The 63,451-nt window shown below is 42.0% G+C and overlaps 2 protein-coding genes and 1 long non-coding RNA gene across 8 annotated transcripts; 1 reads left to right on the top strand and 2 right to left on the bottom strand.

The window, feature by feature from the left end:
• Positions 1 to 3,369: 3,369 nt before the first annotated feature.
• On the bottom strand, positions 3,370 to 5,174 carry LOC144256504 (serpin B6-like). Its single transcript, XM_077801547.1, has 3 exons — positions 5,145 to 5,174; positions 4,104 to 4,277; positions 3,370 to 3,774 (listed from the first exon to the last, which is right to left on the bottom strand). Exons 1-3 carry the CDS (start codon positions 5,172 to 5,174, stop codon positions 3,370 to 3,372), a joined length of 609 nt encoding a protein of 202 aa, XP_077657673.1.
• A 21,412-nt stretch (positions 5,175 to 26,586) lies between these two features.
• Positions 26,587 to 32,882, bottom strand: LOC144256572 (uncharacterized). Its single transcript, XR_013344151.1, has 3 exons — positions 32,767 to 32,882; positions 30,770 to 30,921; positions 26,587 to 26,663 (listed from the first exon to the last, which is right to left on the bottom strand). It is a non-coding gene; the product is annotated as an uncharacterized LOC144256572 (long non-coding RNA).
• Positions 32,883 to 33,153: 271 nt separating this feature from the next.
• On the top strand, positions 33,154 to 48,665 carry LOC144256603 (ribosyldihydronicotinamide dehydrogenase [quinone]). Of its 6 annotated transcripts, XM_077801906.1 has the most exons (9): positions 33,154 to 33,311; positions 34,032 to 34,089; positions 36,154 to 36,221; positions 36,585 to 36,678; positions 38,656 to 38,820; positions 43,434 to 43,564; positions 45,010 to 45,123; positions 46,002 to 46,103; positions 48,260 to 48,665. In XM_077801906.1, exons 4-9 carry the CDS (start codon positions 36,672 to 36,674, stop codon positions 48,434 to 48,436), a joined length of 696 nt encoding a protein of 231 aa, XP_077658032.1. In that variant the 5' UTR covers positions 33,154 to 33,311; positions 34,032 to 34,089; positions 36,154 to 36,221; positions 36,585 to 36,671; the 3' UTR covers positions 48,437 to 48,665. The 6 variants fall into 6 exon arrangements, with proteins under 6 accessions (XP_077658032.1, XP_077658035.1, XP_077658034.1 ...); XM_077801909.1 differs by lacking the exon at positions 34,032 to 34,089; XM_077801908.1 differs by lacking the exons at positions 34,032 to 34,089; positions 36,154 to 36,221 and adding an exon at positions 35,769 to 35,861.
• Positions 48,666 to 63,451: the final 14,786 nt, after the last annotated feature.

Here is a 63,451-nt window from a genome sequence, read left to right as displayed (position 1 = left end):
GGCATTGGCACCAAAACATACATGTAGACCAATGGTACAGAATAGAAGATACAGAGACAAACCCACATAAATACAGTTATCTCATACTAAACAAAGGTACCAAAAACACACATTGGAGAAAAGATAGCCTCTTCAATAAATTGTGCTGAGAGAACTGGAAATTCATATGTAACAAAATGAAAATAAACCTCTATCTCTCACCATGCACAAAACTCAACTCAAAGTGGATCAAGAACCCAGGAATTAGTCCTGAGACCCTGCTCCTAATAGAGGAAAAAGTAGGCCCAAATCTTCATCATGTCAGAGTAGGCCCCAACTTCCTTAACAGGACTCCTAATGCACAAGAAATAAAATCAAGAATTAATAAATGGGCTGGACTGAAACTAAAAAACAATCAATGAGGTGAGGAGAGAGCCTACATTTTGTCAGCAAATTTTAATTTTTGCTACAAGAACATCAGATAGAGCACTAATCTCTAGGATATATAAAGAACTCAAAAAAAATTAACACCAAAAACAAACAACCCAATAAATTACTGGGTTAAGGAGCTGAACAGACACTTTTCAGAAGAAAATATACAGTCAACCAATATATGTAACATATTCAACATCGCTGGTAATTAGAGAGATGCAAATCAAAACTATTCTAAATATTTCATCTCACACCAGTCAGAATGTCAGTTATCAAGAATACAGACAACAATAAATGTTGGCAAAAATGTTGTGGAAAAGGTACACTCATACATTGCTGGTGGGATCGCAAATTAGTGTAATGAATGTGGGATGAAGTATGGAAATTCCTTAGAAAACTTGGAATGAAACCACCATTTGACCCAGCTATCCCACTCCTCCATCTATACCCAAAGGACTTAAATCAGCATACTATAGTAATGTAGCCATATCAATGTCCATAGCAGCTCAATTCACAATAGCTATACTGTGGAAACAACATAGATGTCCTTCAATAGATGAATGGATAAAGAAACCATGATATATACACAATGGAATATTACTCAGCTTTAAAAGAGAATAAAATATGGCATTTGTAAATAAATGGATGGAGTTAGAGAATATCATGCTGGGTGAATTAAGCCAATCCCCAAAAACCAAAGGCCAAATGTCCTCTTTCATAAGTAGATGCTAATCCATAACAGGTGGAGGGCAGACATGGGAAAAATGGAGGAACTTTGATTGGGCAAGAGGGAGGGAGGGAGGAGGTGGGGAGAGTGCATGGGGACAGGAAAGATGGTAGAATGAGATGGATATCATTACCCTAGGTGTACGTATGACTGCACATATGGTATGATGCTACAACATGTACAACCAGAGATAAGAAAAGTTGTGCTGCAATTGTGTACAAGGAATTAAAATGCATTCTTCTGTCATATATGCATAATTAAAATGAATTAATTAATAAAATAAATAAGGGATTAAAGGTCTGATGTGGAATTGAGTCCTGCACTCTATGGAACTAGACGGTCAGGAAGTTGAGCACATGTGGTGGAGTGTTGGCTTCATACTGAGACAACACACTCAGGTACCCTTGAGCTGCCCAAGTCAGAGGTACTGAGCTCATCAATGAACAATCACTGAACAAAGCCTAGGGGCTCTAGCTTTACAGCTAGTGTAGCTGACACCTCACAGTGACACGTGCCATGCAAAATTCTAGGCAAAGACAGCAAGAAGGCACCTTACAGTCATCTTAGAGCACTAGACTCTACTAGTGCTCTGTGGAACAGTGCCTAGATGGTAACACATGGCACAGAACGTAAAGAGAACTTCATGCAGAATAGGTACAACATCTCTTAGAATGTGGAGGAGGGGTTGAAGTCACATTCTGCTAATCTGAATGTAACAGGACTTGAGCTCCTCAGAGCTGCCAGGTGATGCTCCTGGGATCTGCTCTAGGGAAGCTTCTAAGAAAGGCTGTCCCCACACTTGCTCTTGAAGACTAGGCAGAGATGCTAAGGGCAGAAGTAGAGGGGAGGGAGGCGCAGGGACACCTGTGACTTGGGGGTAGCATGAGGGGTATCAGAGACAGGTGGTCAGACTGGTCAAGGCTGCTGTGAAAGAGGGACTGAACAAGGGCCAATATGTTTCCTGGGAAGATTCTCTCATCTGCCTGGTTTGGAGGTGGAGGAAAGCTGGTGGTGGCCATTCATCTTGGAGCCACAACCCAGAGGAGCAACAAGGGGCACTGGCAGAATCGGGATCATGAAAACAAGACCTGGGGGACTGTCTGCAGACACAGTGTGGAGAGAAATGGCTGAGGTCTACCAGCCTGGGAGGCATCTGGCTCGAAGGGGGGGCAGCACTCTTCAGAGTGTACAGTGGACTAGGTGCAGGGTGGGTGAGGAGGCATCTTTAGAGGCCCATCTTTAGAGGAGGAGATAAGTTTTTAGAGAGGAAGAAATAGGAAGGAATTTAGTGAGAACTGGACACAGCCTGGGCACACCAATGTTGATGGGCTGGGCAGAGCATGGGAGTCCTTGAAGAAGACAGAAAATGAAACCAGGAGTCTGGGAGGACCCACAGTGGCAGAAGCACTAGGGAGTGGGTATGAGAGGGTCAATATGGATGAAGACCCTGGAGGTTCAGGATAGAGGGTGGACAGAGGGCCTTTGCCACCAAGAGACTGTGGACACCCTCAAGGGTGCTGATGTTTGAGACCAGAGTGAGGGTTGGAGAACAGACCAGAAGGTGGGGAGGGAGTCAATGAGCAGAGGCCTCATTGGCCTGTTTTCCCGGGGTCCCCTGTTTCCATGGATGTGGTAGGGAGAGGTCATACAGGGCTATGCTTTCTGCTTTTCCTTTTTGCTTCCCTTTCCTTTACAGAGAGTGGAGGCCCAACTCATAGAATGCCTCCTGATCGTGTTGGCCATGTACAGTGGACTGCAGCAGGGATTCCTCTCCTGCGAGCACACTGGGTAGCCCTGTGTGCATAACCCTGCTGCATCTGCCCCTTAAGAACACAGTACTCCAGAGCCGCCCATGTGGAGAAGAGAGAGGCACCACTTATCTTCTTGTGCCTGGAGAAGGGCCAATGGTGATGGCAGTTATCTGCCCACAGTGAAGCCACAAGGTCCTTCCCAGCTGCAATGGGGTAGGTGACAGTTGATCCCTGACAAGGTTGAATGAACCCAGCAGCCAACATGACCACAGACCCACAGAGAGGGGCAATTTCAGATCCTGGAAAAACATCTCACATGCAAACAGTAGTGAACAGGGCACTCCAAAATGGGCCCTATATTTCTGAATTGTTACACTATACTGATAAGGTCACTTGGGTCACAGGTACATGGTAGAGTGTCAGAAGAAAAGTGGGTCAGAGGGTGAAAGCAGAGGACTGCACCCAGGGATGACTGTTTCCTCAGGGAGAAGAAACTCGGCTGCAGAAAAGCATCCCTCTGGTCCGGCTGTGCTGGATGAAGAAGAGAAAGGGATGGTCTGCGCAGAAGCATGGAGTTAAACTTTTGCACAGCACCATGAATCTACAGGCTGTGGCAGCTGCAGCTTCAGTACCCTCCTCATTGACCTCCACAAAGGACTTGTGCACGACCTTGGACAGATGCAGGTCTCTCCTGGATGACATTCCAGAAAAGTCTGCCCTGGCCTCATTGAAGGCATCAGTCATGCGCAGGCTGCGAAGGACTTCCTCCAAATCATAATTTTCCTGTAGCTTAAACTGAGGGAGGAAAACCTCCACCTCCTCTTCGTCCATCATGTCTGGGTTGGTCCACTCTATGTATTTCTCATAAGTAAGTTCCTTCTCCACCTAGAAGGGAGATGAACATGTCAAGACCGAGCTCATGCTGTCACACAGGGCCACCTGCGATAATGGCGATGCTCCATGTTGTGATTGCGAGCCTCACCTTGGCCAGAGGTGGTGCTAGAGGTAACCAAGGTAAATAGACAGAGCTCAGGGACAGCTCTGCAGGAGACCTTACCTAGCATCTGCAAGGCCCTGGGTTCCATCCCCATCACAGACACAAAAAAATAATATAAAATAAAAGGCCAACTGGGAATGGGGGAAAGCAGCTACACCAGAAACCCAAATGCCCTTCCCCTGCCATCACAGCCTCGTTATGGCTTAGTGCTCCTTACCGTTTTCAAGTCAATGTGTTCATCGGGCAGCATGATGATCATATTCAGCTCCTCACTGATGTAGGGAAGGACCAGAATCTTGGTGAATATTTCCCCTATATAGGTCATTTTAAAAGCAGACTTCTGAAACATCATTTGCACAGGCTTCTCCTCATTCTGTAAGGAAATGGACAACTGTTAAGTAGAAACATGACCCAGCTGGCACAGTGGACTAACTCCACAGAGGCGCCCCCTGTGGGCCCCAGGAACACTCTTGACCCAGCTTCTAGGACAGGCCATGAGGTTCCGCCTGAACCCCTGTTATGGTTACACACCAAGTGTCCCCAGAGGCCAGTGTGTTAAAGGTTTTATCTACAGTGTGGAGCTATTGGGAGGCGGTGGAACCTTTCAAAGGCAGGGCCTAGTAGAAGTTAGGTCATTGGGGCAAGTCCTTGGAGGGGACTGTGAGACCCAAGCCCTTCCTCTCTCCTTCATTTCCTGACTGAGCTGACCAGTTTTGCTTGATCAACTGCTCCCAACTCTTCCATCCACCACCCCCATGCCTAAGAGCAAAGGGTCTGCCTCATCATGGATGGGAAACTTAAATTTTGAGCTCAGATGAATCTGTCCCTTTTTAAGTAGATTATCTCATTATTTGGCACACTGAGAGAATGCTGACTAACAAACTGCCCAACACCAAGGTGCCCACACTCACACACAACACCTTTTTGGTGACTTCACCTAGTCTTACTACTTTGAACTTAATCCACGAATTTACAGTTCTAGCCAGGACCTCTCCCCTGGACTCCAGGCTCATGGATTATACTGGCTGCATGACACCCACACCTAGACCAAAAGAAAGTCCTAATGTCACACATGACTGTGGGATCCTTATATCCCCTTCCTGCTCCATCTACACCTCTGCCCATCACAGTTGGCAGTAACACCATGCATCCAGTTGTCAAAAGCCACGGTGCGTCTTTGCTCATGTCTTTCTCTTACACTCTGCATCTCACTCCTTAGCAAATTATGGTGGCTCTACCTTTGAAATACAACCAATACCTCATCTGATGTTCTTTCTTCCACTGCCATCACCCTATCCCTGGAATTCAGAGATGACCTCAGAGGGATCCCAGTGAACATAAGTCAGATCACACCCCTCTGACTGGACACCCTTCCATGACACCCCCTCTCCTGGGAGCAAGATCTGAAGTGCTCAGTACATCCTATAATCACAACAGCTCATCTCTCATTCCTTGTCTCTCCTCGCCTCCTGCTACTCTCCCTCTGCTGGTTCCTACATTCACAGGGGTCTCTATTGAAAATCAGGGTCATTCTATCTCTCCTCTGTCCACTCATCCCTAAAACCTAGAGAGTGTAGCCTTTGTCTCTTCCTGGTCTTTACTCAAGTATCACCCTCTCAGTGAATGCTTCCTTGATAGACCTGACCTGCAACTGTACCCCCAACCACAGCTTCCTGTCTGCTTCCTTTGTGTCTCTGGAGCACTTACCACTGCCTAATAACTACTAATATCTCATTTACCCTTCTGGTCTCTCCCTCGAGAAAATGTAAGTTTCATGGGGCAGACAAGTTCAGCAGGTCAATACCCAGCACATCGTAGGCACTCAGTTAACATCAGCTAAATAAATGAATAAACAAACTGATGAGCAGAAATAGCAAAGGGCCATCCTCAGACCAAGAGAAAAAGATAGAGGACAGTGATCACATCCTGCCCTACAATACTGCTTAGTTAATGAATACTCCACAGTTTGATACCAGCAGATACTCTGAAATTTTTCTAATTCCATGCAACAGGCACAGCTGAGGGAGCTCCCTAGTTGTCTGGCACAGCACACCATTCCGGATCAAATGGAGTAACCAAAGACATATCTGCTGTCACTTTCTGTCTCTGCCTTGTCAAGCTTGCCTGAACTAGACCTCAGCCACAACAGTCTCCTGCCCTTGGCTCCTCAGACATGTCCTTGGCCAGAACTTGGCACACTTTTTCAATAAATGGACGGACAGTAAATATTTTGGCGTTTGTGCTACAGAGAGTTTCTATCCATATTCTACTGTTGTGATACGTATAAACAAGTAAGTTTGTGTGTGCACCAACAAAACTTTATCTGATGAACTTGATATGGGCTGGCTTTGACACACAGGCCTCAGGGTGCTGACCCCACCTTATTCAGTTTCTCTGCATTCCCCTCCAGGACCCACGGTCTCCAATCTTATAATAGAAAAGAATCCAACCTGGTAATTTGATGACTCACTAAATATATAATTATGTTAGTAAGCTTAATCTCATTTATAAATGAAGAATCCAAATGAAAATCCTTATCAACTCAAAATCCATGTCCCTGGAGACACCCCTGCCACACACTCTGTGGGCTGGTACAGTCAACCCCTGCTGCAGCTCCACCCTCTCCCTCTACTGCAGAAAGCAAGGTAAACTGCTTCACTGCTCTGTATCCAGCAGAAGCCACGTGAGAGCAGTTCTGGTTTCCCTCTGAATACAATGGCAGAACCTACAAAGAAGGCCTTTTGCTCTCCATCATCTGTCCTTCCTGCTCCATCCTGCCTGGACAGTGGAGGCCATATCTGAGCCCTCCTGTGAGCACGAGGAAGAGGCCACAGGCTGAGATGGCAGAGCAGGGAGAGCTGGTTCCCAAGAGCCTCACCCCAGTGCCACATCAGCCCTGGGTTCTCCTCTCCTCTGGGCCTCCTGGGTGGTGAGATGAGCTGTGAGCTAAACTGCAGAGATCTGGGGTTTCTGTTGTTTAGAGTTGAATGAAGCCCTAACACACATATTGTTAAAAATGAATTTCAAGGAGAAAAAAATCATATCTGGGGGAAAACAGGACAGTTCATTTCAGAATAAATCTCAATACAAAATGTATGTCTTGGAAAACTGAAGGTTCAGATCCAAGTGGTCGAGGAAGATCTAACTTATGGTCAGTGATCAAGAACACATTAGTCCATCCTGTCGGCTTTGCAGCATGTCAAAAAAAAACTCTATAATTAAAAAGACTTAAAAAATGGACTCTGTGAGAGAAAGATACCAGGCCATCTGCAAACACCTTCCAAGCTGAAGGTGGTTACACTCAAGAGTCTAATTCTGTGTATGTATCCCTTTGCTTGTTTTTAAACAAAAATATGTACTGGTGTTATCCTTATAAACAAAAGAAGACTGAAGATCAGTGACTGGTTCAATATTTCCTGAGCACCAGGTATCATAACTCCTCGATAACTTCCAACTGCCTACAGGTCAAGCACTTATATGACAGCCATCTGCCCTGGGATGGTTTTTCAACAAAAGTCCTTTAACCACTGCTATGTCTACTAGAGACCAGCAGGGGGCACAGTGACAGCTTAGATAAAGGGGCAGATGGCAGGTGGGGCTTCCAGTGGGGACATAGCAGTTAAGAAAGGAGTGTGAAGGTACTGAAGCGAATGGGAAGGATACAGGTCCACGAGGACCCTCAGACACCAAATTTGGAGTTTGAACTTTATCTCAAAAGTTATGAGAATCCAAGAAAGACCTAAAGTTAGCCTGAGAGCTACACCATCAGATTTGCCTAGTAGATTTACACACCAGAGAAAGTATGGCAGGTGATAGTAAGGGGGTCCTCCAAAGCAGAAACTCAATAATGTGCTGATTTAGAGAGGTAATTTACAAATTAATACATAGAATGAACCTAAAATCCACCTTCTCAGTTTTGGGCCATCTTTAATGTCCCGAATATAAATAAATTTCATGAATGGCTGGATCTTTATGGGAGTTGCTGAGCCTCAAGAGGTTTCTGGGAGGAAGCTGAGCTGCAATAACTGTGGAGAGAAAGTTAATCCAGCAAGAGCTACCACTCCTCTGCACTCTGGAATAAGGGACACTGGAAACAGAAAGTAGAACATAGGAAAATGAGCCATTCTGCACCACCCTGTGACCACAACTTCCTATGATAACAGAAAAATGAGCACCATCAAAAATAGTATCACAGGTGACTACAGAGCACCTGAGATCAGGTCAGTGCAGCTGCAGAACTGAATATTCCCTTTTATTTTATTTTGATTAATTACATGTGTCTAGAGATTGCCAGTGCTGCTGAACATCTCAGTTTGGGGTAATAAGCAATTCTCAAAAAATGAGCAGGGCTATGATTCAGCTCAGTGGTAAAGCATTTGCTCAGCATGGGAAAAGCCCTCAGCATCACAAAAAAAGAAAGGAAAAAGAAGTTCAAAGTGTTTTACTAACATATCCTATGAAATGATAATGACACTGATGAACACATACATTCTACCATGTTAAAATAGAAAATTTATGGAATATAAGTGTGATTACAACCCATTACAATGGCAATGCACTATGAAATTATTTCCTAATCTTCCTTTTGAACAGTTTATGGCTCCATATTTGATTTGTATTTATTTATAAGGCAAGATTTCACATTTCTCCTTCAGTATTGCACAGACACAGGTGTTAGGAACACAAGTTCTAATAGCTGGAGAAGGAGTGCCAGTATCAGAGGAGGATAAGCAGTAGAATACAAGGGTGCCCAGTCATTTGCAGAAGATTACTCAGCTGTTACTCAGAGGTACCAGTGATTCATTGGTGTCTAATACTTAAAAAAAAATTCACTATAAAACTAGTCATGACAACAGAAAGACCTGATCCCAAAAAAGGTCTCTTAACCCAGCTTTAATTGGTCCCTGATGCTAACAATGATAGGCAACTGCTCTTACATGGTAACAACTTTACATTTTCTTTTCCCAAACATCCCTGGATGGTTTTGAAAGGACTTCAGTACTCCATGCAAAATAAAAGCTTTCTTGGCAGCTAGATAGCAATCTGAATTTACAATCAATAAACTGGAAATAGGGGGCTGGGAATGTGGCTCAGCGGTAGCGCGCTCGCCTGGCATGCGTGCGGCCCGGGTTCAATCCTCAGCACCACATACCAACAAAGATGTTGTGTCCGCCGAGAACTAAAAAAAAATAAATAAATATTAAAAATTCTCTCTCTCTCTCTCTCTCTCTCTCTCTCCTCTCTCACTCTCTCTTTAAAAAAATAAATAAAAATAAATAAACTGGAAATAAAGATGTACCGAGAATCTGGTCATAAGTACTAACACAGCTTGTTTTATTTCCGTATTTGGAATTGTTTCAATTAAATATTTTGTTTTTCTGGTTTGTGTTCTGTTTATTTTTCTTTTATACTATTAAACCCAGGGCCTCAAGCATGCTGAACATGTGCTTTACCACTAGGTCTATATATATTGTATATTTGTAAGCAAATATTAGATTGTTAGATATAATACATTGACAAAGACACCTTGGAAAAGAATGTTGCCTCCCATTTAACTTATTGAATTCAAAGTACATTTGGTATCAGAGCATCAGACTGGAACTCACATGTGAATGGATCAAACAATAGAAACTAGCCAGGCATGGTGGCAGGTACCTGCAGGCCCAGCCACTCGGGGAGGCAAGGTTGTATGATCACTTGACCCAGGAGTTTGAGACCTACCTGGGCAACACAGCAAGACCTCATCTCAAAAGAAAGAAAGAGAGAGGGAAAGACAAAGAAAGAAAGAAAAGAGGAGAGAAAAAAAGAAAAATCATGTCTGTCTATAAAGAACAGCCATTATTTTAAAAAATAAAGGGGGTGGAATTGTGGCTCAGTAGCAAAGCACTTCACATTTGTGACCCACTGGACCACATAAAAATAATAAAGGTATTGTGTCCATCTACAACTAAAAAAAAAATTAAATAAAGGGCTTGGAATGTGGCTCAGTGGTTAAGTGTCCCTGGGTTCAATCCCTGGTACCAAAAAAATTACAGCAATTATTACCAATTTTGACCCCAAACTGGGTCCTTTTTCCCTCTTGGAAATACAGAGCCAATAAATAAGACCCATATCCAACTCAGGAGCAAGGAAAGGTTTATTGTTGGTCAAAGAATAAAAGAAACAGAGGACAAGGCCTTGAAAATCAGTTTCTTGGCTCATTTGGGTATGGAAAATCCTAGATAGAGGATAAAATAAATGAGATAAGAATATTCCTTTTTTTTTTTACTAGTCTATCCCTCCCCCTCTAGAAATTTGAGCACCACCTCTTTCTGCTCCTTTTATATTTCTTTCTGGTCATCATCATGGCGACTGTCAACCTTCATGGCACTGGAGAGTGTCACCACGCAGATGGAATCATAATGAATTTGGAGGTTATCAGGTGGTCACTCGGGCAGCCATCCTAGATCCAACCCATTTTTGCCAGCCCACTTGAGGAGGACTTCTGGTCTTCAGGCTTCTGTCCTTAAAGATGAACAAGATTAGGGTGGGATCAAAATTCAGCAAGGTTGTGTAGGCATCAACCCCTCACCACATCACCTGCCCAGTCCCCCTCCCCGACCACTGGTACACAACAGTGATTCAGGACCTTGAGGCAGGAGGGTCACAGTTTCAATGTCAGCCTCAATAACTTAGCAAGGCCCTATCTCAAAATAAAAAATAAAAAGGGGGTGAATTTGGCTCCATGGTTAAGTGCACCTGTGATCAATCCCTGGTACCCAAACAAACAATTATAAAAAACCTAGAGTCTGGTTTTAAATTCAGTGGATTAAATTTTTATTTTTGAAAGCCCTGCAAACATTTTTTGTTAATTACATCCAGCATAATTACATGTACATTTCATTTATAACATTTGTCCTTCAGAAACCTACAACCTGCTTAGACAATCTGCAATTTGTCCTTTGAGCTTTTGTCCAATTTTTCTTCCCATTTGAAACAATCCAGTCATTTTACATTAGGACAAAAATCATACTTTATTATACAGAATCCTGCTTCATTCAAAAACATTCTCTAAAAGATATATCCTCATCCTGGTAACTTTCTTTGTATCTTTTCCCCTTACATTTTGTTTGAAGTAAAAGTTGTTCTGACTTGTTTCTCTCTTACATGTAAATTTACATTTTGAAACAATCCATTTAAGATTTAGACAAATTACTCCTTTCCAACAAGATAAAATACTACACTTTCCAGTATTTTCATCAAAATGCAGCTTAAAGTCTTTGTCTTTTTTTTCTTTCTCTATAGAATTGCACTTTAACAGACTTTTTCTTTTTAATATTTATTTTTTAGGTGTAGATGGACACAACACAATGCCTTTATTTTTTATATGATGCTGAGGATGGAACCCGGGTCTCGCCTGTGCTAGGGGAGCACTTTACCGCTGAGCCACAATCCCAGCCCTAGAATTGCACTTTAATACATGTTAATTAGAACGTAAACTCTTAGAAACCTTTTTGTTGGTTTTGGTACCAGGGATTGAACCCAGGGATTTTCAACCACTGAGCTAAACATCCCGACCCTTTTTTATATTTTATTTAGAGACAGTGTCTCACTAAATTGTTTAGGACCTAACTGAATTGCTGAGGCTGGCTTTGTACTTGAGATCCTCCTGGCCCAGCTTTCTGAGCTGTTGGGATTACAGGTGGGCACCACTGCCAGTAGAGAAACCTTATTTTTAAGTAAAGATGCAGGGAAAAGCAAAAGTAAGTTATTTTCCTTTATACCAACAGTTTTTTTAAAATACATTTAATTAATAGATAGATAGAATCTTATTTTAATTTAGGAATCCAAGACTGCTTGAATTTATATTTAGCAATTGATTTGTCAGCATTGTAATATATAAATGACTCAGATGTTTTATCTCCATCTACATAAACATTTATCCCCTATATTTACCTAATTCACCCATTTTTAGATTACCCATGAAAACCAAGATATCAGACAAGCATAATCAACGCCTTATTTATTTGTTAAACCTAAACATTGATAGTGTATTTAAAACAGAAAGCAATAGACATTGAATCTTAAACACCTACCAGATCAATATAATTCTGAATGGCCAGCAACCTAGGCAAAAAAAAAAAAAAAAATTACAATTTTAGACATCTTTAATTTTATTTTACCAACAAATTTAAATTAGTTCATTTGTGAGATATATTACATTAAATTTTACTTATGAGAAAGAGTAATATGGTAATATTAACTTACAAAATGAGAGTTGAATACAAACTATATTCATGAAAAACTGAACCAAGCCAAAGTCATCTGTTTATATGACTGTTGTTGTTTGGATCTGGAATGTCCCCCAAAAGCTCATGTGTTGAGGGCTTGGTCCCCAATGAGCAATATCCAGAGTTCAGATTTTGGGGAAGTGATTGGATCATAGTGGTTCTGATCTTATCAGTGGATTAATCCATTTTGAAGTATTAATGGCATGAATTAACTACTAGGAGGAGGTAGAAACTATAGGCAGGTGGGGCAAGGTTAGAGTTCACTGAGGATGTGCCTCTGATCCCTGATTCCCCTCAACCCCGCCTCCTACTCTGTCCTTCCTGGCTGCCATGAGCTGAGATCTTTCTTCTGCCATGCCTTTCTTTCTTTTGGTTCTAATTAGTTATACATGACAGCAGAATGTATTTCAACTCATAGTACACAAATGGATCACATCTTCTCATATCTCCTGCTGTACATGATGCAGGGTCACACAATTTGTGCAATAATACATGTACATAAAGTAATAATGATCATCTCATTCACCATCCTTCCCACCCTCAAATGCCCCCCTTCCCTGCCCCCCCAATCCAAATTCCTCCATTCTTCCCTAGCACCCCTACACACACATCCTAGCCAACACTTATTGTGGCTTGTATTCTTGAAAATTGCCATTCTGATTGGAGTGAGATGAAATCTTAGAGTAGTTTTGGTTGCATTTCTCTAATTGCTAGTGATGTTGAACATTTTTTCATATATTTATTGATCGATTGTGTAAAATCTGTGAAGTGTCTATTGAGTTCCTTAGCCATTTATTTATTGGATTATTTGGATTTTAGGTGTTAAGTTTTTGAGTTCTTTATATATCCTGGAGATTAGTGCTCTGATGTGTGTGTGGAAAAGATTTTCTCCCATTCTGTAGGCTCTGCCTTCTTGTTATTGTGTCCTTTGCTATGAAGAAGCTTTTTAGTTTGAATCTATCCCATTTATTGATTCTTGATTTTACTTCTTGAGCTTTAGGAGTCTTGTGAAGAAAGTCAGTTCCTAAGCCAACATGGTGAGATTTGGGCCTACTTTTTCTTCTATTACATGCTGCGTTTCTGTTCTAGTTTAAGTTGATTTTTGTGCAGGGTGAGAGATAGAGGTTTAGGGGATTTTTGTTTAATTGCTTGTATTTTTTAAATACATAACAGTGGAATACACCACAATTCTTATTACACATATAGAACACAATTTTTCATATCTCTGTTTGTATATAAAGTATGTTCACACCAATTCATGTCTTCATGCATGTACTTTGGATAATGATGTCCATCACATTCCACCATCATTGCTAACCCCCTACCCCTCCCTTCCCCTCCCACCCCTCTGCCGTATCTAGACAGATAGATATTTTATTTAATTTTGATACATATGAATTTCCAGTTTTCCCAGAACCATTTGTTGAAATGTTTTAATTTAGGCATGCTGGTCAAACAAAAATATCTACTTAAGGGGCTGGGGATATAGCTCAGTTGGTAGAGTGCCTGCCTTGCATCTTGCATGCATAAGGCCCTGGGATCAATCCCCAGCACCACACACACACACACACACACACACACACACACAAAGAATACCTACTTAAGTGCACATAACACAAAAATGAATTTATCTAAGAAGTGCCATAAGATATGAAGGTAAACTCAATAAAAAATAATTACAAAATTTTTGCCAAAAATGAATATAAAAATTTCTGCCAATAAATACAAAAAATTTTGCCCAAAATGAAGCAGCTAGGGAAATCCTAGCCCTAAGAATTCCAGGGGCAGTTTACATTGGTGAATGCTGGATTCGGATATGTTCAATGTTATCTCCAGAACTCATTTTGTGAGAGGGTTTTCTGTTGACTGGAGCAAGAGTCAGTGAAATAATAATAGGACTGTCCCTGCAGTCATCATGTTCATATCTTAGCCTCTATGAAAAATACAGAAACAAACTAATAGAAAAAAAAAACACATAAAACAACTACATTAAGCCAGAATGCACCTCCTGATCATATCAAGGCCAGACAAGATATCCCAATATCCCAAAGAGTGTGATAGCCCATAAGGTAGGGTGCGGCCTGGATCTTTAGTCCTAAGACCCCCAAAAGAACTTCTTCTGCCCAGGTACTTAATGTGGGCTCTGATCTCACAGATACCCACTCAGAGACATCCTTCTGTCTGCCTTTATTTTATCAAAAAAGGGTTAAGACAAAGAGACCTAGAATGTGAGAACTGGATGCCCAGAGTGTGAGGAGGAAAACAACAGAAGAGAATGTTCTTAGAAGACCATGGCCAAGGGCAAGAGGGAGCCAGTGTTGGGCTCAGAAGAGTGCACAGGAAGAGAGGCTCTGAAGAAAGTAAATGGACATGAACTACCACTTACCAGAAGCTGCAGTTAAGACAGAGACCAGTAGATAAAGGTGAATGGGTCTCCCCAGCTGGTTCCCCTGAGGGACAAAGTTTAATGAAAGGGACAAAGTTTGGGGAGCAAAAGGAGAGAGTAGAGTCAGTAAAAGGGAGGGATGACTTTACTGGTTTAGGAACCAGTTGCTGAGAAGAGTAAAAGGAAAAGACAGAGCCCAGGGACTAGGGTGTTAGGTAGCTAGTCAGCCATGATGGGTGAGCAGGGCAGGGACAAGGAAGGGAGACTGAAAGTCACAGGAGCCTTATCTGACAGGTAGACATCTGGAAGATGGAGGCTTGGTAAATTACAGGATGGTGGCACATGCCTGTAATCCCAGTAGCTCAGGAGTCTGAGACCGGGGATCCCAAATTCAAGGCCAGTCTCAACAACTTAGCAAGGCCCTAAGCAACTTAGCAAAACCCCGTCTCAAGAGCTGTGGACGTGGCTTAGTGATAAAGTGCTCCTGGGTACGATCCCCAGGATCTCCCCTGCCAACAAAAACCCCTTCCACAACCATAATTAATTACATCCCCTTAAAGAAAAACTTGCTTCAAGATCATGTCACACCCTACAAGTGACCTGGACCCTCCCTTTTCACCAAAACTATCTCCACCACTTCTTGTGACCTGGACAACCCAGGTTTGCTGAGAGCTATTCAAAGGGTAATAAACAGATAAAAGAAGCATGAGAAATGGAGTCAAGGAAAATGGGACTCAAAAATTCTTAAAAACCCCCTTTCTGAGAGGACCCACTCTCTCCCTCCATAGTGTCATCTTTTCCCTTTTCCTGTCTCTTCAATAATCTTAGCCTGCAACTCTGAGTGGGATGTCTGGAATCTTTCTGGCGTGATCATATGAACTGGTGAGAAAAATGGCTGCCTCAGCTCCACGGCAGGTGTTTACCCTGTAATCAACAGCACCAGCAGCTGGCGCAGAGGAAGAGAGCATTTGAATTGAAGCTGGTGGACCTCAGTGAAGGTCACCTCTTATTGCCATGTCAACAGTCACCCAGTGGCAGTGGAAGGCATAGACACCAAAGTGAGTGGGACGCAGGCATGGGAAGAGACACATGGAGGCAGCCTCTTAGAAATCCCAGGAAACAGCTGTGAAGAATGAGAGCCAGACTGCCACCCAGAGCTGGAGGTGGGCTGGAAAGGACACAACAGAGTTGAGCATGTCATTTGTCTTGTCAATACTGACAATCAGAAATAACTAGCAGAATACTGGGAAATGAGGAAGTTGTCTGATTCAAAGGAGAACCTACTGAAAATAGTTGCTTTATCAAGAGTACAATGGTGAAGCAAAGCAATGCTGCTTATTTCTATCCTGACAAGTTTTTGTTATTATATTTTTATCTTTGCAGATAGTATGCTAGGCAAGTGCTGTACCTCTGAGTTACACCTCCAGCCCCCTCACCTTCAACTTATTTTATATCACCTTTAATCCAATGGCTTCAATCACCTTTCACCACACCTTAACTCATCTTGCTTTTCCATCTCACAATAAAAACCATCCTCAGAGAAGCATATTTGAGGCTTAGTCTTCTGGTCCATGCTCAGCCACTTTGGGAATAAACTCTGTTTCTTTTGTAAAACTCATTTTGCCAGTGACCAGGCATTCTGTGCTGCAGACCAAACAGGCCTGGTTCCACAGCAGGCCCTCAGTGCCCTACCTTCTCTCTCTCTTTTTTCTTTTTTTCATAACAAGAGATGCTCATCTTCTTATCTGGGCTAGAATTACTGAGTGATCCATTTCAAAATGCAAATAGAGACCCAAGTGAGCCAGTGCCCACTGTGTCAGGATAGGACAGGGCAGCTTTGCTGAAAGGAACTGGAACAATTTGCTAAGGAGCTCAAGAATACTGCTTATAAATGCCAATTTAGAGAGACCTAACGTGAGCTGGGAATGGTGGCACATACCTGTAATCCCAGCCACTCAGGAAGCTGAGGCAGGAGGATTGCAAGTTCAAGGTCAGCCTCAGCAATTTAGCGTGGCCCTAAGTATTTAGCAAGATACCCTCTCAAAATTATAAATAAAAAGTGCAGGGAGTGTATCTGAGTGATAAAGTGCCTCTGGAATCAACTCTGAGAACGAAAAGACAGTAGACTGAGAGTGAGAGAGAAACCTAGCGTGTTTGACCAGAGTAGTCCTGACCAGGGCCCTGTGACAATCAAATTCCTAAAACTAAAAATAAAGGAAACAAAACCTGTTGAGAATAGGTTCAAAGATGATGATGCTAATTTCAGTTTTCCTGTGGTTGGAGCCATGGAGCACCAAGCCCCTCTAGACCCTGCTACCCTGGCACTGAGGGTACTCTGGGAGACAGAGGCTAATATTGAAACTTGCATTACAGTAAGGAGGTCTTGGTCAAACTAGGTGGCCCAGTAGGATCCTCCTTGGATCAAACTCAATGCTGCCCTTGACAGAATTTCCTTAAAGATGGTGTTTGGATTTGACACAAAGGGCAAACAGTTTAATTTCAAATTTCGGGCTTGGGCATTCGAATGACAACAGAATGAGGCACAAGATAAACATGTTCATTATTCCTCCTTGGTGAAAGATGGTCAGAAAATTTGCATCCTTTTAAACAAAAATGGGCAGGTGACTTTTTTGATATCTACCTGTTTTAGTCCATTTTCTGTTGTTTGAACTGAATAGCTGAGTCAGGGATTTTTATAAAGAATAGGAGTTTACTTAGCTCATGGTTCTAGAGCCTGAGAGGTACAAGGTAGAGGGGCTGTATCCAGTGATGGTCTTCTTGTTCAAGGGGACTCTCTGCAGAATCCTGGTGAGGATGTGTAGGGGGCACATACAAGAGACACAGCCAAACTGGCTTTTATAACAGATCCATTAATCCATGAATGGATTAATCCATTTATGGCAGACATCTCATGACCCAATCACCTTTTTTTTTTAAGAGAGAGATAATTTTTTTTAATATTTATTTTTTAGTTTTCAGCGGACACAACATCTTTGTTTGTATGTGGTGCTGAGGATCGAACCCGGGCCACACACATGCCAGGCAAGCGCGTTACCACTTGAGCCACATCCCCAGCCCCCCAATCACCTCTTGTGGGTCCCACCTCTTCATATCTGACACTGGGGATGAAGTTCAGCATGGGTTTTGGTAGGGACAATCAAAGCACAGCAACACCTCCACCCTGATGTAGTAGAACCCCAGTCCCCCAGCTCCTGTGACAACATAGCTTGGGTCCAGTGAGGGTTCTATTGTCGAGTAGCCACTGTGGCTTCCATTCTGATCCCCCAGTACACTGACCTTTTTGTTTCCCAGGGCTATGATCGCTTCCAAAAGCAACATAAGATTAGAAGGACTGGGGGAATTCTTATCCTCTGAGTTATCAAGTAATCTGAGACACAGTCCTTTAGTTCACTTGCAATGTTGTTCTTTGGATAACTTGATGTTTTCTCAGTGACTTTAATAACTTTATTATATAAAGGAGTTTGTATTGCTGAAGTGATATCTGTGACTCACTGAGTGTGGTGTGACTGTTTCATTCATTCCACAGACTTTTATTGAGCATTTAATATATAGATCAGGAGCTACAGTTAGGGGCTGGCCCTAGGAAGGGAGAAGACACAGTCACTGACCTGAAGATATCAGACAGATGTGCAAACAGATAAAACAGAACTACCATAATGGTGCTGAGTATAGGGGCAAGAACAAATTAAAGGAGCAACAATGATGCCAATTGGGGGGAACCAGAGACCTTAACCAGAGTTGAGAACTGAAAAAATGAGGATGAGCTGATCAGGTAACACAGAGGAGGGAGTATTACAATATCTAGGAGACTGGAAAACAGTCCAACATATCTTGTATTTGAGGACACAAATAACTTATTATATCATTAAATGTGAAGTGGTTCAAACCTACATCTACAAAGGGCCTTATATTCAATGAGTCACACCAATGCATGTGTGGATGTTCTTGCAGGGACAGCTGAATCAGATGCTGAAATCCTCCAGTAATAGTCTTGAAATGACCAGGTTTGGGGGGCAATGAGGGTGGAGGTTGCTGTTGCTTGGTGGCCTGGGAGCAGCCCAAGAGCAGGGAAGTGGACTTAGGCCTCCCCAACCCTGTATTGGAGGGAACAGAATGTGTGACTTCTGCTGAGTGACTTCTGCAGGGGAAATGGAATTCCGGAGAGAGGATACAGTACTCCAGGAAGACCAGGGGCAGTTACAGGGTGAGTTAAAGGGCTGAGTAAGAGCTGAGTCACAGGGCACGGGCCTGGGAGGGGCTTATGTCGCCCAGGGTTGCCAGGTCAGACCCAGAGAGAACAGGGCTTCAACCCTCTGAAAGCCACAGACACCTCCCAATGGGTCTAAGCCTTGCGGGAACCCAGGTCAACTCCTGACACACATACACACACACACACACACACACACACACACACACACACACGCCTACCCAGGGTGCAAGAGCTGGGAAGAGACCCCAGGGTCCTTTGGCCACAGCCCAATCCCGGAGGACGACTCTACCTCCGCTTTGTGTCCTGGCACCAGCTGCGTGCCCATGCCCAGTCTGGCAGGAGCCCGACCCTCAGCGCCCTACCTTTGGCATCTCGGGTGCGCTCGAGTGCTAGGAGACGAGTCCTAGTCCTAGAGCGTGCCACCGAGTCCTCCTCCAGTGCGTCTGAGTCCCAGCTCCTCATGCTGGGAGGAGCCAGGGAGGACCCAGCTGGGGACCAAGGTGGACAGAGCTGGGGATTTGGGGATCATAGGGCTAAGGCCCTGGTGCTGGGGCTAAGGGGTGGAGATTGACAGTGGTGGCGGGGGTGTATGAGACGGGGCCCTAAGAGTAGGATTGGGGCCAGGAAGGATGGCCAGAGGCACAAAAGGTCTGAGGCCCTGTGGGTTGGGCCTAGGAGCTCTTGGGGTTGAGGCTCAGAGAAATGTGGCTGGAGACAGGGTCAGGAAGAGCTGGAGTCCAGGGAGCCAGGAGCTGTGGGGAGATGGCCTGAGAGAAGGATGGTTTGGGAGGATGAATCACCTGGGGCCCAGGGTGGGCATAGAAGAGGGTCAAGTGAGACACTGTGTGTGTATACCCTGTGGTGGCCCATTTGCTACTTTCCTGCCTCAGTGCCATTTTCTTCAAAGCACCAGCCACCTAGGCAGTTTTATCTATCCATTCTCAGTTTTGATGGTGATTTCCAGGATAAGGTGTCAAGTTTGCTAGTGTCCCCCACCACTGCAGCAGTGCCAGAGGCGCCAAGTATCCAGAAGGCTGGGAAGAAGGTCAAGTTCAGGAAGCTGGAAAACCCCTAGAAAATCCGGGCCTGGCCCTCAGGGTGGGAAGCCTATGCACAGGGCCCCCCACCCCAGCCCTCCTGGGGCCAAGGTCAGCATCAGGTGCTGCTGGCATTGGCTGTGCCAGAGGTCCCACAGGAAGAGAAACTTCACATTGCATCCGAACTGCTGGTCCACTCCAATTTGCCCCTTCATACCATTGCTAAGAACCCCTGATTTTGCTAAGGCACTACCCGTAGTCCAGTCAGAGCCACAAGTAACACTATGATTGGGTACCATGTTTAGTCTGTGCTTGCAGAAGGCCTTCTTAAGGCAGGCTCTCAATCGTCACTCCAATTTTTTATTAGATAATTGAGATCTTCCCTCCACCTTAGACCATTTTTACAGCAGTTTCCAAAATAACACAAGATAAAAATAATCAAACTTAGACCATTTTTACAGCAGTTTCCAAAATAACACAAGATAAAAATAATCAAACTTCAAAGTTTCCAGTATCAGATGCAGATCTTTAAAATGTTGTATGCATTTTGCAGTTTTGCTAGTCAGTCACTTTAGTATACTCTTCTCAAAGTGTGCCAAATAAATATGGCAAAGCTTTGCTCTTCATCTTGGTTGGAGAAACAGACCTCACATTTCCAATCTTCCTGTCTGGCTGCTGGGGTCTCTACCTGGTGAAGGTGTTCCTGCACCTGCTGTCTGACAGGATCACAGGGTGGGGGATGCTGTGGCAAGGCTGCACCATCTGGAAACCGAACCATTAGGTTTCCAGATGTTTTGTTTGTGATACTCATGATATGGATAACAGGGCATATGTCAATCATTAATAAAAGTATGTACTGCCTGAGATTGCAGGAAAATTCCCAGAATGAGAATAAGGATACAATTGAGATATGCCATGAGGTGCGTTTCAGTGTCTCTCAGGATATAAACAATGGTGTTATTCCTCAAGCCTATGCAACAAGAAATATTTATCTCATGGTTAACAATTTACACTAGCCCCACCCCCAACCCCATCCTAAAGCCACAACCTGTATAATAGCCTAATTACAGAAGAACAATTGCTGTGCCAACAGTACAAGGACCGCCCTATGTAACTTATGGTATCCCCTTGAGGACAAGAGGCTAATAAAAATACATTCCCCAACCAATAGACCCTCCTTTGCTTTATGCAGGAACTTATGATGAAAATGGAAAACACACAGTTAATATAAATGACAAATGGGTTGAGGTGTAAAGCCTGCCTTTAGTTAAAGATTACAAAGACATGAGAATTGGTATGCTTTGACCAAAGATCAAGGAAGTTCTTTTAGAAAGCAGTTGAATATAACATATGAAAAAAGAAAATTAATTTGGAAATTAAAATAGAATAATGTAAAATTAACATAGATATATTTTAGAGGCACTTTAGAGTAGTAGGCTTTTAAATAATAGACTTTCACTACTTTAATTGTATTTAGTTTAGAAGTAAGAAAGCTTACCAATAATTATAAGTATGCTTTAAAGTTAAAGGTTAATGAAATAATTATAGGTATGCTTTAAAGTTAGAAGTGAATAATAAGTCAGGAGTCATGTAGTCTAGTTGCATTCCCTAGCACCTAGTGATGGAGGTGAAAACCTAAAAGCTTAATCATGATTGACTAAGGTTACAGAAAAATATTTTGAACAATGTACTCAAAATCTTAGGTAATCAATGTATGTCATAAAAGTTGTAATTCTTGAAAATTATGTAAATCCAAAAAGTTTTGGGCTTTGAAGTTATCCATTAACTACCTGAAAAAACACCTGTAAAACAGGTATAAAAATAAAGATCCCTCCAGGGACAGGGAGATGTCTTCTGGAGATTGCTCCTAACTTGCAACCTGTCATCCCGACTCTTCTTCTTTCGCCAGATGCCACTCCTCCTTCAGGACCACCCTGGGCCCTCGCTGGGGCTGGACCTGGGCATCTACCTAAGCACTCTGGGTGATTACACGACCTGAGGGCCCCAGGGAATGAGGGAACTGGCCCAGGGTTTTCCTGGAGCTCTCCATCTTTTATAGCAGTATTCTGTGAATGTTTGGATCAGTCATACAGTTGAATTGATCCCAGCTTTCTATTTAAGACAAACAGACAGATAAATCCCTTTTATTTATTTATTTATTTTGAGAACCCTTAGGTCCACAGCAAAATGGAGAAGGTTGAGATTTCCCACATCCCTTTTGTCCCTCCCCCACTGCCAACATCCCCCACCCCAGAGCAGTACATCATTGTTAAAGTGGATGAACCTACATGGACACTTCATTGTCAGCCACAGTTCATAGAAGCTTTCTGTCTTTTTAGTACTTGCTGGGAGGTTTTTCTGGCCCACCAGAGCTTCCCTTCTTTTTCCAGTGGGATTAGCATTCGTGTATGTTTTGAAACGTTTTCTGTTTCAAGGGATGTGGAGGGGCTTCACACAAGTTCTATCACCATCTTGCAACAGAATGTTTCCACAAGGTTTGTAATTCCATAAATGTGAGCCTCTCCTCTTCCACACGTATCTCAGCACAGAGGACTGCTCTACATACACTTTAAAAGTGTTGCAAACACAATATGTGTCCTTGTAACAAAGTCAAGAAATCCAGATTTACAGAAAGAATGAAATTTCCCTCTCCTTTCTCCCCCAGACACCCGAGTGTACATTAAGATATGTATTTGTAGAAACATCTACATCTGTATAATATTTTACAAAATATAAAACTAGACTATTTTTAAAGAAGAGTTGGAAACAAAAACAAAAACAAACAAAAAAACAACCCCAGTAGCAAGGAGATCCCTTCTGACACAATCCTGAAATAGTTTTTATTTTCCACTGGCAACAAATGAGTTTACAAGAGAATGATTATCATCCACTGTCACCCTCAAAAAAAAAAAAAAAAAAATCGAACATAAAGCCAATAGGAAAGAAAAAAGAAAACATGCACATAACAACAACAAAAAGACAGGCTATATACATTTGTACTAAAGGAAGAGAAAATGTAACACCAACAAAATGCCCCCATTTAAGCCTCTTGGTTTGAAAACTTTTTAAATAAAAATAAAAATATGTATGTACATAAACACATGTATTCATATATGTATACATTCATATACATAAAACATATAAATAAGTATACATACATATGAATGCACATGCACATAGCCTCAGGATGACTGCAATTTTTTTGCAGTCATTTTTTTTTTTTTTTTTTTGCACCAGCTCCCTGTTAGAATCTGTTTCCCTCATTTCTTTGTAAGCTCTGCGACTCCAAGAGAACCGGTGGCTAGGGTGCTTTTGTTAGGCAGTGACTTCCATGTGCCCCAAACAGTGACTGACACAGTAAATGACTGCCTGAATGAATCTTACTGATCAAAGGCTTCTAGGGTCTTTTTTAAAAAAGTTTGTTGAATTTAATGTAGCATGTCTAAAATCTTATAATTGTCGGCCTCTGAGATAGTGCTATGGTGGTCTTCCTTCATTCCAGCTTTGTTTCCATGGTCCTAATTCATTAGTTACTTGCTTCTCTTTGGGTTTCACAATGATATACAACTTTTAATTTGTTAGAACACAAACATAAAGGACTTTTTCTAGTAATACTAAATGTGACATAATGATAGATGCCAAATGTTTCTTAAAGATATTGTAAAATAATTGTTACAATTTTCTATTTGGGGTGTTAAGGACAGAACCATTTTTTAGTTCTGTAATACAGGAACAATTTGGTCCAGAAAATAGTCTATCTTGTATTAATTTATACATTGTCCATGTCAGGTCCAATCTTTCATTTTATTACAAGGATATGGGAAAAGAATCTAAAATAATGCAATCTATCTAAAATTAGAATAAGAGCTGATGGGCTTGTCAAAAAGAAATTGTGTATTAGGATTTTTTTTAAGAAATTGAAAAAACAATTTTGGGAGAGAGCTTCGAATTACTAAGAATATTTTCTTAAAACCAACAGCATATATAGTTACATAAAATAATAGGAATTTGCCCACTGCAGTGGCTTACACCTGTAATCCCAGCAGTTCCAGAGACTGAGGAAGGAGTATGGAAAGTTCAAAGCCAGCTTCAGCAACTTAGCCAGTCCCTGACTCCAAAAAAAAAAAAAAAAAGAGGGGGTGGTGGTTGAATGTGGTTCAATGATTGAGTGCCCCCTGGGTTCAATCCCTGCTACTACTACTACTACTAATTACACCAGAAATGTATTCTTTTAGCTCATCATTTGTTTGGTAATTGGGATTGAACCCAAAGGTTCTTTACCACAGATTTACATCCCCAGCCCTTTTTATTTTTTTATTTTGAGTCATGGTCTTACTAAGTTGTTGAGGCTGGCTTTAGACTTGCAATCTTCCTACCTCAGCCTCCCAAATTGGTGGGATTAAAGGCACTTACCACCATGCCCCGCTAGCTCATACGATTTTTAAAAAGCAGGGATATTCATATAATTCAAAATTTATATATAACAGTTATTTTAATACAATTTTTAATTTGGAATAATTTTGGATTCCTAGAAAAATTGGAAGAATAATTCAGGGAGTCCTCTTATTCTCCCAGTACAGTTTCCCCTGATGGTCATCTTATATGATACATTTGCCAAACCTAAGATGCTAACATTTATTTCTTGCTATTGACTAAACGTCTGACTTCATTTGAAAGTCACTAGTTTTTCCATGAGTGTCAGCATAAATCTTTTAAAAGTCATCAGCAGAAAAGAGGAATTTAATTTTTCAGTGAAAACACAAATGATATTCTTGAGAAGCTTCATGATTATCAGTAATATATCACTTTTACCTTTATATTATATAATATACCTGAGACATCAGGCCTTAGTGAAGACATTTCTTCACTAATTGATGTATATAAGTGTTAGAAATGACAATGAAAATGCAGAGACCTCAAGAATTATTAGGCATTCAACTGAATCACAAATTATTTCTGAAATGTAACAAGATAAATCTTCGGCTGGGGATGTGGCTCAAGCGGTAGTGCGCTTGCCTGGCATGCGCGGGGCGCTAGGTTCGATCCTCAGCACCACATAAAATAAAATAAAGATGTTGTATTCACTGAAAACTAAAAAATATTAAAAATTTCTCTCTTTCTTAAAAAAAAAGATAAATCTATAAAAAGCCACATAAAGAGAAAATTTGTTTATGTGATTAAAATAACATTTTAGGATTCCACCTTTTGGGTCCCCTTCTTCCTCCGGGGAGAGGGGAGAAGTCTTTTCTGCTGTCCTCTAATAAAGCTTCTACTTTCCACTCTACTCTATTTCCCATTACTGCTCCGATGTTTAGAATGTGTTATACTTCAGCATTCAGGGAAGCAAGGACTTGTCATCGGTAAACAGCAGTAACAAATTGGAGGTTCCCCACTGAGATCTACACCAAGGTAAGAGCCTCTGCACACACCCCACGTCTATCTGAGGTGCATCTTTCTTTCTGGAGGGTGATGTGGGAACCCCACGGCTACTTAAACACAATAAGTGCAGCTGCCACACTTCAAGACTCAGGTGAGAGGTTTCCTGGCCTAGGCAGCTCTCAATCACCTGTTCCATACAGAGCAGGCATGTTGGGTTCTGCCAAAACGGCTTCCCACTTTTCTGTCTGGGCCCGGAGAGCAATTGGCGTGAGTACACAGTGTCCCTAATCCCGATCTGCCTCAGATGCGTGGAGGTGGAGGAAGGAGTTTGGAACAACTGCAGAATTCTGGTCTGGGCTACACTCAGATGTATTCCTAAGGTTCCTTTCTCTTGAACCCCCTCCCGACAACCCTAAGGGGTATCTAAGGTGATCGGTAGATGAAAGGCAATGAGGGAAAGCCCCAATCACATTTGCCTCCATGTGGGCTGCGCAACCCTCCCAAACCCGCATCCATTCCCTCCTGGATGCTCCCCTTCCTTCGCCAGTCAGAAACCCTAGCAATTCAGGTTGTAGGACTAAGAAAGACATGGGATGGTTAGTGAAAGGTGCCCAGGTTCCCCACATGTGCATAGGAACTTTCACTAGTCTGTTTTAAAATTTCCCATTACTGCTCCCATGTTTAGAATGTGCTGTGTTCTCTTTAAGCTGCTAGAGGGAGGCGTTTTTAGAATCAACTCTTCCAGTAGTCTCTCTGATAGAAAGCCCTATATGCCTTATAACCTGTAGATATCCCTCACCCCCAGGAGATTCTTTTAGTCTATTGAGCAAAAAGGCAACAAGAAGAGTGCATGATTCTCTTTTGCTGTGGATTTTTAGTGGCAGGGAGGAAAGCAGTAAGGCCCTTAAGTCTGATTCCTCCCAGGGTCTCTGGGACTCCAAAACTGCTTGCTCAATACTGCCCCTTTGCAGCTCAAAGAAGACAGAACGGTCATGGCCCTCTTTCCTTACAGCAGTAAGGAGTTCCCAAAATTAGAGGGGGGAATGAAGCCAGAGTCAAGAATGGAGGCCATTATAGAAAATGGAGTCCAGGAAACCAGAGCAGCACTTGGGAAAATTGAAATGTTAATGTCCCCAAGGCCCCCCCAGCCCATCCCAAGGAAATGTTAATGAAGCAGCTCCTAGCAAACTTGGAGATGCTAATCCAAAGGCCTCCCCAGGCCCTCCCTGCCCAGATTACTCCTTCAGCTCACCTGTCCCCCACCTTTTGGGCCTTCCCACCTACATTCCATCACTGCAAGACAACAGAGAACAAAGGACAGGAATGCAACAGGAATGCAGGAAAGCTGAAAGTAGACCTTAGCTATAAAAGAGGGAAGACCTCCCCCTTCCATGGATTCCACCTTTTAGGTCCCCTTTTTCCTCCGGGGAGAAGTCTTTTCCGCTGTCCTTTAATAGAGCTTCTGCTTTCCACTCTAAAATAAATAAATACATAAATAAAAATAAAATAACATTTTACATTTTACCTATATTGATATACTAGGATCTCCAAAGTACATTATTTCAAGACTCACTTACTTTAAAAAAAAAAAAATTAATGACACATTTGTTTCAAAGCATATTCTTTTGCAGTTTGAGACTGTTCTAGACCTGATTATTAACTGTTAACAACATCTGTAAATGTCGTGCATCAATAATGTGACAATAGCTACAGGTCAGAAACTGCACTGTTTGAAAGAAGCCTGTATGTTACAAGAGTTGAATCTAATATTTTATTATCTACAGTTGTATTTACCATTCTCTTCAGTTTCACATGTTTTACTAAATAATCTGAACATCTTTTCTATACAATAGTAAGGCCATGAGAACTTACATTTATGTAATATCTAGCATATATGAAAATTGGACACCACACACACACACACACACACAAAGGCAGATTATGTACTGCATAAGAAACCAATGCTCAGTTTAAGTATTCAAAATGTTCAGAATCATGTGATTAAGTCATGTCAGTCCTATTAGAAACCTGGCTGATAAGCAAATTAATTAAAGTTGGTACTGTTATGCTCGAATTCAGGACCCCCAAAGACCACCAGAGACCCAAGATCGACGTAAGCAGCAAAGAGGTGTTTATTGCGAGCTAGCTTGGTCCTCCGCGTGCACACACAGCAACTGGTGACGCTGAGAGGCCCTGAGCCCAGGGTTTGCAGCATTTTTATACATTCTTTGGAGAGGGCAGGGACTTCACATACATCATAGCAAATCATCACACACCTCGGGAAAATCAAATAACAACTCTAAAACATGATTAGCACATTCACTGGCGGGAACAAGTTGGGTGGGGGTGATTGGTCAGAACAAAAGGGGTATTGGTTTGAACTGATTGGTTTGAGCCAAGAGGGGTGTACTTGCTGAACTACATGGTTTCCCAATATGTTATCAACCACCATAAACTACTGGGAGGGTCATCTGGCATCCCAGGTATTTCCCTGTCTCATGCTGATTGGTGGCTGCTAGGGGGTTGCTATGGATCTCCACCTAGCCTGACTGAGTCAGGGACACCTGGCACAGCAGATCTCTCCTGTTGTTTGTAGATAAACAACTTAGCAGGGTGGGAATGTGCCTAGGAGTGCTCTGTGGGTCTTTCCAAGGACAAAGGTCATGTCCCTTCCTTGGACAGGCTTTGCTCTGAGATAGAGGCTGGTTTTTCAGTACAAAGCCATATTATTGTTGTGGTTTAGATATGAAGTGTCTCCCAAAGGCTCACTTGGAAGACAATGCATGACTTTTCAGAGGGTTATAAGAGATGTAACCTAATCTGTGGATTAATTAACTGAGTGGTAACTGTAGGCAGATATGCTATATGTAGAGGAAGTATATCACAAGCACATGACTTTGGGGTTTATATTTTGTCCCTGGTGAGCAGAACTGTCTCTCTCTGGTTCCTGTTTGCCTTGTACTGAGCTGTTTCTCTCCACCACATTCTTCTCTATGATGTTCTTCTTCACTCAGGGCCCAGAGCTTTGGAGTCAGCCAACAGTGGACTGAACCTCTGAAACTGTGCAAACTAAAATAAACTGGTTATAAGACAAAAGAGAATATAAAAAAAAAACAGCAAGAGAGATGTAATACTTGATACACCAGGGATCCTCAAAAAAACCCATATGTTTATGGCCAATTGACTTTTCACAAATACCAACACCATTCATTGGGGGAAAGAACAGTTTTTCAATGTATCATTTCGGAACAACTGAATTTCCACACCCAAGAGTAAGGTTGGACCCTACTTCATACTCTAAAAAAAAAAAAAAAAAAAAAAAGTCAAACCAATGACCTAAATATAAGGGTTAAAAACATAAAACTCTAAGAAGAAACCTTAGGAGTTTCTTGAAACTCATCACCTTCAGTTTGGCAACGGGTTCTTAGATATGAACAGAAAGTCCAAGTAGAACAATAACAAAAAAATTTGATAAATTGGATTTAATTAAAATTAAACACTTATATGAGTCAAAGGCTATTGATATAGTTTGAATTTTAAATGCCCCACCAAAACCCATGTGTAAAAGGCTTGGTCCTCAGAACAGTGCTACTAGGAGATGGTAGAAGATTAAGAGGTGTGACCCAGTGGAGAATGTTCAGGTCACTGAGGGTGCACCACAGAAAGGGACTGTGGGACCCCAGCCTCTTATCATTCCTCTTCACTTATCAGCCACAAGGTGAACACATTTCCACCATGATGTGCTTGCTCACCCAAAGCAACAGGTCAACTAATTATGGACTAAAGCCTCTAAATAAAACTCTTAGCCAAAATCAAACTTTCCTCTTTGTAAATTGAAAATATCCAGAATACATAAGGAAGTCCTACAAATGAACAACTTATAGACAACCAACCCGATTCAACAATGAGCCAGGGACTTGAATAGATATTTCTCCAAAGAAGGAATATGAATAGTCAATAAACACAAGAAAAGATATTCAATATCATTAGTTATTAGGAAAGTGTAAATCAAAAACACAATGAGGGGTTGAGGATGCAGCTCAGTGGTAGAATATCTGCTTAGCAGGCATGAGGCTCTGGATTCAATCCCTAGCACCCAACAACAAAAATAAAAATACAACCACAATGAGATACCTCTTCTCTCACCTTTTAGGATGGCTATATTTGGAAAAAAGAGGAACGTAAAATTGTTGATGAAGATGTGGAAAAATCAGAACCCTTGTATATTGCTGGTGGAAACGTAAAGTGGTGTAGTCACTCACTGCTCCTCAAAAAGCTATATGCTGGATTAACCATATGACCCTATAATTCTACCTCTTATTTATATACCCCAAAGGCCCAAACACAGGGACTCAACCAGATACTTGTATAAAAATTATCTTTGAAGCACTATTCACAGTACTCAAACAACCTAAGTGTCTGTCAACGGATGAATGGATAAATAAAATGTGGTATGCGCTTTTTATATTATTCACCCAGAGAAAAGAATGAAGCTCTGGTATATGCTACAACATGGGTGAAGCCTGACAACACGGTTTTCAAGGGAAGTAAGCTAAGTGAAAAGAACCCCTATTATATGAAATATATAGAATAGACAAATAATTATTAAGTTTCCAGTGGATGGGTGCTGCGCCCCTCCCCTGACTCAGGCAATGGCAAGGCCCTACTGAGGTGGATGGCGCAAGGCGTTCATCCTCTGGAGGAGTGCAGTATGCTTCTAGGAATGGGCTGGTTTGTTTTTGTATTCTTTTAATAAGTATAGTTGTGACTTCTCATATGACCATTAAGTATGAAGAAAAAAAACGTGACTTTCCCAATTAATGCAACTACTTCTAAAGAATAAATCTGTTTGCTCTAAATGCAATGATTCAGCTGTGGAATGTAAATTGTTAATGTTTAATGAGAAACCCCCTGTAGGAAAAACAGTCAAGGAAGTTTTTGAGAAATTAAATTAAATCTAGAGAAGAAGAATTAATATTAAGAAGACAGATTAGTGCTTAGTACTGGGCAACTTGTTCTTGTTCCTGTGCACAATGGTTTGGTGCTCTTACTCTTGTTTGATTAAAATTAGTAGCCTCTCTTTTCAAGTGAACCACTTGCCATAACCGCGGCACCGGTTCTAGTCAGTAAGTCAAGAAAGAATAGTCAAGGTATAGGCCAATAGTCTGCGACATTTCTAGCTATTATTAAAAGCTAACTAAGCAGAAACAGCTCAAAGCAAAACGGGAACTGAAAGTAAAAATGCTTGCTTATGCATAAGCCAAGATACATTCTTCTTATCTAATTGTAGCTATGTAATATTTTGTTTCTTTGAATAATGATTCCTGTTTTGTAACCACAAAATACTGTGAGCCTGCCAAAACGCAAAGTATATATGATTAACTTCACAAGTAAAGATTGGGACTCAGCACCTTCACTTTTGTGTCTGTGTTGTTTTTCCACCCCCTTTTGGTGACTCCTCACCATCCATTTGTCTCCTGAGACCCCCTGCCAGAGCTGGACTCCTACAGATAGGAGGAGGGGAGAGTGGGAAGTTATTGTTAAATAGTGTGTTAGTGTTCTATCACTGTGACAAAATACCTGAGATAAATCAACTTGAAGAAGGAAATGTTTATTTTGGCTCACAGTTTCAGAAGTCTCAGTCCACAGTTGATTGGCTTTCTTACTTTTGGGCCTATGTCAAGGCAGCATATCATGGCAGTGAGCAGGAGGGGGAGTGGCTGTTCACCTCACTGTAGTGGGGAAACAGAGAGAGAGGAAGGGGATGGGATCAGGGTACTGATATTCCTTCAAGGGCACGCCTCCAATACCTAACTTCCTTCACCTAGACCCAATCTCCTAAAGACTCTACCACCTCCCAGCACACCATGGGCTGGGGACTAAGCCTTCCACATATGTGCCTTTGGAGGACATTCAAGATCCCAACGGTAGCAAATGGGAACACAGTTTTTGTTAGGTGTGATGGAACGTTTTTGGAAATAAATGGCCATAATGATTGTACAGTACTGTGCACGTAATCAATGCCACTGAATTGTACACTTTAAAATGGTAAATGGCAAATAACATCTCACAGACACACAGACACACACACACAAATACTATTAAAAAAAAATAAAGTTTCCCAAAGGAAAGTGGATGCTGTTAACAGGAGGGTAAGAGCTATTATAAAATGAAATCCAAAATTACCAGCTCTTTGATAGCTTAGCTAATTTGCTTTGGCTTAAGGTAGTTTCACTATGTTCCATTTTATTCTTAAATAAAATATGGGGAGTTGAGAAGAGGAAATGTATAACTGGATTATCTGTCTCCTTGCCTAAAATACCTAATCCTATTTTTGCATTTCTTCAACTTAAAGATGAAATGAAAAAATGGAAATCTTCAAGCCCCTAGAGGTGATGCTTGTCATTGATGCTAACTCTAATCTCATTTTGAGAGCATAGACATCCTCTTAAAACTCAGAATACAAAAAGGTCACATCTCACATGTTGGCAATAATTGCAACGATACCAGATTAGCAGGAAGTTATTTTCTTTCCCTTTTAAAACGGCCTTCTACTAAATTGTCCTAGCGTCAACCACCATTCAATTTACAAAGTTCAAAAAACCCAGCTATTGTAGGCATTCCAGCTTCCAGTCCCAAGTGGCTTGCTCAGTCCACATCTGTGATTTCTCCTTTCTACCACAAGGTGGCAGTGCTGTACACAGTCATGCATGACCAAGGACTGGGTACTAAAGCTCCCTACACTTGCTTTTCTATTCCAAAATAAAGATGACCTCTAGGATTTGGGCTCACAAGACAAGGATGTCTGGTTTTCTGGCTGGGGACCATAGAGTTATGAGGGCATCTCAGGCCATATTCCCACCTCTGCATACCAGGAATTCACAGCAGCAGCACACAGACCAACCTGACTCAACACTGTGATGTTCCACTGTAGGTAAAAAGTCAAAAGAAATCTAAAACCCAAAAGCCTTAAATCTAAGCAGGAAAGAACCAAGAACTGCCATGGAGTACAATCAACAGCAAGTTTCACTAGGAACATTATAAATGCAGGCAAAAGCTTCTCTCTGCTCTAAGCATGAATAGACCATCCCAGGACACCAAAAAACAAGCTTGGAGAGGGCCAGGGCCCTTGGGAGGGGCCACAATGGCAGGTGGGCTACCAAATAAGGTGGCACCAGAAAAAGGCTGAAAAAAGAGACAATTAACCCAAACTGCTCAGCAATACCCTCTAAACTCCCTCCCACCAACTAATAGGCTCTTTCCACTTTCTTGGTGGTGTCCTTTAGCCGCGAATTTAATTGTGTCAATTAAATTTCTTTTTCTTTCTTTCTTTTTTTTTTTTTACCTATACACCTTTTATCTAGCTTTCCCCAACACCTAGCAAAACTACCCCACCCACGAAAACAGACAATCGACACACAGATACCGCCAGAGAGATCATTTACATCACCGCAGATCCTTTTTTATAGCCACAGCCACTTCCCAGCCACTTCCCTCCCTAACTCCTGGCAACCACTAATCTGCTCTTCGTTTATATAATTCGCCCTTTCAAGAAATGGAATCCTACAGTACGTAACCTTTTGGGATTGGCCTTTTTCACTCAGTGTAATTCCATGGAGATTCAAGCCGAGTGGATCCACAGCTCATTCCTTTTTATTGCTAAGCAGCATGTTACAGATTCTCCTTTGTTTTAACCTGGATACACACCAGGCTTGCAGGAGAAGGGCTTCTCCACTGCACGGTGGAGCACCGCCTCCAAGTGCAGCCTCCAACAGCGCAGAGCCAAGGCGCGCCTCCTTATTGTCAGAGGGGCGGGGCGGTGTGCTGGGAGGTTGTTTGGGGGGCGGGGCGACTGCGGGGTGGGGTGGAGCTTGTTGGGGGGGGCGAGGGGGCGTGCGGGGTGGAGCTCGTTCTTGGGGCGGGGCGTCAGGGAGAGGGCGGGGCGCCTCCACGCCGCGTTGGAAGGGGTTCGGGGTTGCAGAGCGCAGCCGCGGCGGTACAGAGAGTGGAGCGTGCGAGGGCAAGGTTGGGTAGCTGGAAGCTGGCGCGGACAAGGAGTGTCCTTTCAAGGACGCAGACGTGCGAGCCCTTCCGCCGCTTACCAGGGCGCGCTGGCCAGAGAGTGAGTGCCCACCGGCCAGGGCCCTGGGGGCTGGGGAGGGACTGCAGGCCAGAGAGGTCTCTGGCTTACAACTTGCCAGCTAGACTGTGGAGTGTGTCCCCGTGGTTCCTGGCACTCCGGGTCCTGGACAGGCTGGAAAATATGATCTCTTACCTCTCCCTGGGCGCCACCGCATGCCAGGCACAGTGCTTCACAATGATCTCGTTTAATGTGCCCGCAGCCCTGTGAAGTAGGTGACCGCACTATCCTCACATTACTAATAAGGGAGCAGGGAACCCCAGAGCACCCTTCATGAAGGATGCCATCGTTTACCAAAGCTCCATGGAACCGCTGTAGTTTGACTGTGCTTTCAAAAACATTGTGGTAATCTCGGGGGCTGGGGGGGCGGGATCTTCCTAACCAGTAATTTCTGAAAATAACAACTTCTGTGAACTTTAATCTCTGGAAACCTCAGCCAAAGACAAGACATGAAAAGAAACGTGTATAAATCATACAGACTTCTAATAGTGCTAGGTATAGTTCTGGGGTGGGGAGAGGAGAGTAACCTAAATGAGCACAAAAGGGCAGCAGACAATGGCATAGCTACACAAAGAAATGTCTAGCTGTTCCTGTGACCATTATGGGGCTGACTGTGGAAAGAGGCTTAGGAAATAATAAAGTGAAAACTTTATAAAACAGCATTTGGATGCATTAAGATGAAATTATGTTTGTCAAAAATAGAACACATTTGGTGTGGTATGTATGGTTTAAAAGCACATGACTCTTCCTGTGGACTTGGGTAAGTACATGGTTTCCAACAAAGGTGAGCTGTTCTTGCTGTGGATGGGGTGCCTGAGGGTGAAGAGCCTGTGTTGGAGATTCATTTGTGGGCCTCAGTTTCTTATTCTTAACCTCTAGAAGAAGTGGATGATTTGGAATTGGGAACCCAGATTAGTAAAGTGGCTATTGAATGGCCAAGACATGTGATAGAAATATTTCACCTGAGCCAAGCAAGACATAGGGAGTGGAGGGGCCTGGGAATGCTGAAAAATGCATAGGGCGCCAAGAAGCATTTAAATGGAAGCATTTGATCCAAATCAAGATGTCTCTGGTCCCTCAATTTGGCAATCTCAGGATGAGCATCTCTGAGTCTGCAGTGACACTGGGAACCTTTCAGTACTACTCTTCTACTTAAGAGGCTCCAGTGGCTTTTTGCTAGGCTTAGGATAAAAGTTTTGCCCCTTCCCTATAAGTTCAGCTTGGTTGGACCCCACTCAACTCTGACTGTATCCCCTACCACCTCTTAAACAAACCAACAAACGAAACTGAAACTAAAAACCATAGTCCAGCCAAATAGCCTTTCTAGTTCCTCAAACCTTTCAGCAGAGTCCCCACTTGAGCACTTATTTGCTATTCTGTCTGCCTGGACCCCATATTTTTGCATGGCAAACTGCATATTCACTGTCCCTGTTTGGAGACCCCTTCTTGAGCTCCCTATCTAAAATCGCAGCATACTCCTGCCGTTTTATCTACTAAGGTTTTTTTTTATTTTATTAGCACTATCACTATTACTTGTCATCATCACTAGTACATATCTCTGTCTGGAATTCTGTGCCTTCCTTGTCTTCTTGTTTATTGTCTCTCCCCCCACCCACCAAAGAGTAAGGGTTCTATTTTCATCTATTTTGTTCATCTCTGTAGCCTTAGCACCTGGGTGCAGTATCCAGCCAGAGGGTCACTTCCACCTTTTTGGCTGCTATGAATAATGCTGCTGTAAATGTGGGTGCACAAGTGATCCTCACCCTGCTTTCAATTTTTTGAAGTTATACCCAGAAGTGGAATTGCAGGGTACATGGTAACTTCATTTTCAATCTTTTGAGGCACCTCTGTACCATTTTTCCATAGCTGATGCACTTTTTACATCCACACCAACAGTCCATAGGGGTTCTAAATCCTTCCGCTTCCCACCAACCTTGTGGATTGTTGATTTTTCTTTGATGATAGCCATTTTAATGGGTGTGAGGTGATATCTCATTGTAATTTTGATTGGTTAATCCCAGTGACCAATGACACCAAGCACCTTTTTATTTGCTTAGTCCTTATTTATATATCTCATTTAGAGAAAGGTCTATTCCATTCCTGTTCTCATTTTTAAGTGGGTTGTTTGTTTTTGTTGTTGAGTTTTATCTGAGCTTACCCCCCAACACACACACAGTGGGAGTAGGTTTATTGGCAGTACCTTTGCTCTCTCAGCATGAAGCTAGTTTTCTGGAGATGGCTAGCCAGGGGTGAGGATATGGCCTCCTTTGTGCCTCTGAGGTCTGAGGTCTTCTTAGGGAGAACTAACATTTTTCTTTCCTTTCTTTCTTTCTTTCTTTCTTTCTTTCTTTCTTTCTTTCTTTCTTTCTTTTCTTTTCTTTTCTTTTCTTTCTTTCTTTCTTTTTTTTTTTTTTTTTTGGTGCTTGGGATTGAACCCAGAGCTTTGTACATGCTAAGCACATGCTCTACTACTGAACTCCACCCTGGCCCTCTGGAATCATATCGTGTGCTAGCCACTACACACACATATATGTATATATGTACATGTGTGTGTGTGCATGTATATATATATATATATATATATATATATATATATATATATATATATAATCTCCTGAACCATTCTGTGGCTTTGTAGTTGAGAAGGCTGAGGCACAGAGAGGTACGGGGACTTGCTGCAGGTCACATAGTTAGACATAGCAAAACTGGAATCTGGATAAAATTCATCTCATATGGAAGTCTCCACTGGCCTAGGCTACCTCCCTAGAGAAACTTTTGAGATCTCTATCTAGAAACAAGAACTGAACCAACTCCTTATTTACAGACAGGAAAAGCACCCAGTGACACCCAGTACTATCTCCTGGGCTTCGCCTACACCAGCTGGGTATTCAGGTGCCCTGCAGTGCATGTCAGCTTATTAATGTGCCTGCCTTTGCCTCTTCACCCTCATGTATGACCTAAAGGCTGAGAAGGTACAGTGCCTGCTTCCTGCCTGTGACTCATTTCTCAGGTCCTCTTCTCTATGGCTGGCTGCCTTCCTTGAAGGTTCAAAGTCCTCTGAGAAAAAAGAAGTGTTGGTTTTGATATTTGGCATGATTTGTCCTTGGAGGCCTGTCTCCAAAGGAAGCCTTGCCTCTCCCAAGAGCCTTTTTTTCTGATGCATGCGCATGTCCTCCTGAAGCAGAGAGCCTAGACTTTGTACTTGCACCTCACCTCTGCATTCCCCACCTCCCTTGAGTGGACTTTCTCTTTCAGATTATTGGGATCACCAAAGAGAGTGACTGCACCTGAAAGCCTGGGGCCGCCACCAAATCAGAGAAAAGAAATCCCTCTTCCTCGGGCATGGCAGGTAATGGCTCATTATGGGGGAGTTAGACTTTTAATCCAAGATTGAATTTATCATTTGGTATTTAAAAAAATCTAAACCCAAACAACATAGCAGTGTGTTCAACCTATTTACACCGTGGATCACTCTCTCGAATTATCTTGTTTTGAATATTTTTAGTTTTCTTGGCCATTTTTACCCATTCTGGAAGGCAAGTTCCTCAAGAATGGGGGCCATACCTACCTTGTCTTTACCCTGCCTCCAGTTCCAGAAATCATCCAGTGACATAGTAGGTCCTCAAAAAATAGTTGTTCAGTGAGTGAGTGAGCCCAAGTTTAAACTACACTTCAAGTCCCAATTTTAAAATTATTTCTTTACTTTTTTTTAATAATTCCATTTTTACTTATTTGTTTGTTCCTTGTTCTTCCCCCCCCCCCCCCAGTTCTGGAGATTAAACATAAGGCCTCCTGCATGGTAAGCAGAATCTCTGCCACTGAGCTCACCCCCGGCCCCATCTGTACTTTTGTGTTTGTTTATCATGCATGCAGGCACAGACACCTGCACACCTATACGGTGAATTTTGGAACTTGTTTTTTTCACTCAACAATATAACATGGAAATGCTTTCATTTTAGAATATACATATTCACTTTATTCTGTACATTCTACTATAGATTCGAATGTTTCGGATTTGGCACTACTGATGTCTGGGGCCACATAATCCTTTGTTGTGGGGAGATCCCTGTGCCTTGTAGAATGTTTAGCAGAATCCAGTGACTGCCTGCCCCCACCAGTTGTGACAATCAGAAATGGCTCTGGAATGGGGAAATATCCTGTAACAGGCAACACTGCTCCTAGTTGAGAAACATTGGTGCAGGATTTCATTCACACCCATTCTCCTGGTAAGCCCCCAAGTAGAATTCCTTTATAACATTGGAGTCGGAGAAAGCCAAGATTAATAATTTACTTAACTCATGGAATTCAGCCTTTTACGTTCAACCGAATACCCTGAAACTGTCTGCTTCAAGTTAATATATGTATTTTCTCTTCAAGATCCTAGACTGCAAAATTTAAGTCAAGCTTTTAACATTTTAGTCTTAGATGTTGCCAGAGCAAATCACCAAGTTACCTTCTAGAAGAATTCAGTACATAATCCCACCGACTCTCATGAATGTGGACGATACTGTGTTCAGAAGCCTCTGCTGTTCATGATACAGCTAGTGCCTATAAAACCTGTTCTTAGAGTCCTCTTTGCTTTAGCATTGCCACCAAGATATGGCTTTCACCTAGACCTGCCTTCCTCAAGGGACGAGGGGACTGTTCCTCGTGTTTTGTTTAAGTGCCCCGTTGCCATGAACCTGGAAGATGGAAGCAGAATGTGCCAGCCTGAAAGGGGCCCTAGCTGTAGGGTTGGCACAAAGACGAGTTCTGATAGCTTTTGATTTTGATGTTGGGGAGTCGGGCTAAAACTTCTCATAGAGCTAACCAGATTATATCAGGCTTTTAAAGATTTAATTGTGTAGTTTCGCTTTGAGAAGACATTAATTTGGCCTGCTGTGTTTATATGTACAGGTTGAGCATCCCTAAAGCTCCAAAACATTTTTCAGCTCATGACTCTAAAATACTCTAAAATCCAAAATTCTCTGAACACAAAATTTCAGATTTTAGAGTATTTCTGATTTTGGATTTTCATATCATGGAGGCTTTACCTAGAAAGTCTACACAAATATTCCAAAATTTGAAAAATATGAATTCCAAAATACTTCTGGCATTTCAGATAAGGAATACTCAACCTATATTTGCACACTCAAGTAAAGATGAACTATGATATAACTGAATTTAAAAATGTTCATTTTAAAACTGTCATCCAATAAGATCCTTGGTATTGCTTAGCTTCAACAGTAGGGATGTGTCTAAACATTTAATTTTCATCTTAGTCTTCATGGGATTTTGACAAAGGAGAATGGCTGTTCAGTAGGAAATGTTCCTTCTCCTGATGTAGGTAAGAAAGTGCTCATTGTCTATGCACACCAAGAACCTAAGTCTTTCAATGGCTCCTTGAAGAAAGTGGCAGTGGATGAATTGAGCCAGCAGGGATGCACTGTCACCGTGTCTGATTTGTATGCCATGAACTTTGAGCCAAGGGCCACAAGGAAAGATATCACTGGTGAGTCACGGCATAAATGCTTGGTTATTTTTTAACTTTCTTCTTTGTATTCTTTTATTTTAACTTGTCCTAAAAAGCTAATCATTGCACAAAATATGAAAATCTTAGGTCAGGAAGGAGTCCAAAGTGCCAGGCTCTTTTCCCTCCTATCCCCCAGCAACCCAGTTTCTCTGTTCCCTAGGTAGTCAGGATGTAGTTTTCTCTGTGTCCTTTCTGAGATAGTCCTTTCTATATAAGCAGTCATGAGAGTATTCTTCATTTTTCCTCTACATTTTACAAAACTGGAAGCATATTATGCTCATCATTTTACAGGTTGCTTTTATTTTTCTTATTGTAGAGAGTATTCCATTGTATGGCCATGTCATGGTATCTCCCTACTAAAGGACATTTTAGGTTGTTTCTGATCTTTTGCTATCAAAAACAATGTTGCAGTGAACAGTCAGAGTCATATGTGTTTCCCCACATTTGCAAGTTTGTCTAGAAGTGGAATTACTGGTGAAAAGGAATGTGCATTTTGATTTTCCTAGATAATGCCAAGTTGCTCTCCATAAATCTCATACCAGTTTACACTATTGTCAGCAATGTTTACAAATGTTATTTCCTCACTGTCACCAATAGTGTTGCCAATTTTTTTTTTTATAATTGCCAGTCTAGCAGGTGATAGATAGTGTTCCAAATAGTTCTAATTTGTCCTTCTCTCATTGTGAGGTTTAATAGCTTAATATTTATATTCTATTTATTAATACTTATTTGTATTAACATTTTATTTTTATTTTTAACTAACATTTAATAAAATATTAAATATTCTCTTTCCGGTGAATTTTCTGTTCATATCATCTGTTCATTTTTCTATTGAGTTGTTAGTCTTTTTATTATTGATTTTAAAAAGTTCTTATATATTAAAAAAACCTATAGTATGGAATATGAATTGTAAATCCTTTTTTTTTTCAATAATCTTTTTTTAGTTGTTGATGGACCTTTATTTATTTACTTATTTATATGCAGGGCTAAAAATCGAACCCAGTCCCTCACACATGCTAGGCAAGCACTCTACCACTAAGCCACAACCCCAGCCCAAAAATACTTTTACCTAATTTGTTTTTGGTTTTGTTTATTTGACTTTGCTTATGGTGACTTCTTCCTTTTAGCTTCCATTTACTTTCATTTAGTTAATATTTGATCAGTCTTTTTCATTTATGACTTCAGGAATTTGCTATATTTACATGAACTCCAAGCTTGTAAGAAAAAGTGTTTTATAGTTTTTTCTAATATTCTATAGGTGCTACTTCTAATTTTAAGTATTTTATATATTTCAAATTTATTTTGGCATATGATTTGAAATATGGGCCCAATTTCTTCTCCAATGCCTACCTAGTTGTCATATTACCACTTACTGCATGATTCAGCTATTTGCCCTTGATTTAAATGCCACCTTCATTGTGATCCAAATTCCCACTTCTTAAATTCTATTCTACTTGTTTTAATATTTTTTATTTTTATTTATTGTGGTTCTGGGGATTAGGCAAGCACTTTTCAACTAACTACATTCCAGTTTATTAGTTCTACTCCTATTGTTTTTTTCTAGGTCCACATGGTTTAAATTATTTTGGCAAATAATACAATTTAATATCAGCTAGAATAGGTCACTTACATTTATCTTATTTTCTAATTTTTCTGACTCTTTTACTTTACCTTTCCATAAAAGCTTTTTTTTTTAATATTTATTTTTAGTTTTCGGTGAACACAGCATCTTTGTTTGTATGTGGTACTGAGGATCGAACCCGGGCCGCACGCATGCAGGCGAGCGCGCTCCCGCTTGAGCCACATCCCCAGCCCTCCATAAAAGCTTTTGAATCAGCCATCTAGATTCAAAAAGAAGCCTGATGGTATTTTCATCCAGGTCCCATTAAATGTGTATATGAACTTGGGATGAACTGACCTTTCATGTTGATTTTCTCTAAGAGAATTGTGTGACCTTCCATCAGGTCTATTTTTATAATGGGTGTATTTGTATATTTTAATCATACAGATCTTGTTTAATTCTTACCAAGAGACAGTAGCTTTTTGATGTGAAGAGAAGTGTGTGTGCGCAGCCCACTCCTAGTTTCCTTCTTGTTAGTAATACTTTTCAGGTGATTCTTTGGGACTTTCCAGACATGGAGCCAAATCATCTACAAATAATGACAGCTGTACCTCCTGTTTTCCAGTATTTAATATCTCAGATTTCTTTGTAGTTCTGTTAACTACATCTCCAGATACAATATTCAGTTTTTTTTTTTTTTTGTAATAAATCAACTGGGGCTGGGGTTTGCCTTGCATGCATAAAGTTCTGGGTTTGACCCTTAGCACTGCAAAATCATTATCATCATCATAAAGTATTTTCTCTTAGCAAACAGCAACAAAGTTTTCTATTTCTCTATAAATATAGAGAACAGTGGGATAAGGAGCTACTGTTTTTTTTTTTTTTTTTTTTTTTGTTTGCCACTGTTTTTTTTTGGGGGGGGGTGTTGTTTGTTTAGTTTTTTAAATCTGTACCAGGGATTGAACCCAGGAGCATGTATAACCCCTGAACTGCATCCCTAGCCCTTTTTATGTTCTATTTGAGACAGGTTCTTGCTAAGTTGCTTAGGACCTGGCTAAGTTGCTGAGGCTGGTCTTGAACTTGTGATCCTCCTGCCTCAGCCTTCTGAGCTGCTGGGATTACAGGTGTGAGCCTCCACACCCAGCTTGCCACTAATTTTTAAGTGAAAAAGCCAACTCAAATTTAATGTCTATTTTGGGGGGTAAATTGGGGGTTGAACCCAGGAGTGCTTTACAACTGAGCTACATTCCAAGCCCTTTCTGTTTTTCATTTTGAAAAAGGGTCTTGCTAAGTTGCTGAGGCTGGCTTCAAACTTGAGGTTCCCTGCCTCAGCCTCCCAGATTGCTGAGGTTAAAGGCATAAGCCACCATGCCTGCTTACTGTAAAAAGTATTTTAAAATATAGGCAACCAAAGGCTAAAAAGTGCAAGCCCCTTTCACATATCCTCCAGGTCTGCACCACAGCCCTGAGGCAAGCATACTTCACCTTCTGGAGTGGGTTGTTGTAGATCTTATTCTAGATATTAACCCACTACATACCATGTGTAATTTTGAGACTCTGTAGATATATAGTGAACCTAGTGGATTTCTCATCCGCAGATTCAGCTAACCCTGAAAATATTTGGAGCTGGGCGTAGTGGCGTACATTTGTAATCCCAGCAGCGCAGGAGGCTGAAGCAGGAGGATCACAAGTTCAAGACCAGCCTCAACATCTTAGCAAAGCTCTGTCTCAAAATAAAAAATTAAAAAGGTTTGGAATGTAGCTTAGTGGTTAAACACCCCTGGGTTCCATCCCCAGTGCCAATTTAAAAGGAAGGAAGGGCTGGAATTGTGGCTTAGTGGTAGAATGCTTGCCTGGCACGTATGAGGCACTAAGTTTGATCCTCAGCGCCACATAAAAATAAATTAATTAATTAAATAAAAAGCTTAAAAAGGATGCTATAAAAAAAATAATAAAAGGGAGGTTGGGGCTGGGGCTCAGCAGAAGCGCACTTGCCCGGCATGTGTGAGGCACTGGGTTTGATTCTCAGCACTGCATACAAATAAATAAAATAAAGGTCTGTCAACAACTAAAAAAAAATTTAAAAAAATAAAAGGAAGGAAGGATGGAAAGAAAGAAAGAAAAAAGAAAATATCTAGGAAAAATTGCCCTTGTAGTGAATATAAAAACATTTTTTCTTGTCATTATTCTGTAAACAATACAATATAACAACTGCCTACATAGATTTACCTTCTGTGAGATATTAGAAGTCATCTAGAGATGATTTAAAGTCTACAGGAGGATGTTTGTAGGTTCTATGCAAATCCTACACAATTTTATGTAAGGGACTTGGGCTTCCATGGATTTTGGTGACCTGGAAAGTCCTGGAACCAAACGCCTGTGGATACTGAGGGACAACTATAGGTTTAAAGGGCCCAGAGGGGTCTCAGGCCTGATGTCATATGGCAGCTGTGACCCCATCTGATTACCTCCCTGGTGCCACACTTGTTTTCTTGAAAGGACAAGATTTATACCTAGAAGCACTGGGTGTGTATTCTTTGAATGAAAATCAAATACAAATAGGTTAAAAGAGGAAGCAAAGAACATTCTTTTTTTTTTTTTAATTACAAATTGATGGCTAGTTCACTTCCCTTTGTGGCTTTTGTCAAAGTGACTTCAGGTTTGCACATGGAACAGTGGAGGAAGTCACACTTGCTCCTCTAGTCATCCCACCTCTGCGCCTGCCTCTGCTACTTAGGAATCGGGTGTCACCAAACAAACTACTAAGCTCTGTCAAGTTCGGCTTTCTCACTGGTAGAGAACTAGTATGATGTCATCAGTTGTCAGGAGCATAAGAAGGGTGATGGGTGCACAGCACAGCATCTGGTGGGTGGGAAATGCTCACTGAGTGGCCCTTGTAGGTTCCTTCTCATACCCTGACTGGGTTGGGTCACAGCAAATGTCATTGACTCACTTTGAGGAGTCCAGACGCACACAGCATTAGTGAAGTTTTTGGGACAGGCTGTGACCTCTCACCTGGCTCTTTCCTCAGGTGACCTTTCTAATCCTGAGGTCTTCAGTTATGGGGTGGAAGCCTATGAAGCCTACAAGAAAAACTGTCTAACCAGTGACATCATTGAGGAGCAGAAAAAGGTGCAGGAAGCTGATCTCGTGATATTCCAGGTTTGTTTTTCCTTTAATTAATGTATTGAATGAGATTCGTCCTACATAAGACTCTTTGCAAATACTACATTCTGCACTCCTAGAAGTGGCAACTGTTTTCTTAGCACATTTTCACACACTTACTGGGTGAGTGTTGTACCACAGTACTTAGTTACAACACTTAGTTGTAACACTTATCTAGTGACAACACTTTACTTAGTTTAGTAGAGAGATTCATGCAGCCATTATAGAGTTCCGACCTCCTGTGTAAGCAGGAATGGATTTTTCTGTTAGCCCAGTGGTCCACAAACAGTAGAATCATGCAGGTCTTGTTGCGTTCATTTTCTTTAAGTCCCCACCCTGTACATGCTGGGCCACTTGAAGGCCAGTTTTCTCTACCCAACTGTTTATCAAGGATGTGGGTCAAAGGCCTCAAATGTTTATCAAGGCAATAACAGTCAAAGGCCTGATTACTACGGGGGAAAAACTTTGTTTCCATCTTCTCACTAGTTGAAACACACACACACACACACACACACACACACACACACACACACACATACACACACACCAGCCACTTTACCTGTATTTGTCCCAAGGAGAATATAGGCTCCTTTCTGCCACTACAGAAGAAGCAGTCAAGTAAACACATGTGTTTAGGGTAATTTGTGGGTTAACAGAAATCCAAGTCACACTGGAAAGAAAGGGGAGTTCATACCAAGGGCTTTGGCCACTTGAGTCTCCTAGACAAGCAGCACAGAGCTGTGGCTGGGCTACAGGGACACAGGACCCAAGCTGGAACATCTCTGATGTCTTCTTCACCAGATTCCATCCACATCTCCCTGCACCTTGGCTCTGTTCTCTTTTTTTTTTAACTTTTTTTTTTTTTAGTTGTAGTTGGACACAATACCTTTATTTTATTTACTTATTTTTTAATGTGGTGCTGAGCATCAAACCCAGCTCCTTGCACATGCTAGGCAAGCACTCTACTGCTCAGTCACAACCCCAGCCCCTGGTTCTGTTTCTCTTGCTGCATGCCAAGGCCTTGATTCCCTAGATCCAGAATTTCCAAACAAGGGATCTGATTAGTCCCAGTTGACACCAGATTTTAACAACTCACCCCAGGTGTGGGAAGTGTATGATCTTTCCACAGCATCTTCTTCTCAGTCGTTGATTGGTCAGTCACAGGACTGCCGCCCCAAAGCCAGTGTCAAGTTTTCATCTCTTCCCTATGCGTGGGGATCAGCATCAGCGGGGTGCAGAGCCAACATAATAGCAACAGGACCATTTTTCCACTACACCCCTTCCCACTATCACCACCTCAGAGCTGGCCATGTTTATTACCCTTATCCACCCAGCCACTATGGAGGAGGAGAGTGCAATTTGTTCTCTTTCACCAAACAGACTAACTTAGGAATCCTGAGACAAGCCACAGTATTTCTTCTTCCTTAATATGCTGTCCCCAGTTTCCGCTGTACTGGTTCAGTGTGCCGGCTATCCTGAAGGGCTGGATGGACAGGGTGCTGTGCCAAGGGTTCGCCTTCGACATCCCAGGGTTCTACGATTCTGGTTTTCTCAAGGTATGTGCTCTAGGGACAAGGATCGCTGGACTATTAGAGAGGGAGGAAGGAGGAGGCAGCTATCAAGTTATAGTTTGCTGCTTTTTTTTTTTAAGTAAGTGCTGATTGAGCATCTGCTATGTGCACAGCATTGAGTGCTGGACACAGATGAGAAAACCATCATTTCTGAACTTGTGGATCTTTCCGTCTAGTGGATGTGGGGGCTGAGTATTGGATTAGGGATGAAGTGGGCAAGTTAATAGGGGCAGCAAAGTGGTCAGCCCTGGCTCCAGAGGTCATCTACTCCATGATGGAGAGACCATCCCTGGCCTTATGAGTTCATCCCTCTGGACTTCCCATGTGGGCCTGATGAAACAAGAGAATGCAGCACCCACACTGCACAGTGAGCAATGCATGGAATCTGGTAGATGCACAATGTTAGCAGCACTGAATTTCTTAGTAAAAGAATTTCCTGCTAAAATTAGAGACTCAAATTCTGAGAGCCTCAGAATATGAGTGTATGTGAGGAAAGCAAATCTCATCAACAAGATCTGTCTTGGGCTACGAGTGACACCGTCATTTACTGAGTGGCCACTGAGTGCTGGGCTCCACTCCTCCTCAGCTCTGTAGACAGCACCTAAGTAGTGACCACTCACATGGTGTCTCTGGAAGCTGGCTTCTGCTGGAAGTGGGCATGTGAGAGCTTTTGCGTTCACTTGGTCCCTTTGTTTCATTCTGCCTCCTGTTGGGATATAGCTGTCACCTGTGGATGGGCCTGTGGGAGATGTGAATGGCCCCCTATTTTCCCCTGGCCATTGTAAACCTTTTTGCCAGGATCACAGTAGCACTCACATCCTCTTCTGCATCCGCATTAAATGCATTTGCTCTCTCTCCTGCAGGATAAACTAGCCCTCCTTTCCTTAACCACGGGAGGCACAGCCGAGATGTACTCAAAAGCAGGGGTCAGTGGAGATGTTCGGTACTTTCTGTGGCCACTCCAGGTAAACAGATGACAAAAGGCTTCCATGCCATGCTAGCCTGTTGTACATCCCCACCTCTCCAAGGTTGAAATGACATGTGATGTGAGCCTGCCACCCCACACCATTCTCACTGTATTTGGATACAGACGGAAACATTTTGCCCTTTTGAATTCTGACTTGGGAGCATTGAAAAGGCTGATCAGTAGGGAATATGTATTATATGTAGCCTCTGATATTTGGCCCAAAGCTAAGCCAAACCTGGTTAGCTTGTTGTCTGCTTTGTGGAGACCAGAATGGCTCTGAGGTAGTTCCAGGTGTGTGTGTGTGTGTGTGTGTGTGTGTGTGTGTGTGTGTGTGTGTGTGATGAGCATGTGGGAGGCCCAAGAGAGCCTTTCATGCAGACCCTCAGCCCTGGCGAGAGGTGCCCCAGGCCCTGTGTTCCATGTAGCCTCTCAGGAGCCTCTGCTGGCTGAGCTCCCCATGGAGATAGCCCACACTCCAGGTACCCAAGACTCTGAGCTTCCCTACTCTGACCTGCTCTCTGAGGTGGACTCTTGATGCCTGTGTGAACACCCTGGGCCTGATGAGTAGCCAAGCAGTGGGCATCTGCCAAGGGGAAGGCAGTAGGCAGAGTGAGTTCTAGCAGTCTCGGTTGTCCATGTGCAAATTGTCCCCAGTGAGGGACAGAGCAGGGGGCAAGGATGCAGAGAAGCAGACTCTAGGTGAGGGACTCTGAGGAGATCTGAAGCTTCCAGGTTGTCATGAGGGATTTCTATCAGAGGAGAGCATATGTAGAATATGCTGTGAGCTTGTAAAAGATATAGATGTTGTGGCAGTAGAGAGTGTAGCTCAATGGTAGAGCACACACTTAGCACGCATGAGGTGCTGGCTTCGATTCTCAGCACCACAGGGAAAAAAAAAAAAAAAAAGAAAATCAAAAGAAGAAGAAGTAGGAATTGCCTTTTTTCTGTGAACTCTAGATTTACATGCTTTGCCCACGGGTCTGTTTTTTTTAACTGATTTTAATCAGCATTCTAGATGTTAGCAAAATTAATCCTATTGTGTGTCTTTTCAAACCATGAAAACCTTCCTTTCAGGTAGTTCGTATTTATTTTTAAGTGAATTCCTTTCCTTTGTTGCTGATTTTGTCAACTTTTTCATTGTGTCTTCTAAAACTTAGTTCTGTATTTATGGAGGCCGTTGATTTCCAAGTACTACTTTTTCACCCAGACCATTTCTGATTTCTTCTGTCGATCATAATGGTGCTTCTGAAAAGCTGACTTCTGGAAATAATGTTGTGTGAGAAAAAATACTGTAGTAAGAGGTGTGTGAGCCTCTCCCACTCCACCTACCCCCCTGATGGGGCAGGCCTGGACCAGGATGTGGGTTTTAAAGAAAGCAGTGCACAGGACTGAGTGTGAGATTTCTAGGAAAACAAGTGATCCTTTTTGAAAGGAGAAAGAATAGTGATTCCAACTAGTGACACTCCACTGAAGTACGAGAGGACAGTTAACAAATCTGAGCTTGCTTCTTCACAGGCCCACTTAAATTCTTTCTTTTAAAAAAAATCTCTACTTTTTTTTCAGTTTGAAAAAATCCATGTTATAGGACAAAGGGAGAGAATGTAAAAAAAATAAAATAATAAAAAGTCCCCTCAATCTATAACCCCACAAAATCATCACTTTTAATAACTTGGTTTATTTTCTTAAGACCCATATATATTCTTGTACACATAACTTTTATTAATAGGTTAGTTATGTTTATTGCTCTTTCATATAAATGGCATACAACAAGTAATGCTTAAAATTTGTAGTTTTCATTTAACAAATAACTTCAACCATAGTGACATACTATATCTAAAAAACCTTAGTCTAGAATGATCCATCCTATGAAGGTACCATAATTTGTCTAGTCGATCAAAACAGTGACATTTAGGGTTGGAAACTGCAGTAATAATTACAGGTGAAAATCTGTAAATTCTAGTTGCTCCATGTTCTTCTGCTCGTTTATTCCCCACATCCTGAGGTTAAAAGGAAGTCACAGGTTTCCAGACCTCAGAGCTTTAGAGCTGTTTTATTTTTTGAAGGTTTATTTTTTATCATTTTCCCTTTGATCATTTCACTGAATCATACATCAAGGATGTGGTTTCTGATCAGTTCTTTTCTTTATGTCTTCAGCATGGCGCTTTGCACTTCTGTGGATTTAAAATTCTTGCCCCTCAGATCAGTTTTGCTCCTGAGCTTTCATCAGAAGAAGAAAGAAAAGCAATGGTGTCATCTTGGGCCCAACGATTAAAGAGCATCTGGGAGGAAGAGCCCATCCGCTGCACAGCCCCTTGGTATTTTGGGGAATAACACTGTGTGTCCCATGTACATCATGTGCGCGATGCAGCTAAGAATACATGCAAGGAGATGGTACTGTCAAAAATAAAATTAGGGGCTGGGGATGTGGCTCAAGCGGTAGCGCGCTTGCCTGGCACGCGCGGGTCGCTGGGTTCGATCCTCAGCACCACATAAAAATAAAATAAAGATGTTGTGTCCGCCAAGAACTAAAAAATAAATATTGAAAAATTCTCTCTCTCTCTGTCTCTCTCTCTCTTTAATAAAATAAATAAATAAAATTAGAACGAAGTGAACTGGATAGAGTTAATAATCACTATGAAGTCACTATGAAGGAGTGATCTCAAGAGTTTTATACAGCTGTTATAGTTAAAGCTTCGTCCCAGGGTTTTATAAACTGACTTCCAGACCACTCAATATAATTGAATCAAGCCTTTATTGAAGCACACTGGTGGCGACTGACCAGAACATAAAGCTGTTCCCCTGATCAGCCCTGAACAATTGTAAGGGCACTCTTTATAAGCCTGAAAACTGCAAAAGAGATGTTCAGGGGGTCTAGCCAATGCAAGCTAGCCAGGTTACAGAAGCAGGACAGTGCAGTCAAGCGGAGGGAAGCCTAACCAATCACAGTTAGCCCAGTCACCCCAGTTACAGAAACAGAGCCCCGTTACCCTAGTTAAAGAAACAATACCCCATAAGGTAGTTTTGTGTTCTTAAAGGTTTCTATAGCAAAAGGAAAAGAACATCTTGCTCCAGTCATGACTCTTCTACTTGGCATGGTTGTTTTACAGGATGAAGTCATAAAACAAAATGGAGTCACATTTGCTCCTACTATATAACACAGCCAGATCAGCTATTGCAACCATCAGTTTACTGTATTGAATTCTGCTGACTGGAAATTATTTAATTAAGCTTTCATTTCTTTAATGTGTGTTTAATATCTATCTTGCTATGTTCAACCTTCATGATAATTTTAATTTTCGGATAGTTCTCTGGACATGGAGCTTGATTTATATTTTTCTGTTTGTTTTTATTTCATAACTCAGCTGGCATAACTCAACTAGAGAATTTTTGCTTTTTCCCCAGGAAGTTGAATCCATTCGTAGCTAATGTTTTAGTTCTTTATATCTCCCCTATTTTCTTTTCACTTGCATTGTTACTATGAAGTTTTAATTGAACAGCTGGTTAGCATGTACTTGGAACCATTATGTGCTGGTTACAGTGTAAATTTCAAAGCATTAGCTGAATGGCATTCTGTCGCTATGCACATGGTCGAGTGACACCACTGCTAATTATCCTGAAGCACAGGAACAGGTAGATGGAGGAATCTCTCTGAATGCAAGTTTAAGGGATCACATATTCATCGTCATCATCATTCCTTCCCCCTGTTGTCACTACTGAAGAAGGAGCCTGTGCCCAGGGGCCCTTCTTCCTTAACCTTCCCAAAGCCACTCTTAGCCACCCTCATGGGACTGCTCAGACAGCTTCCTGCTGGAGTTATCATCTTGGTCCTCCTGTCCTCTGCGTCTTCATCTTGCTTCTCACCTGCATCCCTCCCCCTCTGCAGCAGCATCTTCAGACCCTTTTCCAGCTGCATTTTCTAGCAGATTCTTTTCCAGATACACCTTCTCTTCTGAGTCTTCACACTCTCTTCTGGGCTTTCCTCACCGAACATTCATCATCTTCAGAGAATGATCTTTCCAAGCCATTTTCTTCTCCCTGTTTTCAGGATAATTTTTCAGTATTATTTTTGGAGCCATCTTCAAGTTACTTTTCAGAGTAGTCCTCAGACTTTCTGAAGAATCTTAAGACCTTTTCCAAGTACCTTCTTAGAACTGGGGCTTCTTTTCAGGGGCTAACTTCTTTAGCATTTTTTTCAGAAGAATTTTCTTTAAAATCTCCCCATCTTCTGCTCCCCCCCCCAAGCATTTTTTCATAAATAAGTCCTTTAAATACCATTTCACTATGGCCTCTTGGACATCCATCCTGGATGTGCTAGGGTACCCCCAAAATGCTTTACTTTAGAAAGCCCTGCTCTTTAAGAGGTAAAGATGAAATTGGAACCCTGAATGCCTTTGTTGGCCCCTCTTAGCTTTGCAGTCTCTTCAACCCTATCCTCTGCAGATCCATCCCATGCCTTGAGGGGAATTTCTAGCCACCAAACTACCATCCACCTCAATTTGAATGCAATGATCCAGGATGCTTTCATCCTGGATGCAGAGGTTAACCACTGAGGCATCTGACAAAAAGAAGGAGCCTCCTAATTGACCCAAATTTACCTAGTCCCAGGAGGTGCTTCCTCAGCATTTATTGGAGAACAAGGGCAGCACCCTCCTTATGCATCCAGCCCTGGATCACAGACAGCAGATTGTGACTCTCAGCAAGAGTCTAGGACCCTGTATAATGGGCATGCATCTCCAGGGGGAAGAAATTGTGGACTTTGGGCCAATCAGATATGTTTAGTGTATATTGCCTATTCCTGGTTTCTCTTCTGCTTCAGTGGTTGCACAAACTGGTCCAGTCTCTTGATAGGGAACTGTAAGGTAGGAAGACCAGGCAAGGCCAGGGAGACCCAGGAGAAATACCCTAGACAGGTCCCTTCTCCCTTTTGGCTCAGGATATATTTAGCAGAATAACTCCCCTCCCCATCCCTTGCTCAGTGGCCTGCAGCCTCTGAGAGCCTGGCAGGTAGAGAGACTACAACACCCACCCTTTAGAGCCTCATCCTGGGGTCCTTGTAGGTTGCTAGACCCAGACTATGAAGAATTAGGAAGTCCTCCATCCTCTCTTACCAACTCCAAAGTGTCAGGGTGAGAAGATGGGAATTTCAAAGGTAGGACTTCCCACTGCCGTACTAGTTCCTCAAGTCCTATTGCCCTGAGAGATGATGTCTTTAACTTGGCCTTGCATATGCCAAGAGCATTAGTTCTGCCTCCCAAGCAAAACTGCTCACAGTTTGAGAACTGAGACCTTACTTAGATACCATCAGCTCATCACCTTCCTGTACTAATCACTGTTTCTTTAAATCTTATTGCTGAAAAACTTAAAAAGAAAATAACTTCAGCATCACCAGGGCAGCAGGAAATTATGGTAATAACTGTTTGAAAAAGAAAAGGAAATGACTGAAGATTGACTGTGTAATAAAACTCCATTTCTCTCAAGCACAGGCCGCTGGTGGACTTACAATGGTCTCTTTGGTAGTTGAGCGTCTGGGTGGAGGTTGGTAAAAAAAGAGAAAGGATATGTATGTTGCTTAATGTAAGAAAGTCTCAGGAATTGGGGGGAAATTTTGGTGACTCCGGAACACAGTTGTTGCCTTATATCCTGAGGAGACAGAAGAGGGCATAAGTCTGAAGACAGGGTAAACAGCCCCAGAAAATCATGACAGGACAGGGATGAGGAAGGAGGTGGTTTTTGAGCTGTTCCTTCCATCCTGTCCCACACAGCCCTCCCACTGACAGTTATGTGCTCAGGTGACTGTTTTCCCCTTAAAGGAATGTGTTTCGGGGGGTGGGGGGGGACTGGGGTTGGAGCTCAGTGAGGCCCTGGGTTCAATTCTCAGCACCGCATATAAATAAATGAAAAAAACAAAGATTGATTAAAATCTAAATTTTTTTTTTTTAAAAAAAGAAATGTGTTTCTCTTCTTAGAATATCCCAATACAAGGCACTTGTCTGGTATGGTATTAATCGGCTCAGTACTGCAGATTGCAGTCTGCCAAGAAAAAAGAGTTTGACCACAGCAGAGCATTCTGTTTACAGGAATGAATTCTAGGACTGGAGTTGCGGTTCAGTGGTAACATTTGCCTAGCATGTGCTAAGGCCCTGGGTTCTGCACCTAGCAGTGAAAAAAAAAAAAAAAGAAAGAAAGAAAGATTCATTCTAGGGAAGTAGAAAGTGATTTTATTAATTAAATATTTTGTTCTTTAGCAATGCTGTTTATAATAGAAAAAATAGCCGATGTAAATCCTTTACCTGTGTTAATAGCTCATTTAATCCTTGTAACAGCCCCATGAGCCCTATGAACAAGTTACTATCCCCACTTATAGGTGAGGCAAAGTTAGGGTCATAACTTGCCCAAGGGTCATAACTATAGAGAGGCAGATGTAGGCTTTGAAAACAGACCATGGCCACCAATTGTGCTGTTATGTGGCAGATGTTATGAACAGTTATCTTTACCTGTCCTACATCGTTTCTGTTCCTTTTGATGGCAACATTCTGATCTTCCTTGGGGAATTGTCCTTTTGACAAGACACATGTTTATAGGAGCAACCTCTCCTCTGTACCTAGGAACAGCCCCTGACAGACCTTATCAATCACAGTGAAACCAGAGTTTCTCTGCTTCTCCTCGCGGGTAGGGTCCGCATAAGCTGAAAGCATCTACAGCCATGAAAGCCTGTTTCTTCTCCTACCATTGAGCGACATGGTGCAACTCTCAATGACAGGCTATGCCCTTCAGTGTTGCAGCAGACCCCAGTAGCTTGCTGCCAATTTCTTCTGTCTGGGTTCTTGTCTTGTGAATTCAAAGAATGAAATCCAAAGACCCATTGATGCAGAGGAGTGTAAAAGTAGAATTTATCAAGTGTGAATAGTGCACAACTCCCACGGGCAGCAGGACCTGGTAGAGGTTGCAGCTTGAGAGTGCTAGTCTCAGAGTTTATATAGCACTTGGGTCAATGCTGTTGGTCCCTATTTATGCTAATCAGGGTTTGGGAAAGTGCTAGCTTCGGTTGGTTAAGAGTTACGCTAATCAGATTTGGGGAAAGTACTAATGCTATTGGTTAACCCTTGAGTTCTATTCAGGTCTGCTCCATTTCCATTTTCTCATTGTTTGCCTTCAATCCCAGCTGCCCAGGAGGTTGAGGTTGGTGGATCATGGATGCTTAGGGGTTCAGAGCTGCAGTAGTGTGTAGAGTGGGCATCTTTACCAGCCCAGACTGGGCCTGGCTACCACTGTGCAACAAGTCAGCATTGGATCACACCCTACGGCTCACACTAGCATGGTGGGCTCTTCATGACAGGGCCCATGCTCAGTGACCCACTCCAGCCCATTCTGTCTGCCATCTCACAGCTCCCAGTCAAGAGCTTGGCTTCCACAGTATTCCATTGCCCAGCAATAACCTAAGCAGACAATGAGATTAAATGCAGGGATTAATTGGATCTACTGGGCAAGAGAAGCCTTTCATGATTTGGGACTGGAAGCTGTGAAATCACAATATAGAGGGTGTCATCCTGCAACCAAAGTCCACACTGAGGCAAGCTTATCCAGGCTTTTAACCCCAGGAATGAGTTAAAATTGTGTCTGGTGACCCTGACATAGGCTCCTGACAATTCCTTCTTTGTTATGTGGGACTGATATGCTAAAATGCAATGCATACAGTCATTTGTTTCATGAAAATGTACTGAGGGTAAATCTTATCAGGAATCAGATCAGGTGTTATTTTCACTCAGTTTTGACCTTTGGGCTGATTTCTCCCAGCATGAGCTAGCAGTCTGTGAGATGGATTTATTATTACCTCCATTTTACAGATGGGTGAGCTGAGACTCAAGAGTTGAAACAACTTGACCAGCGTCTCACCATTACAATTGGCTGATCAGAGATTAAACCCAAACCATTTTTTTTCAGAGGTTGTGCTCTAGATCACCCAGGCTAAGGAACCTGTCAGTGGGAACAAAGTCATTTTTAGGAAATGACCTTCATTGATTCTTAGGGAAGTTCATAGTAAGACCAGGAGGAATCAAAGCTGCCACCTCCCCCTGCAAAACAAGATACTAATGTTTTATGGGTTGGAGTTCTTTGGCCAAGTGGCTGGAATGGGGGGAGGGGGTCCTGGGAAGAAGGGAGGAACTTCCTTTTGGTGGAATGAGAAGGACATCATTACCTTAGGTACATGTATGATTGAACAAATGGTGCAACTCTACATTGTGTACAAGCAGAGAAATGAAAAGTCATGCTCCATTTGTGCACAATGAAACAAAATGCATTCTGTTGTCATGTATTACTAATTAGAACAAATTTTTAAAGTACCTGCCAGCTTTCATTTCCTGTTCTATGGCAGACAAGGATTTTGAAAATCCCTCCCACAGCAGCATGTAAAATTTACATGCCAGAAAAAACCAGAACATTACTAAGATCATGGGAAACATCCAAGCATATTCCCCAACCTCTCACCCCCACCAAAGAAAACTAGTTTCCGATAGCAGAGTGGTAAACAAGTGCTGAAGCTTAGGCTGCCTCAGGGTATAATGCTGACACCAATAATCTGGAAAAATGGGAGTGAAAAGCAGATGTTGGATGTGTGTAATGTGGGCAGCTGAGTCAAGACCCTGCATGCAGGGGCTCCACCCTTATGAAGAGGTGTGAAGAATATATCTACTCTTAAAAGGTGACAGGCAGGTAGCTTGTCTTATCTCTTTCTCAGCTCTGGGTAGAAAAAAAAATCTGTATTATAGAATCTTGGATTGGACTTTATTCTACCCACATCTATGAAGTCAGGGAAAATCTAAAGAAATTAAGTGGCTCCAAATGATAGAAATCAATCATTGGTATAGGTTAAAATTCTTTCTAGAGGAAAGCATCACCTCATGCCTGTGAGGATGTCTGCTGATTAAGATCAGCTTAATATAAGCCCTCCAAAATTACCAAACACGTGAAGAAACAAAAACATCATGAATGTGATGCAAAAACATCAAGCCAGGACCTTCAAATATTGGAATTATGAGATCTGGAACATAAAATAACCATGTATAAAATGTTTGAAGACATGGTCACCACCAAATCTGAAAATTAACTGAATATAACATCTATAATTGAATACATAAACATTGAACTTAAAGACTGACTAGGTTGATGTTAGAATAGACACAGATGAAAAGAGAATTAGTGAAATGAAAGATCTGAATAGATAAGGAAAGAAATGAGAAGAATGAAAGTTTAAGAGGCATGGAGATAGATTAAAAGACCTAATCTTGTTTTAACTAGATGTCTAGAATAAGAAAATTAGGGAGCACCGTATTGCAAAAAAGACAATAGCTGAGAATTTCCTAGGATTTATCGAATACATTAGTACTCAGATTTAATATGTGCTACATATTAAATGTGCTGCAAGTAGGACAGATAAAACCAATATCAGACATACATGATAAAACTGTCTAACCAGGTGCAGTGTTGCACTCCCAGAATCCCAGCAGCTCAGGAGGCTGAAGCAGGAGGATCCCAAGTTTGAGACTAGCATCAGCAACTTAGTAGGGCCCTAAGCAACTTAGCAAAAACTTGTCTCAAAAATAAAGCAAAACAATCTGAGGATGTAGCTCAGGGGTGAGGTGCCACTGGCTTCAATCCCTAGTACCAATAAATAAATACCCAAACTGTTCATTGTAAAAGAACACATAGATCACCTATGACAACAATTTAACTGACAATAAATTTCTCAAGAGCTATAATGGAAAACCAAAACAGTAGAATAGTATCATGGATATATTGAAAAAAAAAAAGAAATAACTATAAATCTAGACCTGTCTTTGAATTATTAGAATAAAATGAAGGCTTTTCACAAAAATCAAAAATATAGTTTGCTATGAACAGACATTACTAAAGGAATTCTAAAAAATTCTATATCTTTTAGGGCAATACTTCTAGAAGTTGTTCTAAAATGCAAGAAAAAATAGTGAACATGGTTGAATGTATACAATGATTGTATAAAACAAAACCAACATGATATAATTCATAGTGTTGAAAATCTAATATAACATGCTGGATAAAAATAACATAAGATAGAAGGTATAATCTATATATTAAAATAGCCGATTCTTCCTTTTCTCCAGGAGGAGGATAAAATTAAAACCCTAACTATAGGTTTTAATTGATATTTGTGTTTTCCAGTTTATAAGGCAAACACTAAAATGATAGAAATCAAGTACCAAATTAATAGAGGGGGGAAAATGGAATAAAAAATGGAATCATCCCAAAAGAGGTAAGAATGAAAGGGAAAAAATGGTAAAATCAGGACAAATTGAAGGTACAAAATATGATGGTAGAAAAAAATCCTAATATATCTATAATCACTAAAAAAGGTAAATGGACAAACACGTCAGTAAAAGGATTAGATTGTATTTTTAAAAAATGGAATTTAGCCGCCCACAGTTTATAAGAGACATATCTAAAACAAAAATCCAAAAGGCAAGGAAAAAGAAACACTGCAAATGTAGTCACACAGCAAGCAACACTTTGGTCCCCGCGAGACCACACATTTGACAGTGGTCCTAAGGTACAAAGGAGCTGAAAACCTGCTGCTACCTAGTGACCTGGTAGCCTTTGTCACATTGTAGTGTAGCACTTTTCTCATGTTTATAGTGAGACTGTAGAGATTTGTGCTTTCAGACATATCTTTGGTAAAGATAGACAATTTAATATTTAAATCCATGTAAACTTTTAACTGATATGTTACCCTTTTTAATGTTTATAGATATATTTGGATTTTTTCCAACATCACATTTCGTACCTTCAATGTATCCTGCGTTTACTATTCAGTTTTCCTCCCATTCTAATCTTCTTTTTGATGACTATTGTTGTTTTTAATTATTATTATTATTTAGTTGTAGTTGGACACAATACTCTTATTTCATTTATTTTTATGTGGTGCTGAGGATTGAACCCAGGGCCTCGCACATGCTAGGCAAACCTAATTTGCAAAGGATATTTAAAGCCATGGGTTGCTGTAAAGCACCATGAAAAACTAGGCCATAGAACACCCAGAAAACCATTTGCTAGAACAAGGTCATGGTGAAATATATTTTGGTGAATCCCTTAGCTACACTGGAATTTTTACCAGCTTTGATTTGGCTTGGAGTATCCGTCTTAAATGCTCATGGCCCAATTCCCAGGGCTCAGTAACAATTACAGACCTTGAGCTTGAGTACTTACTCAGAGCAATTAAGAAAGGCAAGATTTTCAAAAATACAATGTGTCACAATTTATTACAAAATTTGGTAAATAATGAATTTGTGTCTAGAAATAATGAAGTCAAGAATACACCATAAAAAGGAAAGGCCTGTGTCAACAATTGGGGCCATGGCTATGGTAGTCTGCAGGTAACTGCCATGTGCTGAGGCTGGCTCTGAGGTCTCTTATGTCCAAGGCTAAGACAGAAGCCTGGGTCCCTTGAGAGCTATTACTTGACAAAAGTCAGCATAGCAGCATTTTAAAAGAAGTTGATGTTCAGGTATTACATTGTAAAAGGGTTTTCATTTGGGCCTAAGCAGAGAAGATGAACCAAGCAGAGTGGGCCCTGTCTTGGACTGGTACTTGTTTTCTTTCTATGGCAGGGTGATAAAAACCGAGGGCCCTCTCTGGGGAGGTGGCTGTGAACAGGTTTGAGCAAGGCAAGCTCTTGGGGCTTGAGCAAAGAGCTTTTGAGTGGGTTGGGCTTGGTCATTTCCTGCTGCCTCTCCAGGAGACTGGAGCCTTCTACTCCTCGGTCTGCACCCCACAGCCTCCATAAAGCTGCTCCAACTGGCATTATTTACACAGCAAGGTAAAGTGCTCAAAGTGTTTTACTGAAGTGAGAGACATGCTAGAAAAATACCTGATGCAAAATAAGAGTGAGAGAAGACTCTTCTAGTTTCATGTCCAAACCAAGAACAAGAGAGGACTTTCCTTCCACCTCCATTTCTTTTTTTTTTTTTTTTTAATATTTTTATTTTTATTTTTTTTTAGTTCTTGGCGGACACAACATCTTTGTTGGTATGTGGTGCTAAGGATCGAACCTGGGCCGCACGCATGCCAGGCGAGCGCACTACCACTTGAGCCACATCCCCAGCCCCTTCCACCTCCATTTCCAGGCCGAGTCTAGGTGGCTGCCTTGTCACTGGGCCCCAACTCCAGCCACCACAGAACACTGTCTCAGAGATCCCTGAGCACCTTGTCCCAGGCCTGTGATACAGAACACCTGAATCTGGGGCTGGAGTTGGCACCTTTCTTCCTCCCCCACTTGGCTCCCCTCCCCCTGGTGTCAGCACCCCAGAAGAGGCAGGGAATGCAGGAAGGGGTGCATCTGCTGGAATGTGAGTCAGAAAAGGTGAAAAGTCAAGGGTCAATCCACCCCAGGCCTGAGGCCTTCTGACAGACTCCAGCATGTCAGCTCCTGAGGGCTGTGGCTGATTATGGGTGCCCCAGAGGGGGCAGAGTTTGAACCACAGGTTAACAGAGGGGCTCAGAGAACGCTGTCCTGCAGGTTCCATCCGGTGGTATATCTTTTTGGTTTTATTTTGTTTTTGTTTTATTATTTTGTTTTCGTAGCCAGGACACACTAAACCACTGAGCTAAATCCCCAGGCTTTTTTATTTATTCATTTTTAATTTTGAGACAGGGTTTCCTGTGTTGCTTAGGGCTTTACTACATTGCAGAGGCTGGCTTTGAATTTTCCATCCTCCTGCTTCAACCTCCCGAGCTACTGAGATAGGATGAGTGTACCAACAAGCCCGGCTCAGCCTGGTGTCTTAAAAGCATATCTCTTGTCCTAATTTGTAAATGTTTCCAGGCCACATGTCCTTCAGCTTGTCGCTATGAGTCATCTCTTTTACTAGGGAAGACTGCCAACACAGTGTACCCTCTCCTCTCTTCTCTACTCCCTACCTTTTTCTTTTTTTTTTTTTTCTTTTTTTAATTTTTATTGGTTGTTCACAACATTACAAAGCTCTTGACATATCATATTTCATACATTAGATTGAAGTGGGTTATGAACTCCCAATTTTACCCCAAATGCAGATTGCAGAATCACGGTTACACATCCACAATTTTACATAATGCCCAATTAGTAATTGTTGTATTCTGCTACCTTTCCTATCCTCTACTATCCCCCCTCCCCTCCCCTCCCATCTTCTCTCTCTACCCCATCTACTGTAATTCATTTCTCTCCTTGTTTATTTTCCCATTCCCCTCTCAACCTCTTATATGTAATTTTGTATAGCAATGAGGGTCTCCCTTCATTTCCATGCAATTTCCCTTTTCTCTCCCTGTTTTCGAACATTAGGTCAAATGAAAACCTACCAGGGCTTTCCTACCAGTTTCTTTACAAAGTAAGAATTTTCACTCAGGAATTCACAAGCCTACTCTTTGTCCACTGTGCTTTATTGACATCTGCCCACCTGGCACTTCAGGCAGAATGAGCCCTCCTAGAAGAAGGGTCCTTTCCTTCCAACTGGAGGCAGGGCAGGGCAAAGTGTCTCAGGCAGAACAGTCTGACGTCTTCCACAGGTGGAGGCAGAGGAGACTCCGGCCCTGGGCTGCTGTCTCGTGGCTCAGCTCTGCACTCCTTGGAGCCTCACTGTTTATGGACATGGCACATTTTTTTTCTCTGTCTTTGGAGCCACTTGATTGCTGACATGGCATGCAGCAGCAGAGGCTTCGGGCACAGTTAGCAGCGCTCCTCCTCCTCACCCACTTCCAGGCATTTCTGTGGCCATGGCCTGGGCCTGTGGGTGTACCTTGGGAGGAGTGGCTGCTGCCTGTCCTGGCCCACCTAACAAACATCGTCCAGAGCTTGGACATGAGGGACCCAGAGTCAGACTGGGAGGCTCCCCTGGGAGTGAGGGCCTTGCAGGCAGGTTGTGGAGAGGAATGGCAGGAAGCAGAGAGGAATGGCAGGCAGGCTGGTGCATCTGATGCCCTTCTGGCCTGGCTCTTGGGCCTCCTCAGGCAGATGAGTGTCAGCAGGCAAGGGGCAGGTGCTCAGAGCAGGCTTGCTGGTGTTGCTCTCCAGGAGGCCAGAGCCATTGGAGAGATCCTCAGGGCATGGATGAGGCATGACCCTGGGAGGCACAGGCTTCCCCTGGAATGTGCACCCTCACTCCTTGCCTTTCTGGGTCTGGAGGATCAGGTAGGTTGCCATGGCTGCTTCAAATTTTCTCTTGGCCAGAGACACCCAGGTTTTGTATGTATCAAAGCCCACGTCAAACAGGATGGTCATGATTGCGGGGTCTGGGTGTTTGTGTTTGGGGAGTGCCTTGCTACAGTGATGGGGTACACATGGTTCACCCTGCCTCAGCCACAGGTGCTGTAAGATTTGCTTGACCATGATCCACTTCTTGGGGTTTGCATTCAGTATTTTGTGGATGAGCTTTCATGCTTTGATGGGAACAGAGTAAGGGACAAGGTACCCTGAAAAATGTGCATCATTAGAAGTCCTTTCATCTGCCTCATCACTAATAAAGTCTTCCCAAATGCTTTTATTAAAATCACTTGATTTTTTTGAACTGGACCCCAACATTCATACCAAAAGTCTGTGCCAATGGAGGCTGCCATGTAGATGGTGGGAATGAGGCTAAGCACACAAGCAGTTACCAATGCTGTTCTGGCATTCAGAGTGCTCGCCTTAACCTCTTTGCTCCACCAGATTCACCCTTCAGCTCAGACCACAGCACCCTACCTTCCTCACACCTCCTCTGATGTTCTTTTCTGAAGAGCCTGCCCTCTGTATAACAGGAAAAGGGAACTTTTGATTCAGAAATGTTAGGAACAAAACTGAGCCAAGGTTTGGGAGCACTTGCAGGCAGGGCTTTAATTGTGGAATATGTAGGACTTCCACTGAAGGGAAACAAGATGATGGAGGAACCAGACAGCTTCCCTAACAAAGGGAGATGGAAGGTCTTAATTGATATGCTGGGGTGGGCTACAGTCTGGTATTTTACCACTGGCCCATGGCATAGTTCTCGAAACTATTTTTTGTATGAGACTCAGACACCAGGTAGTACCAGTAGAGTTGTACCAGGATCAGCTGACCTACTCTTGAAGCTGCCACCATCATCCTGTGCAAATGTCCTGGCCTTGTGGCTTGATCTGGGTCTTAGAATAGCACAGAAGGACCTTGGATGCTTGTGCTGCTACAGCTGGTGGGAAAGCACCAGGGTGGCAGAGTAGAGGAAAACATATAGCAGCTCCCACCACCAATCAGTATGTCTACAAGCAGAGCTGAGTGGAATTGACCCAAGTGCTAAGGCAGCAAAGGGGGCAGAGATTAGTATGAAGACAGAGATAACCAGCCTTTTCATTCCATCCCAGTCACCTATCAGACACCTACTGCAGGCCCAATGAAGTCAGTATTTTCAACAAAAGTGGCCCTCAGGTCTTTGAAAAGTAACCTAGGCCACTTTTATCATTATAACCCACATCACAGGTGTTATCTACAGTAAAGCTACTAGGAAACCAATAACGTATCCACCCAGCTGTGTGACCTCCTAAATTAGTGATTTTTAAGCTGACTAGGAACAGGCAAAGCTGGAGGGTTTGCTTAGTAATAATTCCATCTTGCGTAAATATTCAGCTTCTGTTTTCATCAGAGTCTTGATGATAGATCTGTTGTCAAAAGCACACAAGATTGAGGAACACATTGATTTATTGCCTTCTAAAGTTACAATACAAGTTGAGACTCAAAATAATTGAGTATAGTTTTAATGGCTGATTATCTCTGAGTGGTTTACATGTTTTTAAGGTTGATATTTTTTCTTGTGCCTAAATTTCACTAATCTACTGCCAAATAACTTACTGGGTTTTGATTTTAGTGGCATAATTAAAACATATTCCACAAGGTCCCTGAATTTTTGCAACCCTCAAATAAATCAGGGAGAGGAACTTCTGGCAGAAAAACTCCCTGTGAAATCAGCACCTGTATCTAACAGAAATATCTATTAAGAATAAGTGTAGAATTTGGAATTAGCTTTTTTAAAATATATTTAACGCCACTTAAAATCTCATGAAACAAAAGCAATGTGTTTATCAAACTTCATAGTTCAAAATTTGAAACTATATCTGCTGTAGTTTGTAGTGCTCAGTTCTATTCCCCTAATGATGAATTTGAGAGTATTGCTATTTTTTTGTTAATGTTAGGTTAGAGGAAACTTACTCAGGATCCTATAAGTTTGTCTTGCTCTAGGGCCAATAGATGACAGAGAGCATTTGGGAAAGGAAAGAGGAAAGTGTGTGAATAAAGAGGCAAATTTCTAGAGGCCCTTTGAGAAGACTTACCCCAAATCCTTTGAGGCATGATACTACCTTGGAGACATTCTGTTGAAATAATTGGACTGTATAAAATTTAATAAATGTTTGCAAAAAAAAAGCACACAAGAGTAGAGAAAAATATGCTATGCTACAAAGGGTGACAGTTTATTGTACCCAGGAGTTTGTTATTGTCTCATGTTTTGTTTCCCCAAGTTCTCAAAATCATCATATAAATTGATCACACTCCCCCCTGAAATCCTTGTTCCAAGTGCCCTTATTTCTTCAGAAAATACCCAGAGTGTCATACAGAAGAGGGAGAAGGATGATATTGTTTGATGTGATTTATCCCCTCAAAGTTTCCTGTAATGGAGGCGTGGTCCTCAGTGTGGAGATGTTGAGATGGAGGGAAGCTTTAAGAGGTGGGGCCTCTCAGGAGACAAATAGGTCATGAGGGCACCACCCTTGAAAAAGATTAATGCAGGTCTCAGGCAACTGGGTTAGTTCCTGTGAGAATGGGCTGTTATTTGGGAATCTGGCACCTCCACCCTCCACTTGGCACTTATGCGTATGCTCTCAACACTATGATCTCAGTTACCGTGAGTCCCTAGCCAGAGCCAAGCAGAAGGCAGCACCTTGCTCTTGGCCTCCAGAAATGTAAGCTAAAAAAACAAACAACAAAAAAAAAAACCCTATTTAAAAAAATCAATTTTCCAGTCTCAGGCATTTCATTATAGCAACAGAAAACAAACTAAGACAACAGATGAATGTGAAACCAGAAGCCCTTGCTTCCTACCCAACTTCCTTTCCTCACCTCAGTCCTAATTTCCATGTTCCCTGATGCTCACCAATTCCATTCTGTCACCACAGCTTGGGCATCACAGGGAAAGAGGACCAGGTGCAGAATGAGCATGAGACTAGCAGCAGTGAAGTCAGAGGGCATCAGTGGAGGTCCTCCCCACCAGGCCTTGAAAAACAGAACCTGGCCCATTGGTTTCTCCCTGTAATGCTGAATGCTACAACTGCATTGCCAGCCAGTAA

This window comes from Urocitellus parryii, chromosome 8 (genome assembly GCF_045843805.1).
Source record: "Urocitellus parryii isolate mUroPar1 chromosome 8, mUroPar1.hap1, whole genome shotgun sequence".
Lineage (NCBI taxonomy): Eukaryota > Metazoa > Chordata > Mammalia > Rodentia > Sciuridae > Urocitellus > Urocitellus parryii.
This window is presented reverse-complemented; position numbering and strand designations above follow the sequence as displayed.

Excerpts from the sequence above, each read along its gene's own strand:
- LOC144256504 (XM_077801547.1), bottom strand. The coding sequence starts at position 5,174 with ATGGCAGTGGAAGAAAGAACATCAGATGAG. Across the intron at positions 4,278-5,144 it reads AAGAAAGAACATCAGATGAG|TTGTCCATTTCCTTACAGAA; the intron begins GTATTGGTTGTA and ends TCTACTTAACAG. Across the intron at positions 3,775-4,103 it reads AACACATTGACTTGAAAACG|GTGGAGAAGGAACTTACTTA; the intron begins GTAAGGAGCACT and ends TCTCCCTTCTAG.
- LOC144256603 (XM_077801907.1), top strand. Across the intron at positions 38,821-43,433 it reads CACAAGGAAAGATATCACTG|GTGACCTTTCTAATCCTGAG; the intron begins GTGAGTCACGGC and ends CTCTTTCCTCAG. Across the intron at positions 45,124-46,001 it reads ACGATTCTGGTTTTCTCAAG|GATAAACTAGCCCTCCTTTC; the intron begins GTATGTGCTCTA and ends TCTCTCCTGCAG.